General features: G+C 45.4%; 1 pseudogene; it reads left to right on the top strand.

Annotated features, from left to right (window-relative positions):
- The first annotated feature begins 27016 nt into the window (after nt 1-27016).
- LOC147728118 (endoplasmic reticulum-Golgi intermediate compartment protein 2 pseudogene) lies at nt 27017-65859 on the top strand (annotated as a pseudogene).
- Nucleotides 65860-72089: the final 6230 nt, after the last annotated feature.

The raw sequence follows: 72089 nt of genomic DNA, 5'->3' as shown, positions 1-72089 counted from the left end.
TCTCAATCACTCTCTATCTCACTACCTCAATCACTCTCTATCTCACTACCTCACTCTTTCTATCTCACTAACTCTCTTTCACTCTCTTTCACTACCTCTTTCTCTATCTCACTACATCACAACATCACTCTATGCTTATATCTCACTACCTCACAACATCCCTCTCCCTCACTACCTCACTCTTTACTACCTCACTCTCTCACTACCTCACTCTCTCTATTTCAATACCTCACTCGCTCTCTCTATCTCACTCTCTCTCTGCTAATGCAATAGGTATCACATATGCAAAATACAAAGCTAATGCCAATACAAATGACAATGCCATTTATTTAGGGATACAAAAAAGATAACAAAATAATGAGCAATTCCAATAGCTCTACCTCTAATATTGCCGAGACCATTGCATTGTAAATGCTTGTTATTGCATTGCACCAGGAACCAGTCTGATCAAACAATTTCCCTAAATACGGAAATGTGGGTGTAATATCTAGTGCCTTCAGGTTGATACAAATTGATTTTTTCTTTTTATTTGCCCCTGGGCCACAGTTCATTAAGAATGTTTTAGAGCAATTAATTGTAAAGCCCAAATTTGTCAAAAAATGTGAGAAGGACGTTACCACCCTTTGCATGGCAATGGACGTCCGGGCCATCAAGACCGTGTCATCTGCATATAGGAGTGCAGGGACAGATTGTGCCGCTACCATGGGCATATCCCTGCACTCCCTAAGCAGAGTATTTTCTAGGTCATTGATATTTAGTGTAAACAGGAATGGGGCAAGGACCCAGCCTTGCCGCACCTCTCAAAATATGAAACATCCTGGTACAGTCCCCATACTTTCCAAATCTGACCTTTGCCCTTGCCCCTGAGTATAATTGTCTAAGGAAGGAAACTATTTTGTCGTCCACCTCCAGCCTTTCCAAAATGTTCCACAGCTTTGCATGGATGATGCAGTCAAATGCTAATGTTAAATCAACAAAAGTTAAAAACAGCTTCCCTCCCTTGACTTTTGTGCATTTATCTAGAAGAATGTGGAGATTTAGACCCAGGTCAATAGTACTGAGGCCCTTTCGAAAGCCATATTGAAGATCGTTGATAATTGATTGCTCCTCTGCCCAAAGTTGTAGTCTATCTAAGATCACACGAACAATTATCTTCATTGTGGAATCTAAGAGTGATATAGGGCGATAACAGGTTGGACTCTGCTCTATCACCCTGTTTAGGTCGAGCAGAGTAGTCTGCTCGAGACCTATTGCTGCCCATATTTGGGAATGTAGACACGAGAGGGGCACGAGCGCAGATTTCACCTCGTGGGCGCGCACGGCGCCGGGCCCCTCTCGTGCCTCATATTCCCATGCGCAAACACACTCACACAGCCACACTTACGCATGCGCACATACACAGCCACACGCATACACAGGCACACACACACTGCATACACACACGCACCCCCCCTTAAACAGACCCATGCGCACACAGACAGACACACGCACAGACACACTCGAACACACACAGACAAACGCGCGTACACTCCACCCCCCCCCCCCGCCCCTGCACTTACCGGGCTCTTTCTGCGTGTCCCTCGGCAGCCAGAATTCAGCGTGCAGGGTCCAGGACGTTCTCCCGACAGTTCCTTCCTGTTTGTTTGCAGGCCCCGCCCACGTCCCAACGAAGGCTGTCTGACTTCCGCTAGTTTTTGTTCTGCTTTGCAATGGCGACAGCTTGTTTTATAAATTCAGGATATCTTTGCATGCCTAACTCAGAACATATAACTTCAATAGACATCCCCTGATGCATGATTAGGAAATTCTACAGTCCGCTCGGCTCTCCCTATGGTAATGTGGTCGCATCTACCCAAGAAGTAGCAGCAGGTCAAATTGCAGCACAAATGTGCACTAACTTAAGTGCCCTTACGCAACGTGTTGGGAGCAATGTTTCTATATGTGTCATCACCCAGAATCTTCAATTGTTCTGAAACCTGTAACATGATAACATTTTGTACGTGCAAATAAGCATTGTCTTGCACTCTTCTATTGATGCTGTATACAGTTCCATGGCTGTTTGTTGACTTGGTTACCGATATGTCTGTTTTTCTGGGGCTTTTAGTAACTTGCACTTTGCACTTTATATTGATATGATATGTGATATGCTGTACGATTTTTATTCTTCTTGTATCTTAACTGTTTTTAATGTATGTATTTATTGTATATGTATTGTATATGTATTTTAAATAATTTGCACTCTGCCATTGTCTTTATATGATATTAAGTTATCGCAATAAAGTATTTTGACTGACTGACTTGGTTACCACCATATATTTATGGAAAAGAAAGTACATCTCCACACTGGGAATAACCTCTCTTTATCACTAATCTTTCTGGGCAGAGGAAGTTTCAATAAACAGAAAATATTTTATTTTGTTCATTTTAATATTCTCACTACAAGCGGCCTCTGCTGTGGGACGCCATGTGAGAAGAATGGCTGCCAACATTCAAATTCGGCCCTGATATATCGATGTTGAGGATAAGGGCTCCCGTTCGGCCAGGAAATGAATGCTTTCACATTCATTTGTTTAACTGTCTCCTTTATAAATTAAACTGTCGTCACAAATGTTATCACATGATCGTGTGACATTTCCATGGAGCCGAATGCAGCTTTACCCATTGCACAGTCAGAGACGTGTTGCATTCCATAAACAAAAGTACGTGACACAGGAAAGTAACAGGGTTTTTTCCCCTCATGTTTGCGTGTCAAAGAGAATGGGTGATGCCTTTTAAAGCACTGGTGCGGGCGTTGTGTACTTTGGGCCTCATTTATGAAAAGTGACGCATCGCTGCGTGAAAACAGCGATGCGTCACTTTTCACTGCGCACTCCTTGCGACACCAATGATGCATCATATTTAATGTATGACCCATCATGTCGCAAGGACTTACAGATATGTCAGTATTTCTGACGTATCTGTAGGCGCAAAAGTGACGCATTGCTGGAGTGTGTCACAAAAGTGATGCAACTCCAGCAATGCGTCCTTTCACATGGGGAAAACCCCATGTGAAAGGGCTTGCGTCAGACTTACGCCTGCTGTGAGGCAGGCGCAAGATTTTGACGCAACAGCATCCTAAAAGTGACGCAGTGAAATCTCATAGATTTCACAGCGTCACTATTACCAGGCTTTTTGTGGGGGAACGCCCCCTCTGCATACATTATACCTGACTCAGGTATAATGTGGCGCAGGGGTTTAAAAAGTGACGCATCTATCTAGATGCGTCACTTTTTAAATATGGCGCAACAAGGCGCATTTTTTACGCCGCTGGTGCATCACAAAAAGTGACGCACCAGCGGCGCTAAACTGACGCAAGGCCTCATAAATAAGGGCCTTTGCATTTTGCTATGTGAGAGTTTGCGAATCGTTCGTGTTTGCATCTGAGTGTGTGCAGTGGGGGTGAAAATGGATGTGAGTGAGTCTCTACGTGACGTCCAATGTCTTCTTGTATGTTGTCAGTGTCTCTGTATGCGTGTGTGTATTCATGCATTTGTTCATGATGTTATATATGTGTGTCCGTGCGCCTCTCTGCTCTACAGCACGCGAACAGGCTGCTCGAGTCTCTTGAGGCGGCTCCCTTCTCCCTTAAGACTCCAGCCTGGGGTTGCCGTGCCTCTATGTAACCAAAGGCAGCATGCTGTGAACTGGGAGTCTCCTAGGCTGCCTCACAACCTCACACGGTGAATCCGCCTCCCACTCCCAAACTTCATGTTTTACAACTCAAACTCTCCACAACATCATCCGCGAGAAACCCCCCCCCCCCCAAAAAGGGCACCCTGAGAACCAGTCCTGCCCCACTGAATGCCGCGCGCACCCCAACATTTTGTTGCCACAATCTGCCGAAGTTAGCAGCCCTGGACCTTTGAAAGAAGAAAAGAAGTGGCTCTGCTTCAGGGTGATCTACGGAGCCTGCTGCCGTCTGAGAATGGAATATTTATAACTAAGGCAAGTCTTGGAACCACAGCAGAAAAAGATGCATTGAGTTGAACTGATTTTCCTGGCCCTAGAAAGGAAAAAGAACAATATTTTTAATAAGAGGAGAGAGCTGTGAAATCTCAGCTCCTTTTTTTCCCGTGGATATTATTTTTTATTCAGTGTTTTTCATTTTAAAAATCCTCTTGCCCCTTAAAAAATACTTGGATTTTTTTGCTGTCAGAGTTGGGTAGTGATGTTCATTTAATGCTGAAATAAGGTAGAAATAAAGTCTAGTACACAGGTTTTCAATTATGAACCAGGATAGCCTATCTGCAGTTGATGATTTCTCAATCTAACCAAATGTTATGTTCCTCGTAAAATGATTTAATCTCCTTTTAATCAAATTGCTTTCTCTACCAAATTCGGAAGTGTTTTAAACAGTGGCAAGCCGCCAAAAGTAAGAGCTGTATTTAAAGACACATTTGCAATGCAATAGGTCTTGCATTTACGCGAGTTGGCATTATAAATGACAATGCCTTTTCTTTGTTTTAGAAACGAAAACAAAATAAAGGCATCGTTATTTGCAATGTCAATAGCTCAAACTTGTTAAATATGGGAACAATGGTAGATTCATACCACATCATCAACAATCCCCTAGAGTAGCAAGCATTAAATAATTGCGTGAGTAGTGGTCCCCATAACACCACGTTGCTCTTAAACAAATTTACCGGGACGCCATCCGGGCCCAGAGCCTTTCCACCCATGCTGGCTTTAATTGCTAAGTTAACTTCTTCCAAAGTAAAGCCCATGTCCAATTTCTGGAAAGGGGATAAAAGCTCCTGATCAGGTTCTAGCTCTACCGTTGCCTGGTCAACTGGAAGTTGATTGCTATAGAGTTTACCATAATGTGATACCATTTCTTCCTCCATAATAGCAATCTCTATTGTTGCTTTAGGGTCATCATTAAAGAAAGGGGCATTAACCGCCTTCCAAAAAGCAGCAGTATCACGATTCATAGAAATCTCATGCAAGGCATGGCATTCTTCCTTTTTCCTTTCGTCCTTCCTTTTCTTAAGTACCTTCTTATACCTCCTCCTTACTTCTCTTATTAAGTTCTTATTAAGTTCTGATCCTTAACTGTGGCGTTTAACCCCTTAAGTGCTGCTGACGGCCAATGGTCGTCAGCAGCGCTACCTCCCTAGTGCTGCGCACGACCATTGAACGTCCATTCAGCACTAGTTCTAATGGACAGCGCAGCACTGGGGAGAAATGTTTACACGCAGCTAAGGTGTTAAGGTATGCTTCAGCCTACAGTAGGTTTTAGTACAGGCTGAATCAAACCACCCCTCAGTATTAGTCTTTTGACATTTACCCAGAGACCTTTTTTAATCTGCACGGCAATGGCTGTAAAGTTCTCTATGTTTACGGATTACGGGGAATTTTCATCCAGGCAGGCACTAAAACTAGCATTACATTTAATCAGTAAATTATGAAGGAAATCCTCGGGAATCACTTTTGTCCACTTCAAAGTGTATCCGTTTTGTCTGCTCAAAACAATATTGTTTAAGAACTGCCTAGATCTATTGTTCCTATTGAGATATTGATTAAATACTATGATATCAACACTTTACGGGAAGTGGTCACTTAAAGTGATGTCGTGTTTGCTAAAATTTCTAACACGTGATGAGTGTCTGTAGGATGTCAGAATGTAATCAATAGTTGAGAAAACGCCTCAACCATTAAAAGTTGGACCAAAAGGGACCTCCGGTTGACACAAGCTATTAGCATTCCCCATATCACAGGAGAACATGATTTTGTTAATAAGATCCCCACAAACAGTATGTATAAAATGCGGTAGACTAATGTCTTTACCCTGCGTTATCCCTCATGTCCCTGTATCCCCCCTGTGGCATAAGAAACAATTAAAATCCCCTCCCCAGATACCAAAAACATCTTTAGTAATCTGGCCAAGTAGGCTTTTTACATCTCTACATAAGTTTCCCAACATTTCCTCCATCGTCTCTGAAGGGGCATTGTTGTAAACATTTACAATGATCACACATAGTGCCTTGTCCACGTGTATCCTGACAATATGGTAATAACTGTTATTACAAACCATCTCGACTTTCCCAAATTTTAAATAATTGGAAATGTAGGTACGAAGGCCCCCTTTTGCTCTGCCATGTTTCGAGTGTGTGCAATGTTTTAAAACCACACAAGTGGATAGGTTCTTCAGCCCAAGTTTCTTGTAGGCTTAATATCTCATAGTTGTTTACAAAATCCACCCATACTTTGTTGGTCACCTTCGTTTTTAGTCCGGCTACGTTCCAAAACAAGATCTGGCATTTGGTGTCTTAAGTATGCCTGCCTACCTGTCCATCATGACTTAGGTCTTTAATGGGAATAATTTCATGTTGAGAAGTGTTATTAAGCACAGTGTCATCCCACTCCTCTACGCAATTGGCAACTATGTTTTTTGGTTTGTCTTGTACAGAATATACTGTGTTTTCACGGTTTGCCCTTTCTATTAATAATCCCTTCTGCTGTGCATCAGCGGATGGATTAATAATAACAGGCATTATTGGGATCCCTCAAGCTCAGTCAATCCACTTCTTTAAGCCCATAGAGTCTATCAAAACGATTATGGGTGGGAATACTAAATTGATTTCTGTAAGACATCAAGGAATCCACCCATTTTGGCTTAGAGGTAATCCAGTTTGGGGGTGGATAAAAATATCCCAGGGGGACAGCGCTAATCTGCGTGTTTTCTGTGAAGCTATTACCTACTCCATTTAGAATCAACTTCACTAGTTTTGGTGTTTTAAATGTCAATACAACACAGCCCCCTTCAAAATTCTTTATTCCTCTCCCCAACCAGCTCACCCTCCTTACGATTTTAAATTAATCAAATAGTTTACCAGTTAGTCCTTTTCTACAACCCAACCATTATAGGGACATTTTCCTTAAGTTCACCTATGTTTCTTCCCCCGCGTCAGTCAGTGCAGGTACATTACCTAAGACCTCTACATATGGCGTGGAAGCTGGGGATAAATCTAAGCACGTAACATGTTGTCTCCCAGAAGTCTGGTACGCAGTACTCTGATTTTTTGGTGAGGAAGTTATGGCTGTCTTCAACAGGGGTTGGTGGGCTGGTACATTGGTGGCTGGTGTGTTTTGGGCTACTGAAGGAGGTGTTGCTAAAGAAACTTTAGTTCTAGTAGTGGCAGAACCCATATGATTAATATGTGTGCTAGGGACTAACTGTTCCCTTCTAACAGTATGGTCAGCCAAACTTGTTCTTTCTGTTGTGTTAAGATGGGCAATATCTAGACATTTAGTTAGCGATGCCTCAATAGCACCAATTCTAGTCAATAGACTGCCAATGCTGTCTCTTATCAAGCTATCAAAGGCCTCCAATTTTACTTTTAATTTTTCTACCTCCGTCTTTGTTCACATATTTGTGCTAACTGTTGCCTTTTCCCAGTTTTCAGATTTATTAGCTGGTACAGACCTGGTCCTTTTCTGGGCCCTTTTTCGGGTTTTGGGAGTAGTCCTTTCTACTACAATGGGATCTACCACTCCCCCTGGTGAACCTGGGCCAATACCATGGCAATTGCTTGCGTTCCTAGCTCGCTTATTCGGTGAAGTACCTCAAGTTCATGCTCGCTATCTGTCAGATGGTCAGAGATGTTCACCACACAGCCATTTGTGCCTATTTTACCTCTATGGTCTACCTCTAACTCGGGGCCAACTTTTAGTAAAGTACTCTCGTCCGCCCCAGGCTTCAAGGCCTCTTCAACTGTGTTGATCTGCCTTTCTATGACGCCAACAGCGCCAGTTAGGTAATTTAATAGCGACTGACGTGAATGATCCACTGCATTAACTGTTTTTTTTTTCTTCTGGGCCGACATAGTTTTACGTGTCCCCATGTTCAATATATTGCACACGGATTGCCAGTATCAATCTGGTCAAAAACCTTAATGATAGCAGAACGGCAGTAAGCAAAGCAAATAATGAGTCCGTTAAGCACACACTTTGGGTATAAATAGCAGGGAACAAAAGTCCAATATCCAGAACCAAACAAAGGTATATTCAGTAGCTAAAATAATACTTTCATTAATAACATTACACCTTTCGCCACTTTTAGAGGTTAAATAACAGAGCTGAGAAGTACAGTACCTTCAAGGGGAAGGGGTTCAGAGCCGTGGCCCAGCCCGGCCTCTGTCGCCCACTGACGACCGCGGCCCAGGAACACCCCGCGCGTCCCCTGCTGCGAGAGCCCTGTTGTCCTTTTTTTTTAAATATTTTTTTATTAGATACCCGGTACGGTTCATTAAATACAATATACAATAAACATAAGACCACTGTGCAAGTATCAAAGCGATATATCAGAAGGCAAGATTACAGATATGACATCTGTGACAAATATCATAATCAACAGTTTACTACAAGAAAAAAACATAACAACAACTGGGCTATAGGCAGGAGTCTCTCCAGGTTTTTAGCAGGGCCCAGAGTTTTAACCCTACTTCTCTGGTTTTCCTACCTCTTCCCCCATAGAGGGCAGACTCTTTATTATGGATTCCTAAAAGGCGAGCGAGCCACATCTGGAAGGACGGGGCCTCACTATCCTTCCAACCTGCTGCCAGAATAATCCGAAGGATAGCCACAAAGATAAAAACAAAAGCTTCTTCGTCTTATTCAGTTTTAATTTGCTGTCATATCCTAGGATCATCAGTGTGGGGGATAGGCTGATCTCAATACCAAGCAACCCCTCCCAAAATTTCTGGATATTATTACGAATCTCTGAGAGCTTTACACAGTAAAAGAACATATGGGCTAAATCGGCTGCTTCCTCCGAACACTTGGGGCATTTACTATCAACTCTCTTACCCCACCCAAATAACTCAGCTGGTGTAAAATATAAGTTGAATATTGTCTTACCGATTGCCCAAGGTGGTGGCAGCTCCTTGTGTGTTGCTTCGGAGTGCGGCAGATTGCGAGGGGATCCTCCTCTGCCTGTATTGACCCCTGCTGGACTAGTCTATTAAAATCGCAGAAAATAATTTTAACTTGATTTTTATAATTGTTATGTACTTTTAAATTGGTATTGTACCAGCTGCCTATTGCTCTGTGTGTAATCTTTTACCAGCCACGTTCCACCGCGGCTCTCGTGCCGCTTGATGTGGAGGGTAGGGCGCCATATTGACTGAGGGCCGGATCCCGCCGCTAACAGAGTTAGCGCTCTAGCGTGGGGAGGGGCTTCGAACAGAAATAGTGATGGCAGCTCGGCCATGCAGCGGACGCGCGCAGCGGGCGCGCGCAGCGCGTGCAGCGGGCGCGCCGTCTGCGTGCCGAAGGAGCACCAAAGGAGGGCCCGACCGTGTCCTGGACGGGTCCGGGGCCAGATCCCCTGCCAGTTTGCATAGGACGCATCAGAACACGAGATTAAGGTACTCCCGTGACAACCTTCTGGCATTGAATGTTTTCAGATGTGGAGAGGGAAATCCTTGGGGGGTGGCTGCCAACACATCTCGGGTATGCTCCGTGTGTAATTTTCATTTTCATCCCTTATTCGATGGTGCAGAGCAAGTAAAAACTGACCCGATGTTGCGTAGGGCGGGGCTAATCAATGCTAGGTCGTTGGTAAAACATGCCGCCGACGTTTTTGAAATTCTAGCGGATGGTCATTTTGATCTGTTGGTCATTACTGAGACCTGGACGAATGACACTTGTGCTCCGGTGGTAGAGTTAGCAATCCCACGGGGCTTTAAAATCACGAGGGTTGACCGCCCCTGTGGCAGGGGCGGCGGAGTCGCTGTGATTCATAGGGATATTTGGGCCTTCTCCTGCGATCCCCAGGATGAGCTGGGAAATGCGGAGATGCTCCACTTTTCCCTTGTACTGACCCCACATTTTACCCTGGGAGGCACCTTGGTGTACCGTCCTCCGGGTAATGTGGGCAACTTTTTTGGGATATTGGAGGAGGCTATAGTGCCACGTGCACTAAGATTTTCTAGGTTTCTCCTTTTAGGGGATTTTAATATCCATGCTGATGCCCTACATTCCACTGAGGCTACCCGATTAGGCGAAGCCTTAACCATGGCTAACCTCAAACAGTGGGCAATGCTCCAACTCATGTGGGTGGCCACCTCTTAGAACTGGTCTGTTCCAATTTTGATCTTATAATGACCAATCAAGAGAGTGTGACATGGTCAGACCATGAGTTGATCAGCTTTTCCTGGTCTTTGGACAGAGCCACTGGGACTGAGGATTACCCCCCCACTTGCGCACCCTCAGAGGATCAACCTAGTTTCCTTGTCTGAATCCCTATCCCGAAATCGTCCGATTCTGTCCTCGGAGATTGATGAGGCAGTTAGTACTTTTAACATATGGATGGAGCAGGGTTCAGCGGCTTCCATTAATAACAACTGCATTCGTAGGCTACGGTCTACCCCCTCCAAACCATGGTTCTCCCACTCCTTACGAGAATTAAAACTTGGATGTAAGAAACTCGAACGGAAGTGGAGACAAGTTTATCTGCCTGAGGCTAAGAAGGACTTGCGCGCTGCCCAAAAGGACTATTATGCTGCGATCAGATTAGCTAAGAGCAGCTATTATTCAGAGAGAATAGAAAAAGCAAACAACAATAGTAAAGACATTTTTTCTATTGTTTAGAGCTTTGTATCCCCATGTGCCACGCTACCACGTTGCCCTCATCGGACCACTGGGGTGAAGAGCTCTCCTCCTTTTTTTCAGATAAAATTGCTAAGATTCAAGAGGACCTGCGCGCTGTCTGTGACAGATCCAAGTCCCCTTTAGCATTACCCTCTCCCTCAGGGCCTAAGCCAAATGAGCAGTTTGATATCTTCTCTCCCTCTGCTTAGTCCGACATCCTAGCAGTATTGGAGGCCCTGAAGTCAGGGTCCCCTTCTGACCCGTGTCCAGCGAGGGTCCTTGGTGGGGTGGCGGATATGGTATGTAAAGAGGTTACTCAGATTGTTAATCTCTCTTTCTCTTCTGCCACTGTTCCGTCATGTTGGAAGCAAGCAAAACTTCTGCTGCTACTAAAAAAGACCGGATTGGATCCGGCCGCTCCATCTAGCTATCGACCTATCTCATTGTTGCCAGCCTTGGCTAAAGTCTGTGAAAAGATTGCTTTCAGGCAATTAGACCATTTCATTGAGGCATCTCAAGCTTTACACCCGGCTCAATCAGGGTTCCGTGCTGCCTTTAGCACCGACACGGCGCTGCTTGAAATGTCCGAGGCGATTTTGGAGTGTTTGGATGGAGGTGGCAGAGCGGTTCTGATTTTACTAGACCTCTCTGCCGTCTTTGACACGGTGCCCCATACCCTACTCCTTACTAGATTGGCTGCCGTTGGCATCTCTGGGTTAGCTCTTGATTGGCTGACGTCATTCTTGGATGATAAGACGCAGCAGGTCTGGAAGACACCCCATGCCTACTTGCCTAAGAAACTCTCAACAGGTGTCCCTCAGGGGTCGACTCTGAGCCCCCTACTTTTTAATGTTTATCTGACGCCTCTGATTTATCTGGCCGAACAGTTGGGGGCAAAAATAATGGCTTACGCCGATGACACCCAACTTCTGTTCACCTGGCCAAAGGATAACTCGGACACGTCAACTGTTCGGCGTTGTCTTTCATCTGTTTTTAATTGGATAGCACTTCCTCAACTTAAGTGCAATGAAGAGAAGTCCGAGGTTCTTTTTATGGCTCTTTTCCGGACAATTTTAAAAATCACCTTTGGCCACCAGATATGCCCTGCCCCAAGTCCATGGGTGGCCCTACCAAGAACTTGGGGGTCTGGTTTGGAAGCGATCTCAAGTTTGAGGACCACATTAAAAAACTCACGTGTGTGTGCTTTGCGACTCTCAAAGTCCTACGTAGGTTTTTCACGAGAAGTGGTGTTCGCATGAGTAATGCGGGTACATCCCAAGGAGGCTCACCGGGGTGGTTCACAAACAATGATTCCACTGTGTTGAGATTGATTATTTTATTTCCATTAGGATAATGTTTTTTGTATTTTCATGATATTGCATTCATATCAATACAGTTTCATTTGTAATCCAGAGACAATCATTGGTTTTAGCACATAGCTCCGATGCATTTCGGGCTAAAAACGCCCTTTTTCAAGGAGCGCTGAAAGAAGAAGAAAGAAACGAATGTTGGAGACATGGTAAAGGGCTTCGCGAAAAAAATGAATGAACGGTGAGCATTCGCATGCACTGGGGGTGTGTGGGGGAACGTGTGGGGTGATAATAGTAATACGTCGGGAAGATGGTGAGCAGGCTTAGGTTGGTGAAGTAGTGAGATTCTAAAAAATAAGGTTCTAAAGACTAAGAAGTGGTTCAGATGGTCATGACAAGTGTGAAACGCGGATTAAATCGAGGCATGCTGCCGCGATGGCGTGCACAGTAGTATTACGGGTGTGAACGCCGAGGGCATTAGTATTGGTTTAAGGGCGGAGAGTGATTACTTACTTCATGCAGGGGACGGCGTGCGTCTCGCGGGTGGAAGTTCCGGTGCTCTGGGGTGAATGAACTGGGATGGGGTTTGTGTATAAATGGGAGTTAGCAGTAAACATAGAAGAAGGGTAGGGTGTGTGGCGGTGGCGGCCATCTTAGAATGGAGGAAGTGAGGGTAAAAGAATAGGAACAAATGCAAGAAATCACAAAGGTACTGTTATACATTCACAGATAACAACTATATTCAACTCGATCGTTGAGTCCGTAGGGTTTAAGAGTCTGGAGTCGATAAATCCATTCTAGTTCTCTTTTAAGGAGAAATTTACGAATGTCAATTCCCTCTTTTTTTGAAACAGTTTCTAGCACAATGAACTGTAATTGGGCAATGGTATGGAGAAGTTCGTTGAAATTTACAGCTACATTAGACTTTTCATTTTTAGTACGAATGTTTGACTTATGTTCATTCATACGTGTTTTGACTTTTCTTTCGGTTTTGCCTACGTATAGTTGACCGCATGGGCATTTTATGGCATAGATTAAGTTCATAGAATCACAGGTGCCATTGACTTGTAGTTTAATGGGGTAGCCTTTCATGGGATGTGGTATGCTATTTCCCCTGATGATGCAATTATAGTTGTTGCAATTTTTGCATGGTAATGTTCCTTTATATTCACTGTGAATGTTGGTGGTTTTGGAAAGGATTTCTTTCAAGTTGCTACTACGGGAATATGCAAAGAGTGGTGGGTCTTGAAAGCATTCCCTGAAGTCAGGTTCCATTTGGAGAATAGGCCAGTGTCGGAGGATGATTTTTTTGAAGGTGTTGCTGCTTGTAGAGTATTTCGATACTAATACCATGCGTGAGTTGGTGTTCATTGGTTTTTTGGAAAGGCTTTCCTGTCTGCTAATGGCTGTGACTCGTGTGAGTGCATCATTGAGGATGGTATGAGGATAGCCTCTTTCAGCAAATCGGTTTTGCATTTCTCTCAGTCTGACGTCACATGTATGTTCATCTGAAACAATTCGTTTTACTCGTAGCATTTGGGAGAAAGGTAGGTGTTTTTTAAGAGATCCTTGGTGGAAACTTGAGAAATGTAATGAATTGTTGCGGTCTGTGCTTTTACGGTGTAGGTCTGTAATAATTTTCTTGTTGGATATTTTTATGTTGACATCCAAAAATGAAATTTCAATGTCGCTCATTTGCCATGTTAGTTTGATTCGTTCATCTTTGATGTTGAGTTCATTGAGGGCTATGTTGAGGGACTCTTTGGTGTCTGTCCACATAAAGAACAGGTCATCGATGTACCGAACGTACAACTTGATTTTGTCATAGAAGTTGAAGTTGTCGTAGATGTATAGCTGTTCAAAGTTTTGCATATACATATTAGCGTACGTGGGAATTCGGTGGTATCTCTAATGTAACTTGTCATGACAAGTTACATTAGAGATACCACCGAATTCCTTCTGAAACTGCAACAAGTGGACACCAACACCCTTGAATCCATCATACTGTGCACTGCAGACGTCAGTGCTTTATACACCTCCATACCACACCAAGGGGGCATTGAAGCCATCGAGCAAGCCTTATTACACAGCGACATCGAACCATCCATGCAATCGTTCTTAATGGAACTTATGGTATATACCCTATACCACAGTTACTTTAAACATGACAACAAATGGTACCTACAGCTATCGGGAATGGCTATGGGAAACTGTGCGGCTCCCACGTACGCTAATATGTATATGCAAAACTTTGAACAGCTATACATCTACGACAACTCCAACTTCTATGACAAAATCAAGATGTACGTTCGGTACATCGATGACCTGTTCTTTATGTGGACAGACACCAACGAGTCCCTCAACATAGCCCACAATGAACTCAACATCAAAGATGAACGAATCAAACTAACATGGCAAATGAGCGACACTGAAATTTAATTTTTGAATGTCAACATAAAAATATGTAACAAGAAAATCATTACAGACCTACACCGTAAAAGCACAGACCACAACAATTCATTACATTACTCAAGTTTCCACCAAGGATCTCTTAAAAAACACCTACCTTTCTCCCAAATGTTACGAGTAAAACGAATTGTTTCAGATGAACATACATGTGACGTCAGACTGAGAGAAATGCAAAACCGATTTGCTGAAAGAGGCTATCCTCATACCATCCTCAATGATGCACTCACACGAGTCACAGCCATTAGCAGACAGGAAAGCCTTTCCAAAAAACCAATGAACACCAACTCACGCATGTTATTAGTATCGAAATACTCTACAAGCAGCAACACCTTCAAAAAAATCATCCTCCGACACTGGCCTATTCTCCAAATGGAACCTGACTTCAGGGAATGCTTTCAAGACCCACCACTTTTTGCATATACCCGCAGTAGCAACTTGAACGAAATCCTTTCCAAAACCACCAACATTCACAGTGAATATAAAGGAACATTACCATGCAAAAATTGCAACAACTGTAATTGCATCATCAGGGGAAATAGCATACCACATCCCATGAAAGGCTACCCCATTAAACTACAAGTCAATGGCACCTGTGATTCTATGAACTTAATCTATGCCATAAAATGCCCATGCGGTCAACTATACGTAGGCAAAACCGAAAGAAAAGTCAAAACACGTATGAATGAACATAAGTCAAACATTCGTACTAAAAATGAAAAGTCTAATGTAGCTGTACATTTCAACGAACTTCGCCATACCGTTGCCCAATTACAGTTCATTGTGCTAGAAACTGTTTCAAAAAAAGAGGGAATTGACATTCGTAAATTTCTCCTTAAAAGAGAACTAGAATGGATTTATCGACTCCAGACTCTTAAACCCTACGGACTCAACGATCGAGTTGAATATAGTTGTTATCTGTGAATGTATAACAGTACCTTTATGTAATTTCTTGCATTTGTCCCTATTCTTTTACCCTCACTTCCTCCATTCTAAGATGGCCGCCACCGCCACACACCCTACCCTTCTTCTATGTTTACTGCTAACTCCCATTTATACACAAACCCCATCCCAGTTCATTCACCCCAGAGCACCGGAACTTCCACCCGCGAGACGCACGCCGTCCCCTGCATGAAGTAAGTAATCACTCTCCGCCCTTAAACCAATACTAACGCCCTCGGCATTCACACCCGTAATACTACTGTGCACGCCATTGCGGCAGCATGCCTCGATTTAATCCGCGTTTCACGCTTGTCATGACCGTCTGAACCACTTCTTAGTTTTTAGAACCTTATTTTTTAGAATCTCACTACTTCACCAACCTAAGCCTGCTCACCATCTTCCCGACGTATTTACTATTATCACCCCACACGTTCCCCCACACACCCCCAGTGCATGCGAATGCTCACCGTTCATTCATTTTTTTCGCGAAGCCCTTCACCATGTCTCCAACATTCGTTTCTTTCTTCTTTTTTCAGCGCTCCTTGAAAAAGGGCGTTTTTAGCCCGAAATGCATCGGACCTATGTGCTAAAACCAATGATTGTCTCTGGATTACAAATGAAACTGTATTGATATGAATGCAATATCATGAAAATACAAAAAACATTATCCTAATGGAAATAAAATAATCAATCTCAACACAGTGGAATCATTGTTTGTGAACCACCCCGGTGTGCCTCCTTGGGATGTACCCGCATTACTCATGCGAACACCACTTCTCGTGATTTTGACTAGTGTTTGGACGGAAACGCATTCAAGAAGTGCACCCTACTGATTAACCTACTTGAACATTTTTCACCTACAGCTGTGCACCCTCCACCTCTTGCTACGTAGGTTTTTCCCATTGCTCCCGAAAGAGGCCAAGGAGACTGTATCGCGTGCTTTAATCCTCTCTAGGCTTGATTATGCGAATGCCCTGTTTAGTGGTTTACCTGTGTATTTGATCCAACGGCTTCAGGTTATTCAAAATGCGGCTGTGCGACTTTTGTTTAATCTGCCTAGAAGGTCCAGCGTTCGATCTCACCTACGCAGCCTCCATTGGCTTTCGGTGGCTCACCTGATTATGTTTATAATGCTGGTTCTCTCCTACCGAGCGATCCATCAGCTCGGACCTGGGTATTTGAAGAAGTGGTTTACCCTGTATGTTCCAAAGCGCTGCCTCCGTTGTGCTAATCAGTGCCAAATGACAGTACCTAGATTTAAGCTTTCCAGAGTTGGAGGCCAGTCCATTTCAGTCAGGGCTGCCAGGGCCTGGAACGTTCTTCCACCTCATCTTAAGGCTGCGCAATCCATCGCCAGCTTTAAGAATGGGCTGAAAACCCATCTGTTTAATATGAACCTGTAACCCCCTCGCTATCTTTGCCCTCACTTCTCCGCGCCAGAATACTTTTTAGTAATAGAGCGCGTTATAAAAGATTTCATAACATAACATAATAGTGAGCTCTCAGATTTGTAGAGCGGAACCACTTCCAGCTAAATCTAACGCTTTTACTGAATCAACCACCGGATCCCCCAGTTTGGCCCCCCACGCTGATTCAGTCTTATGGATATCGCTCTGCAGTGCTAAGATAAGTACTTTATAGATAGGATTGATTTTAACCCCCCCCCCCACCTGCAATATATTCCACCACAATGTTTTTGCCCCTGCGGTGATAGTTGGCCTTCTTCTTAAAAGTGTTTGTTGCCGGTGCAGAAATTTAAATCCTTGAGCAGCGGGAATTTGATATTTACCCTGAATTTCATTAAAGGTTAGCATTCTCTCTCCACTATACAAGTCTCAGACTCTTCTGATTCCTAGTCCCTCCCACAGACCCCAAAGACCAACCCTACTTGAAAACGGAAACAGACTAGAGTTCCAAAGTGCGGTATAATAATAAATTTTCTGAATTCCCAGAAGTTTCTGAATACACTTCCAAACCTGCCAGGCACTTTCTAATATCTTGTAACACTTTTTGTTATAATAGCGCTTATTAATTTTTCGTAAGAGTACGCCGGTAGTCTCCTTACCCAATAACAGTTTAAAGATGGACGGTGGATATTTAACCCCTAATGGTGGGTCAGATGTATTTTGGGCATTATCCAAAGCCATCTGGTTAAAGTGACAGGTCAGCATATAAAATCTTACATTAGGAGCCGCTAGCCCCCCCTTATCCACCGGTAACGAAAGATGTTTCATAGACCGTCTGATTTTGCCATATTGCCAGATTAAATCAGCAAAGGCTGCTTCTATAGGCCTTAGCATATCCTCACCAACCACCAAGGGGATAGTTCGAAATAGGTACAGTAACTTTGAGAGCCCTGTTGTCCTTATGAGTGCCTCCTGGCACTTCCGGGCGTGGGGCTCAGCGTGTCCCGCGAGGGACGATGGGGGATGTAGTCCCCAGCAGGCAAGGAACTATGGCGGCACTCAGGCACAGTGTGGCTCCAAAATCAGCCCCAAACAGCCTGTCTGAGGACAAAATGAGGATAATCTGGGTACCATCTGCATCAGAAAATATTGTGAGATAGAATGCTTCAACAATGTCTGCAGGAGGGCTGACATGGATATGAAAAAGCTTGGGGCTCATTGAAGAACCTTTAGGTACACTGAATGTTATAGCTCACATTGTGGATTAATACGATTTGTAGGTGACCTGAAAGAAACAATCATTTAAGAAAGAGAGAACCCCTTGGAGGGCAGTACTGTGGGTCCCACATTCCCAGAGTCTCATTAGGAGGACTGGGATGGAGACTGAGTCAAAAGAGACACTTTAATCAAGTAGAATGAGTGCTGCAGTCCAATCACTTCCGTGACCTTTTGGTAGCACACACTGTAAAGTGACAGGGCTGGAAACCTGACTGTGAAGGATGGAGGAGATTGAGAGATCCAAAATGTTCTGACTACTGACGACTTATGTGTGTCTCAAGAATATAAACCTGCAATGGCAGAAGAGAGATTGGATGATAGTTCTCCAACTTTGTTGCACCCAAAGTCGTTTTTTTAAGCAAAGCAATGACTTTTGACTTGAGGTAATAAGGTGGCAATAGGTAAAGGATTATGAAATAAATGAAGTGATGGCTTCCACTTATTGTGGAGGTGAAGGCAGATTGTACGCTCCACATTTCTCGTTTGTAATGCTTGTTGTTAGCAATAGTTTTAGAATATATTTGATAGTTATATTTTTCAGAGATAAGTTTGGAAAAATGAAATATAGGTATACCATGCTGATAGGAAAGTTATAAACTATACAGATAAACATGTAGAGTTAAGGGGGTGCATGGCTTGAGCCCAAGGAAGTTAGCGGTTTAATCCTACTGCTCCACGCCCAGCCCAGCAGTTTCTAGAGATTCGGAGCACAATCTTCCCATTGGACGCCCTATGCAAACATAAACACACTGGGGCCTGAGATGTGATGCATTTTGAGTCAATAATTTGGCAGATTAGATCGGATTTGACTGCCCAATGCTCCTGTGCAAGAAAAACAAAATGGCAGCTCCACACCTCGCGGATAGTCCCGCAGTTACACACTACAATGAAAGAACTGTAGGAGGCACAATGCACTGAACCCAACAAGTAACCTCTATAAAATAACTTGCTTGCCTGCATCACTACCTGGAGGAGCGCATGTGCCCATGGTACAGAAGCACTGGTCAACTCCACAACCGCTCTCACCCGCGGCCCCTGCCTATGGCCTATGGCAATTATCACCACAATAGTGCAGAGAGCCCTTCTATTGATGATGATGATGATGATGAAAAATATTTGTAGAGCGCACGATGGCCAAACGGCTTCCTGGCGCTGGGAGCTCTAAAGAACCGAACAGACAGGGCCAGGAGGATTAGCAGGGGTAGGCCAGGGCAAACAGAAAAGTTTTCAGCGCTTTACGGAAATGTGAAAAAATAGGGATCGAACGCATAGAAAGAGGAAGGGAATTCCAGAACCGGGGAGCAAGAACAGAAAAACGGGTTCCACCAGTGCGAGATTTGTGAAAGCGGGGAACGGTGAGGAGAGCAGAAGATGATGAACGGAGAGTGCGGGCGGGGATGTGACGGGAAATCAAAGAATTGATGAAAGCCGGTGCAGAGTGATCGAGGGCCCGATAGACAAGGCACCCTAGTTTAAACAGAGATCTCTGGGAAATGGGCAGCCAGTGAAGGGATTTGAGGACGGGAGTGATATGATGGGTTTTGGGTAAATGAAAGATAAGACGGGCAGCCTGATTCTGGATAGCTTGTAAGCGGCGGGTTTCATAGGCAGGGATGCCAGCGAACAAGCTATTGCCATAATCAAGGCAGGAAGTGATAAGGGCAGAAATAATGATTTTAAGGGAGTCAAGAGAAAAGAAACGAGAAATTTTCCGGATCATACGGAGGGAAAGAAAGCAGGAGGACACCACGGCACTGACCTGGCCATGCATGGACAGGTCCTGTCTGACCTTGATGCCCAGAGTTTTAACAGAGGGAACGGGGGTGGGAAGGGGGCCAAGAATGGGAGGCCAGTATGCAGGGGACCAGGGGCTGGATGAGCCGCCAATCAGGACAAGCTCAGTCTTATCTGGATTGAGCTTGAGGTGGTTGGCGCTCATCCACCCAGAAATAAAGACCATGGTGGAGTGAAAAAAGGATAGAGAGTGAGAAGGAGAGGAAAGATCAAAGACGAGCTGGAGGTCGTCAGCGTAGTTATACACAGAGACCCCCAGCTCAAGAAGGGAAGAGATAAGAGGGTGAATATAGAGGTTGAAAAGAAGGGGAGAGAGAGAGGAACCTTGGGGGACCCCACAGGGCACCGGGAGGGGAGAAGCAGAGAAGCCGGGAAGATGAACAGCTTGAGAACGACCTGTCAAGAGGGAAGTGATCCAGGAAAGGGCAGAACCTCGTATGCCCGCTGCGCTGACACGGTCCAAAAGAATGTTGTGGTCGACCGTGTCAAACGCAGCGGACAAGTCGAGGAGGATCAGAGCTTGGGGGGAATTGACGTCGGCCTTGGCCTTAAGCTCGTCGAGGACGGCCAGCACCACGGTTTCGGTCGAATGACCCGAACGGAAACCAGCTTGGTGAGAAGCCAGGAGCTGGTTCTGTTCAACATAAACTATTACGATCTCAGAACCTGCCCCTATATCCCACTTACCGCATGACAGCAGCCAGTGGACTGGTCACTAGGCGCGGATAAGGAGCCTTTGATATATGGATAAATCAGATTCAGGGAAAAGAAAATGGTGGCTACCATCAGCTCTGCACATTGTGGAGCATCCCTCAATCACACACAACAATGAAGAAAAGGTATGATTCACTATTTACTGGACTTAACGGGGAACCCCAACAAGCATTAAAAATGCAATAGGTCTCGCCTTTGATTAAGTTAAAGCCATTTTCTTTGCTAATGGTATTGTATAGCAAAGCAAATGTTTGAGATCTGTAAAGGGGGTATCCCTGTGCTATATTGGCAGGGATGATAGTGTTTAGAGCCCTTCCCCCTGCAGTATACAAAACCAATTGATTATGACTTATACGGTTTTGTAAATAAATGAAAGAAATAGTCATAAGAGTACTTCACAATGTTAATCCATTTTGGCAGCCGGCGACCTACGTACACTTTATACCTTTATATTACTATGAATTTTTGGGTCTCTCGTTCGAGTTTTTCTTCGCTCCACACCAATGTACGGACATCCACATGAGTGCTAAGCTCCGGATATTGACGACCCCACAAGTTGACCAACAATCTATCACCAATTGACATATTTGATGAAAACATTTAAAAGAATTATTTAAGGTTAACTGCCCACTAGAGCATTCTAAGCTGGGGATATATAGGAACAGCATAACTTATTTATGGGATATTTGTAATGTTTGTAATATCCTTATTTGTGCTACTGCAGTGAACATAAATGTTCTACCTCTGTACATGTCAAACTGCCTGCGATACTCATTCTCTTCTTCAAGCAATTGCTAGGGCAACACACATACACCATACCTTCCCTGTGGGAGATGTAGACGGCGAGCTGGGTGAGCATAGACACCCACCCTGTTATTTTCCCTTCATTGCACGGATGACCGACCTTGTCCTTCCAACAGTTCTTGGCATGCGAAAGGTGCAGAATCTGATACACTGGCATCACGCGGTGCCAACATTTCCCCTCCTGACGAGTGCGGCTAAGATCTCAAGTAACAAGGTGCACACAAGACAGAGTTCCATTGTTATAACAATGGCGTCTGATGACAATAAAAACCAATTGAAATCCTATGTAAAATCTGTAAATGAATGACTAATAGGCAATACTGCACATCACAGTGTGAAACCATTACAATGACAGGTGACCGAGTTTGATTTCAAGCCTTTACATTCCCATGATATCGGGTCATTCTTTAGTGTTTTTCTTCACTACAAACCCCGTTTAAGACAACACCTCTGCTGGACCCCGGCACGTACCCGGTGCCCACCCCCACCAGGGGTCAGTTTTCTGTTTGTGCCACACCCAAACAGATGTTATAATACGGTACAAGGTAATTTCTTAGACGATGTAATGCTGTGTGGGACAAGCAAAGAAGCAGATGCCGCATGCCGCTGAGTGGAGGAGCCTCAGCAGGCAGAGATGGGATGCCCTTAAAACTGCGAGTAATTCTAGTTCCGCACGAGCTCAGTCCGGAGCCCACCGAAATCAAGAGGGAATCCGGCTCCCTGTTTCCAGATCTGGAATTGACCTACACTATGTCTCAATCGCCCTTACCAGATCTCCATTTCCCTCTAATCTCAAGCAGTAAAATAACGTGTATTTGTACTGCACACGTACCCCTTAGGTATCTTGGCGCTGACTCACAGGTGTGCTTGTTGCCCACATGAAGGTACCATTTTATCGCTATATACCTTGGCGTGTTATCTGAGACTGACCGTTCCCATGCCATTGAATCAGATGGACGTATTTGACAAAGAACATTCCTAAACCTAGTCCATCCTAGCGCACACCTGCCGGTCTGAGAGCTGCAAGTAACGTGCCGCATAGACTCAAGGTACAGAAATTCTCTGCGACTCCGGGTGACCAAGATGTGACTGTCACGCACTCATCCGGTGACCGTGACCTAACCACAGGGTGAGTGCAGCTTGAACCTGTATGGAGGAGACCCAGACGCCTTCTGGAAGCCAGGATAGTCTGCCCAGCGGCAGGGGTACAGGATGTGGGGTGGCCTCATCCCCTCATGCAGCAAGGCAATGAAAACTGGAGGTATCGTAATGAGCACCGAAGCTATGGGAGACATGCCTCAGCGAAGTTAGCGTAACTAGTTATATGTGGCCTCTCTGAAAGCTGTATATCACCCACAGAGGTATACTAGGGATGATCCTCCAGTATACTGAATCAGTCTGGTGATGTTTAGGGAAACACAGCTTCCCACTTATGACATCACAGTTAAAGTGGTACCACCTCCTAGGTCTCTGTGCCAGTTACAACCTTGCATGGGTGGTGCCCCCGCCCCTATCCCAGCTGCTGAGGAAATAAAAACCATACAGCACTCCCGCAAGTGCTGGCTTAATCACTGCTTCAGCAGCGTTTAGGCCTAGGGTTCTCTCTAAAAGCCACACTTGCAGAATGGTCCCAACTGCAGCTGTCCCCTCGGCCTCTGTCATGTAGTGTCATCACTCGGGGTTGAAGCTTCAGGCTATGGGGGCGTTTTCTGACATGACAAGACTTCAACGCGCTTTTTCTGGGTGTTCGTGGATGCCAGGTCGACCAGGTAGAACACTACTTCCTGTTAACCCCCAGCCCCTTCCCCCAACGGATGCCCAGTGCGCGTCACTATCAGTAAGGAAGCTCAACACATAATTAGCATACATGCACACGTGCAACGCGGTGCAAGGATTGCAAGGGCACCGAAATACCAGAAGTAAACGTCTCAACCAATTAATGAGTCGTACAGTAGCAGGGTTGGTATTACTGCCAGGCGGGAGTAGATATATTCACATGGAGGGTGCCTTTACAGAGTTGCAGAGAATTACAACTTTGCTGCACTGATCGACTCCTTGTGGCACAGATTGATGGACAAACTGCAGCTGATATATATACATATATATATATATATATATATATATATGGGGGACAAGCCATGCCTCTGCATATACTGCCAAATGGCCGGACTCACGCCGCAATATACCAGGGGCGCAACTCTGAGCCCCACACTGCGCCGCCTTCATAGGAACAGGCACATGGTGATTCAGTGATCTGCCCAGAATCCCAGGATGTGGACGCGACCGTGAGCCGGTCCTCATCGAGAGGCAACACACAGGGAAATCTGCACACCAGCATAGCCGATGGTCCTGCGCTGCCCCACAACCGCGAAGGCATCGGCATCCCAACTGCCTGCCCAACATCGCTCCGGAGCCCCAGCCTCATGTGAGCAGCAACATGATAAAAAGGCTTGCCTCTCTCCCCAGGTTTGGTTTAATCATAAAACGTGTGCTTAATGGCATAGTGCACCCCAAGCCTTCAAGCTCTTCACACTGCCCATATAATCCTTGGCCTCTCTGCAGAGACTACCAACACGTTACATCAAAAAACTAATTCTTTTTCCCGATGGTACCATGCAACCGGTCCCAGAGGCAGAACCGTCCAACCCACAAAGGGGAAGGGGGTGCAGAGGGCTCATAGTAATGGCACCAGCGGGCCCTGGACTCCCCCTACACCGCTGCCACCTACACCATTACTCCAGCGCGGTGCCTCAAGGACAGCAAGACCAGGAGGGTACGGCCCCCACAGTCGCGACACCACCGTGCCACAGACCTCGATCCCACCTTGGATGTGCCACACCAGCGCAGGGAGTGAGCTCCTGAATGACACAGCATCAGGCACAGGCTTCACCAGACCGCCCACACAACACGGAAGCCCCCGTAAGAGGCACGAGCGCAAAGCGGCCTCGCTGCTCCCCCCACTCTTCCCACTCAGAGTCCCTGCTGCGGCCCTGGAGCCGGCACAGCCGGACAGAGGATAGCGAGCAGGGGGGGCGCAGAGAGACCCGGTCAGTCAACATCGCACTGTACTACGCAACGCCAGACAGGGACGAGACACTAGGTGGCTCTCAAAGTACCTATAAACCCCACAGAATGCCTTGAAGCTTCGTCAAGACCCCGAGGGGAGAGTAGAGTAACCACACATGCCACTTAATGGTTTTACCCACTCCTGAAAACGATCTCCCTTAGTTCAGTGATAGCCAAAGCCCCTATTCCTCCCTGACCGCAAACTCCAGACCCAGGGACGTGACACAGCCACATAGCAAACAGCGGTTGGGGGTCTTGCACTAATCCCCCCACCCTCATGGTGAAACCAGCCGAATTAGACTGGCAGGCTTGGCCGACAGGCATTAACAAAGCCGGCCCCACTAAACGGGATGACCGGCCCACGCTGCAAAAATGCCGCAGCCGCACCCCCTCACAACCAAGTCAAGACCTGGTACGGCCCGGGCCCCCAGGCTTGGAACCAGCAGGAGGTCGGGGCCATCGGATTCTTTGATATACATCAAAGAAAGAGGAGGGGTGTCGGGAGGGCTGAAAATGGACAGCACTCCCTGCAACCAGACCAACGCAAGCTGTATTCCCAGGCCAAGGGATGCAATTGATCTGGTAAAGGGGGGGGCGCACCCTGGCACCCCTGCGGATTTACTATTGGCCTGCGTGGGAACACTGCACCACCCATCTGCATCACTAGGCTGCAACAGGCCCCTGCCGGCGAAGACCCACGTCACGGCCTGGACAGAAGGCGGCCAGAGAAGGTGAGCCTCGCAGCGCTCACCACTCCCATATCCCTCACGCTGCAACTGGCCAGCGAGGGCGCTTGCAAGAAAAGCATCCACTGATGCGCGAAATCCAAAGGTCTCCTGCTTTGGAATGTTGGACAGGGGAGGCTGTGGGGGCTGGGCGGAGAGGGGACGGGATGGAGGGGAGAATGGAAGAGGCAAAGAAGGGGAGGGAGAGATCGTCCTGGAGCTTGTCTTTATGGGGCCATGTGTTTGAAACACATGGCCTCATAAAAGTAAGGATCCTTTTGCGACGGGAGGAAGTCAAGTGAGCCAGTCCAAGTGGGACAGCTCAAAGAGAGAAAACTTTTTGAAAGACAGTGCTCTTTCCCAATGGCCGGCCACCGTTTAGCCTAAACGGTGACGCCAGCCAATGGGAAGGAGGGGCGGGGCTTAAAGCCTGCTAATGAATTTTCCTCAATCTCACTAGATCTCGCCAGTGAGACTGCGCATGCGCAGCCATCGCAGGCTTCGACCTAAAACTCACTCAGTTGCCTGTATAATTGCCAAGAGGAGTGCTTGTCCACTCCCGATGCCAGAGATGCTGATTAACCCATAGCCGCATAACCGTTTTCACCCACGGCCGCTGCCTATGGCCTCCAGCAATGATCAAAACAGTAGCGCAGAGAGCGAGCCCCCCTATTGGGACCTCGGAACTGGTCACCTTTCACCACTTACCGCACAATTGCAGCCAGTAGACAGGTAACTAGGCGCAGGTGAGTCACTTCTGGTATACAAATAATACACAGCTACATGCTGCAGCCCATTTCCATGCAGCCAGTCTCAATTGGTTCCATGATGAAGCAAGCCTCATACGAGGAGGACACGAAAGGGAAACAAGATGATGAATGCGCCCATCCCCGCACCCACCAGTCTGATCTCTGTTCAAAATTACTGAAGCTGTGTGCATGTTTCCTTACCAACACTGTGAATTAATTCAATAAATAGCGTACTATACAATTCCAGCTCGAACTTTGCAACCACACCATGAACTGGCCTTGTGGGCCAATGCAGCTACGCTCAGCATATTCTCCTTCATTAATTATATCCACACAAGGAATCCTGAAACTAAGAAACTTGAGGAACGTAAATTCCCATATTACTATACACGTCTGAATAACGTCCCCTGAAGACTGACATAAGTCCCACAATGGCAGATCATAGAGCCAAATACTCCAGAGACAATAACGATTCTAAAGATAACAAGTCAACACTAAAATGAGCCAAGGCAGAGCATCCATTGCCAGACTTTTCGATCAAACCAAAAACAGACCCAGGGGCAAGACAGGATAGGATACTACAGCGACTAGAAGCCCTACACGTTCTGGCCCAAGAGACAAAGGCAATCACAGATACCATGCTTCACGACCTTCAAGCCTTAAGGAATGATTTTCAAAGTATGGTGGGCAGGCTTACAGAGGCAGAGACAAGGATTGGCACACTTGAGGATTCTGCGTCCTCTGAGCAGAAAAGAGAGGATGCAGCCACCAATAGGATCATATCCCTTATGAAAGACATTTCCTAGTTGGAGGATTGGAGACGCAGAGGTAATCTGCGCATATTTGGACTCCCAGAAAAGGTGGAAGATGACGCAAACTCCTGTGTCTAATTCTTGGAGTCTAATTATGTGTCTAATTCTTGGAGGCATGGATACCCCGCGCCCTGGGAATCAAATTTGACAGAGACAGACAGGGCTCATGGAGTCCCTATGGGCATGCCCCGCTCTAAACCTTCAAAATCCCACCCAATTGCCATGATATTTAGACTGCTACGATACCGAAACATAGGAGCCATACTTGCACTTATGTGGAAAGCTCAACACAACCTCTGGAACTGTGTCAGAATCAGTATGGCACAGGACTATTCAAAAGAGACAGTGCCCATCAGGAAAGGCTTCCTGGCGCTCCGTCAGTCTGTCAAAGACCACAATATCCTGTACAGCTTTGCTGGCCCATCGAAATTCCGTATCGAAGACCAAGGTAAGACACTTCCCTTTACAGACCCAGTGGAGCTACAAACATTCTTGGAATCTTCTGTGCCTGCCACAATGATCATCTACTGTCCCTCTGGATTGCTAATGACCTCTACGTTTCATGAGTTGTCGCAGGGTTTCCGTTCTCTCACAGAACTGTGCTCAGAGACCTAGAACCTGGGTGAGTCAGGGTGACCCACAACTCACCTATGTTTCAGAAATCCCCTTACCAGGCTAGCTACAGTATCTCATCGGCAGTGAATACTTCCCGATGTCTTAGACAATCCAGAACATGAACTTAGAATACCTCAGGTATCGTGGAACACATGAACACTCTTTCGTTATATTATCATTCCAAACCGAAACTGGGAGGCAATGAGAACACGTGCAAGTTTGAAATGTTTATTTTTTCAATGCAACATTCTCAAACGCAGTATCTTGTATAAGATCAACATACATATTATAAAAATCAGAGTCAGCAGCATAGTCACTAATCCATAGTAAGCAAATTGTGATAACATATTATGATGCAAAAATCTATAGAATTCTGTATCACCTATATTTCGCGCACCCTAATTTGCATATTATATTATATCTAAGAAGGTCTCATCTGGGCTTTAGCTGGGCGAACCCATACCTCAAATTCTCAGTAGGAGGAGATCACATCAACAGCTACCAGCTCTCAGCATGTCCAGCATCAAGTGTGTTTTCTCATTCCCTGTAACTGTATCTTGAACTCACGTAAAGCCCAAAGTTGGCACAAACATTATTTGTGTTATGACTAACGTAGTGCGAGGATCAGGCCTACAGTAACCTTGTGTTAGAGTGTGCAGTTCTCAGTGTGCAGACAGTTGTACCAAGTGTTCCAGGCACGACTGATACCAGTACAATAATATATTATTCTGAAATAAATCACATCTTTCGTCTAGGTTAAAAGCTGAAATAACAATTAGGTGTCGTGTGCAAACCGAAGCAGAAAGAAAATATGGCGTTTAAACATTTAATAAGCACATGCTAACTTAACACAATCTATGGAAACGTAATAACCATATGACACCCCCCCAATGATCCGAGGACGGTCAAAAGACAAATATATAAGCCAATACTCTATGAGAGGCAAGACTTGAAAGCAGAGTTCAATGATATTGAGCCAAGCTAAATGTATGTAATGTATGTAAAATTTAAAAAATACAAAAAACAAAAAATTGTATGAACGCCTATAGTGGCCACACAAAATATAAAAAGTCGAACTTGAGCCCTAACTATAATTAATAGGCCTAGAACATATGAAAAAATCGAATGTTCGTATTGAAACTGGCACCATTCAGAATTACTAAAAAGTCACGTGCCATAATGATGGAAGTATTCAGAGTCATTCCTCATTGAATGAATATGCAAAATATGTAGCAACAGCTTCCAACATGAAATCACTGTCATCATCCGAAAACAGTTCAGCCATCCAATTAAGCAATGGGAAAGAACATACGTGCTCTTCCAGCACCGAATCCTCTAGCAATATCAGAGGACAACTCAGTGGGTTCTCGAGAACGCTCTGTGCCAGAAAGTCATGCGCCGCTGCGAATATGTCCCACTGACCCATTAGTCCATGCATCGCTGCCACAGCCATAACCCTTTCGCCAGAACAGACCAACTCATGAGCCACTACGGGGGACATCAGCTGATCAAAGTCGACGTCAGGAGAAGTCGGTAAACAGAGACACAAATCAATGGCCCAGTCGAAATCACAGCTCAGGCAATGAAACACAGGCTGGACACAGGTGAAATAGGAAAATCTGAAAGATAATCCAAAAGCCGTGCTTAAAGTCGCAAGCGGCAGGGATCCATAATAATCAAGCATCCAGTTGCGAAACTGCATCAGTAGGTGCTGTGCGTTTCCTTGCGCAGGATGGGCATCCATGTTTTATGAAATAAAATATCACCAGAACGCCTGCAGCCAAAGCCAGCAAAACAGGAAATCCGCCAAACAGACTAGCGAATATAGACTGAAAGAACGCAGGGATAATACCAAATACTTTTTCAAATGTAGTCACGAGACCACTGCTAACCATTTTAAAAAAATGAGCGAGGCTGGATGTGGAGGAGGCATTAAAGATCTGATGAACCAGCTCGCAAAAATGAAACGGCAAATCAGTACTTAAAAGCGCTTGTACTTCTGTGCGTGTGTTTGCTATGTGAAGGACATAAGTTTCGCGGGCAGAGCTCAGGGCCACCTGTTTTTGAGACAAAAGGGCTCTTATACGGCCTAAACCATTGAATTCAGCTCTCAAGGTTGGTATTCTTGGCCAAATTAAAACTTCTGAATTCCCATGCGTGGGTGGATACAACACATTCTTGCAGCAAACGACCCTCTCAGACACGGTAACCACATATGCGATACCAGGCTCTAACCCACAACAAAACTCGTTATTTAAAAGTAAATAACTACCGTTGGACAACAACGTGAACGTGGGAACTATTGCAGGAACCGGTGTCCCTTTCAAAACACAGGCCAAATTAGGTTTGTCCTGATTACAAGAACCATGCAACTGGATGTGTCTGCAAATAAGTGAGCGGTCAGGCGACTGTGTACATTCTTCACCATTCAGATTCACTTCATTCCCCTCCTTAAGGCATCTGTAAGTGTATGGCAAAGACCATGTTTCATGGAGAAAAGCGCTGCCTAATGGTTCATATCGTCCAATGGCTATATATTTCATACAATTTGTAAATTTATACAATGCAAAAGGTAATGTTATAACACCATGAATAAGCCATGTTGCTGCAGTCGCTTCAGCTACCGAAAATGGCAGGGATTCAAATTTTTCAATATGTAACATAGAAAATGTAGCATCTCTCATTGACAACATGCGCTGTTTTTCAGTCAAATTAAACGGGGCAAATAATGATGATATGTTCAAAAAAGTCCATGGCACTCGACCAGACTTAAGAGTCTGTAGTGTCCACGCAAACTGCATCACAGAACGCAATTGATTTTGACCATGATATAACACGGACACCTCATCATGTACAATGTCGACAACAGAAGACACAATATTATTTAAAGTGTAAATTCGGGAAGAAAGCGTGTTAATGCTGTTATCAACCACTGCAAGCACTTTTTCCAAATTAGCTTGATCAATATCCCTTAGGCGTTTAGCAGCCTCAACCTGGTTAACTTTCCAAATTTCATTGCAAATTGCATACAGGAATCGTTTAGATCTACCTTTAGCAGGGCCTTTTATAAAATCGTTTAAATCCACATTATCATGTAATTTGAGACAAATGTAGTTTAACTGCAGCTAAAGTAGAATGCTGTAACCAATTTTGACACAGCTTCCCCACAGATTAAGTCGTGACAGAATATTTTCCTTAAAACCGTGGATCGGGCCTGAGTTTTGTGAATCCCTCAGCCAAACCCATAAAACGGCGTTGGCAAGAATCAGCACTCTTTTGCCATACCAGCCAACCCTTGGAATCCAAACTGGAAATGTTAAAGGACGAATTGTGTAAAAGAGTTTGCAACCCTTGAATGGAGGAATCAGTGAAATTACCCCAACCTGTATATTCATTTAAATCTGGGATGGATGGTGTATTCAATTTTTTAGAAGTAGCCAATCCAAAGCATGTTGTCTGGAAAATGGTCGAATTTAAAAACAACATGTGATTTGGGATGAGACATGCACGGTGCAAAGCCTCAGTGCCTTGTACCTGCCAATCTTTGGTACCCCAAACCGATTTAAGGTCAATTGTTCCCTTCCAGAACTCGTAGTCATCCACAGCCAACCTGTCTAAAAAGGACTTCGAATACAGTAATTTTGTATCGGTAAGTCTAACTTTGGAAATGGGCTTTTGTGTCATTTTAAAATAAAATGACTCGGGATTAGACTGATCAAAGTCTGTAAAATAGGTATATTTTTTCAGAAATGTATTGGAACTGCCACTGAATGGAGCAGGGCAATGTTCCCATTGCGTATAATTTACAGCAACCCTCCTGGAATTCGTCTTATGTAAAAAATGATTACCATAGTGTTGAAAACAAAACAAATCACCATAATTAATAGAATCTGTATACAGATCCTCAGCATCGAAGGCAGCATAATACTTCAAATCCGAGAATAATGCTTCTACGGCCTGAATATCCCAATCATCAGAACGTATATTTTGTTTAATCACATCTCCCATGTTTACTCTAAGCACATTTGGAACATTAATCACTTCAGTAGGCCCGTGTATCTGAAACCTAACCGCATCCCACACAATCCCATCAAGGACAGGCCAAGCTGTAATGTTAACTGTATTTAAGTTTCGTTTCAGTCTGTGCGCAGAATGTGAAGAGGAAACAGGGGCCAATGTTCCATTAAGGTACCGAATTCCTGTTCTTTCTTGTACGTAGTGACCATCAATCAGGCAGAAAAAATAAAACACAAAACCAATTGACATAAAAAGATAGAATGAAAATAGGATCAACCATATGTATGGCCAAGGCGGAATTAAAAAATGTTTTTTGAACAACGTGGCATATCTTGCAATGTTTGTGGGTTTCTTTGATGTTTCCGAAACAGAGTCAAAAGAGAATCTGGACTGGCCTGTCAAACGGGTCTGCAAATCAGGCATCGATAAATCAGCAGGATAAGTGTAATTTAGCTCATCAATGTTAGTATCAGGAATAGTATTTAATAAAGGACTGGATATGGCAGGCATCTCGAGGGACACCTCCTGTTCTGCACCAGATGTAATAGCCAGCACAGAGTGCCTCACCATGGAAGGACAGGATACAGCCGGTGTCATGCTATGAAGAATCGGCCACCCTGTGTGTCTTGACATTGTCAATAGAAATAAATCTGTTTTCCTTACGACCTGGAAGTGGTGGTAAAATGACTGTTCTTGGGCCCTTCACTCCAAGGACTCGAACTGGTGCTCGATATGAGGGACCAAACTCTTTCTTGTTATCGATCTTCTCTCGAACCAGTTCTCCAACTTGGGGTAGCCAGCCAACTACCGGGATCTGCAACGCATCATCCGATGTGGAGGGCAAATGTTCCTTTGCAAGACTGTCTCTGGTCTTTTGTAGATTCTGTAAAACATTGCAATGTTCATCTACGTCAAAGGCCCCGGCCTGGGCCTTGTAGTCCGGCCCATCAAGGTCAGGTACATACATCTTGATACCAAAGAGCATTTCGTATGGGGTCCGCCCACCCAGAGACCTTCTAGGGAGATTATTAAGCGCACGCTGCACGCCTATGAGGTGGGCTAGCCAGTTTCTACCAGTACCTATAACTCGGGCTGTCAAAGATTGCTTTAAGTCGCGGTTCATTCTTTCTACTACACTATTGCCCTCAGGCCTGTAGGGACTTGAAAACTTGACTTGGACTCCCAACGAAACCATAGCAGCCTTGTATGCCTTAGAGGCGAAAGCCGGACCCTGGTCCGAATGGAAAGTACCACAGGCAAAAATTCCCACAAAGACACGCAAATCCTTAATGACAGTCCGCGAATCAGCGCTTCGATGCGGCCATACCCATACAAAGCGTGTGCATGAATCAACTGCTACTATGATGTATTTAAACGCAGTATCAGAAGAAAAAGGACCGCAGTGATCCAAATAAACGCAACCAAGCGGTTTATTAGAGATGTACAACTGTGTCTGAGGCGGACGCGCAGCAGTAGAAGGCTTAATCTGCTGGCAAATGTTACATCGAAGAACATATTCACGCGTCTGTTTGTACAGACCCCGCCACCAGAATATCTGTTGTAGCTGAGTTACAGTGGCAGAGACGCCCGCATGTGCAGACGCCACACCTTCATGTGCCGCTGAAATCAAAGCAGCCCTGCGATCCGAGTTGGGAACTAAACGCTCGCCAACTTCAGGGATTTTCACATAAGGAACCTTATCGGGACTTAAGTGGTATGTGTATTTAGAAGGGAATCCCGCAGGATATTTACCTCCCTTCTCCGTTGCAGCTACAGCTGCCAAGATGTCATCATCGATTTTGCTTTTGGACCTCGTGACTGCTGCAACTAAGTATTTTGATACCGCTGACTTCGCTGCTTCATCAGCAAGCGAGTTGCCAACAGCGTGGACCCCCACGCGCTGATGACCGAGAGTATGAATCACAAACACGAGTGGCAGCTTCTCTTTAAGTTCCGCCACTCGGACCCAGATAGTTTTATGTTTTATTGTGCTACCTTTGGAGTCACGAAAATCATTCTGAATCCAAAAGAACAAGTTTTCATTGTAAGACTGGACACAGTAGAAAGAATCACTTACGATCAAAGTCGTCACACTAGGATCTGCGTACTCCAATGCAAGCATCAGAGCACGAAGCTCTGCCAATTGTGCGGTGCAGTCTCCAAGCGTCTGCGTGTGCACGACACTGGACTTGAACTCATCGTTCACCATGGCACCGACCACAATGGCGCAAGCGGAAACGTAGGCATGTTTAGAGCCATGCGCAACCTGCGCCGAACCATCAGTGCAAATGATGCATTGGAAATCCTCCAACGGCCGCATTGCTAATGGAGCAGGATGAACAAATTCATACTGTAAATACTCCTGTGACCGTAAGGTGGCGTCAAAAATAAAGTGACATCCTGTGACGTCAAGGATGCAGCCCATTGAATCCACCGAGGGTGCAAAGCTTTGGAATTAGGTACACTGGCTTTCGTAACCGCCTCTAAGGCAGGGCACGGGGTAACAACCAACATGCGCTTTCCCTGTGACAGGGCACGTTCCTTAAGAATTGCCATCTGCACAGCCGTTAAAACTTTCTCCACAGTGGAAAAACGCAATTCAGCCGAAGTGTACAAGTGTGACTTGTAAGCAATAGGTACTGTATCTCCTTCATTAAAAGTCAGGTACGTGAAACCCACCGCCCCAGGGATAATTCTTATCACCAGGTTGGTCTGGTTATCACGAGTCTGTAAGTATTCAGAAGCGAGCAAATCAGCCTGCAAAGACTGCAGAATGGCCGAATGCTCAGGCAGCCAGCATGATTTGGAAAAAGATGGTTGTATCAAAGCATATAACGGCTTGATACGCTGGGCATATTCCGGAATGTAAGTCCTCCCGAAATTCAGAAAACCCAGAAGAGATTGTAATTTTTTCAGTGTTGTCGGAGAGCACAACTGTGCGCATTTCTCCAGGAAATGGGGTGCTAAACCCTTCCCTTCATGGTTAAGCTCGTAACCTAGAAACAACACTGTGTACTCTGCAATGTGCGACTTTGCAAAGTTAAACTTGTAACCCATGTCAGCAAAGTTACAAATTATGCTATTTACTCGACACAGATGCTCCCAAAGATCGTCGTCTGTGAGATAAATGTCATCCACATACGAACAAGCAACTGGGTCGAAGCTCTCCAAAAGAGAGACTATGCGCGCGGAAAAAACTCCCGGACTGTTCTTGTAGCCCATTGGGAGTCGTTTAAACATTTTTTGCACTCCGGCGCATGTAAAACTGGTCCATTGGGAACTTAGACCATCTAATCTATGTGCATAAAAACCATTGGAAATGTCAAGCGTGGTTTTGAACCGTTTACGCTCAAGACTATTCACTAATGCAGAGCCGTGCGTATTCTGTACTGCACAGTTACGGCAATGCGAGTTCAAATGCCTATAATCCAAAACCAAACGATACGAGCCGTCCGGCTTGTTCACAGTAAAAAGGGGTTATTCATCGGTGACACACACGTTTCAATCACACCTTGATATTCCAATTGTTCAAGGATAGCTGCGACTGAAGCTTTCGCTTCACGCCGTATGGGATATTGTGGTTGAGGCTGTGGCTGTGACCGTAAAGGTATCTCGTGGCTTGGTGACAATTTATCCCAGCCACATTGGTTGCGGTACACAGCCGGCGCAAGCGCAAGAGCCCACTCTTCTGCAAAATGCAGCGCCTCCACCCTCGGCACAGTGTGCGCGAAGCTGGGTAGGATTACCTCCTCCCCTCGCGGAGCTGCGAGAACAAAAGGTGGGGGCCAGTCAGCCTCCGAAAGCAAAATATCATACGTAGACGAGAGATTTTCCCAAAATACCCCTTTTACAGTTCGCTGCATGTCACCTTCAATTAACAGGACAATTTCAAAAAGTCGGTCAGGGGGAGCAACATGCGTATCTGCTGTTTCAATCACAACATATATGTCAGTCGCTGTCACCTTCAACAGTGGACGGAGGGCCTCTCTCACTATGGTAATCTCTGCTGCGCTGTCTAGCAATGTCAGAGCCCACGTCAGATTCCGAAGCCGCGTTCTCACTATCTTCGGCATAACGATGCGCGGTCAAGGCAGCGACTTTCTTCGTGGCAAACTGAGGTCTCTTGGGCGTAGAGCCTTCCTGCTGATCTCCACTGGAACGCGGGCGGGGCTGACCACGTCCTTGCTGGCCACCCCGGCCCTTGCCGCCCCCTCCACCACCGGTTGACGGAGCCGATGAGTCCTGAAAGGAACGAGGAGAGCGTTGTTCAGAAGCCTGAAACCTCTCAGGCGATTTAATCATCGCGCGGTCGCGCAAATCATAAACACGATCCGACTGCGCAGGCAATGGAGACGCAGGAGCAGAAACCTGTATTTGTTGTTGTTGTTGCTTACCCTGATTCTGCTTTTTAGGCCAATTTTGTTTCTTGGTCTTTTGTTGACCACTAGTTTCCGATGTCTGACTTTGGGGCTGTTTCTTCTCCTTATCAGGAAAAGTTTTAACCCCCTTTGCATTGCGGCCCACCATTTTGTAAGCATTCACAATAATCTTTGCTAACTGTCGGGGTCGGTCGGGCTCGGGAACCAACGCTAACGCGTTAGCAACTTGAAAGTTCACTGCATCCCCCTTGACATTGGCAAGGATTACACCGCAAACCACTTCAAAGGAGCCACATAGGCGCATGCCCAATTCAACAGCCGCCTCCGGTCCGTGTTCGTCCTGAACACGTTTAAGGACCCCACCTAGATTGGTCACAGACGGGGAGCCGTAGCACCTCGAATAGACCGCTGCAAACGTTTTTCCCCAGGTCTCACAGTCAGCAAGGTCAGGAGCCAGATCTTTCGGTAAACTCAGTGTAAGAATCCGGTGCTTATCACCCGGACTCGTATTAGGAAACACAGCTTCCAGCTGGCCGAATTTCTCAGCAAGCCAGAACGGAAAATCGTCCTTTTCTAAGGGCTTTTTACCCATCACGGAATTAACCATGACCGGGTTGATTTTCAGACCAGCATGTTCTGCTCGAAGCTGTGCGCCTCTAGGGGCCGCGTCCTGAACATTACGGCCAATGTAATGAACAAGCGCTCTAATCACTCCCACCGCGACTTCATGAAGCTGCCGCAGTTCGCCCACGTTACAAGCGTTACGTCGAGGGTGAGGAGTAAATCCACCCAAAGCAGGCCAATTAGTGCCCGGAATGGACAAAGGACCTAACCTCGGAGCGGTCAAAGCGTGCGGTAGGGCGCCACCAAACTAAACTCCATGCTGCCAAGCGTCTATAGGTACCTCCAGTGCTCTGTACGGAGCGTATTCTGCCGGTACAACCGTAGCAGTGTATGTGTGAAACACACCAGTATTTGCGTTCACCTCCGGAAATGTCACCCACGAATAAAACAGTTCGTACGGGTAAGCATGTTCCGCGCTCACCACCAGAACCACAGCCAAGCCTTCCAAAGGAACATCATACATCCGCAAATGGTCACGCACCGCAATGCGACTATGCTGCGGGATGTCCACGGCTTGAGCCATGTTAGCACAGGAATTAGAAAAAACAAATTATACTTTGTAGCACAACTGGGTAGTAATTCAAGGAAACCATTTTAGATAGATTCAAGCTTGAAAATTACCTATTTCAAAAATAGGTAGGTTTCTCCGACACTGCCGTTTTCCGGAAACGGGAATGTAGGCGTTAAGGTTTGAATGATATACTACTCGAGTGTCATGTTATAAGGCCAACCAACGTATGGGCGCCATGTCGCAGGGTTTCCGTTCTCTCACAGAACTGTGCTCAGAGACCTAGAACCTGGGTGAGTCAGTGTGACCCACAACTCACCTATGTTTCAGAAATCCCCTTACCAGGCTAGCTACAGTATCTCATCGGCAGTGAATACTTCCCGATGTCTTAGACAATCCAGAACATGAACTTAGAATACCTCAGGTATCGTGGAACACATGAACACTCTTTCGTTATATTATCATTCCAAACCGAAACTGGGAGGCAATGAGAACACGTGCAAGTTTGAAATGTTTATTTTTTCAATGCAACATTCTCAAACGCAGTATCTTGTATAATATCAACATACATATTATAAAAATCAGAGTCAGCAGCATAGTCACTAATCCATAGTAAGCAAATTGTGATAACATATTATGATGCAAAAATCTATAGAATTCTGTATCACCTATATTTCGCGCACCCTAATTAGCATATTATATTATATCTAAGAAGGTCTCATCTGGGCTTTAGCTGGGCGAACCCATACCTCAAATTCTAAGTAGGAGGAGATCACATCAACAGCTACCAGCTCTCAGCATGTCCAGCATCAAGTGTGTTTTCTCATTCCCTGTAACTGTATCTTGAACTCACGTAAAGCCCAAAGTTGGCACAAACATTATTTGTGTTATGACTAACGTAGTGCGAGGATCAGGCCTACAGTAACCTTGTGTTAGAGTGTGCAGTTCTCAGTGTGCAGACAGTTGTACCAAGTGTTCCAGGCACGACTGATACCAGTACAATAATATATTATTCTGAAATAAATCACATCTTTCGTCTAGGTTAAAAGCTGAAATAACAATTAGGTGTCGTGTGCAAACCGAAGCAGAAAGAAAATATGGCGTTTAAACATTTAATAAGCACATGCTAACTTAACACAATCTATGGAAACGTAATAACCATATGACAGAGTCTCTGAGTTCCTTTCTGTTGGCCAAGACCCTACTAGGAACACTCACAGTTTCTAGCCAACACTGCCCTGTCTGTCAGAATGACTTCTTAGTCTAGTAGTGCTACTGTCAGATTACGCTGAGTTTCCCCATAAGGGAGCGTCAAGTCCCTACTGGTAACTTTATCCATCTCCAAACTGACATTATCATGCATAAACTATCTGTTTGGTACTTGGGAGCCAACCTGGACTGGTCCTGTTGGAACTGCAGTATTACACACAAACTTCTTTACCCCAAGCTAAATATATAAGATCTGCATGCACATCTCGTAGCATGAAACCCTATACTTCTTTCCAGGAGAAGTGCTCGATGACCTTAGAATAACGATTGGTGTTTCAGCTTGAATTTGTTGAAGTTTTCTGCTTAAATGCTGTTGCTCTAGGTCTATATAGGACATTTTCTGACACATCGCACATTGCCAATGAGATAACATTCAGAGATGGCATTTTGCCAAACAGTTCCCACCGCAGGTGCTTCCCACACTGTCCTCTACCATTTGACATGCTCTTTTGGCCCAAGAGTGGACGCCTCTGTCACAACCCATAGACTGAAACCCAGTACTTCCCTCCATACATTAATACCCTTAGCACCTCACATAGTTCAACAACAGACCCTCAGTAGCTCACATTGATTAACTCCACCACGCTACCAACCATAAGAGTTCTAGGGAGCAACCAGTGTGTACCACATCTACAATCTTTCTCTGGAAAACTTAGCTCCACCACAGTGATAGAGGTCAGACATTTCATCAACCTACAATCATGTCATCCCAACAGACCTCTGCCATGAATCGTGTGGCAAATTATATCACCCGTGCCCATTAGTACATCGCTGACTTTCTATAGTGTGACCCTCTTTCTCCGTTTGAACAAACCATCTAAACTGCAGGGCTTGGTAGACACCAAGTCGGTGGGGACAGAAAGGTGACCTGCCACTGCAGAGCAAATTACCTGTCACTGCCCAGCAACATGTGTGGCTGTGTCTGAGTCATTTTCTATCCATTCAAGCTAGAAGTATTTTTTTTACAAAAATCTGCATTTTAGAGAGAAGATGGATTATGTGTCAAATGCTAGTACAAAAGAAAACAATCAAATTCCCAAACAAATTTTTAGGGGGTATAACTCCGAGGATTTCTAGAGATAATTGGGTTCTAAGGAGCCACAAACCTACAAGTAACAATACAAATAATTTGTTTATTGTATTTGTATTTTTTATTTTAACACCAATTAGCATACAAAAATCCACAATAGGTTAAGACATTTAGACATGTGACTATACATATACCTAGATACTTCAAAGATCCAATTACTTGACATAGTATATACCAATATACTTGAATACAGGTCGAAGTACAACCAGCCAGCCATCATTCAAGTTGAAAACACATACAGGTCAGTCATTTTCCATACTCTCTCATTCACAACACACTAAACATAAAACGGAACATAAAGAGATTTTTTCTCAAGGACGGACGTGCTACGTTGTCTAGTGGTACAATAATTTTGATAAACCATTTGACATATGTGTCAAATAAGGCAAAACTATATTAATGCAGACAACGATGTGTCAAAGAATTTGCATAATTCCACTGGCCCTGGCAATAATACCTGTTAACATCCGGTGCTAGGGTCGGACTCGCCTATAGGCAGGGCCACTAGAATGGCGCGAGTGTACTCCTGTGGCAATTTTGGCATAATTTGAGATTTACCGTTTTTGCCACATATTCCATCATCTGCTGCATAATTTGCAGATTTTAAGACAAAATAATTATTTAGAGGTCAAACAGTTATAAAGTTAGTAAAAACACCGCAAAGCATGTTGCCGTGCAGTGGAAGGCTCTTTGGGAAGGTTGACTGTCATTTTTCTATAGCTTATTGCTATATTTGGGTGTTAAACTGGTACTAATGAGGTTCAACTAATGCTCAGATAGTGCTAACAAGTGTAGAAATTATAAAATAATGAAGTAGTACAATCACAAAATGTGCCGCATAGTGTCGCATAATTTACTCAACCCGACCACATAATTTGGCCTTCGCCTGCTGCATAAATCCATTGGCCCTGCCTATAAGGCTATCAGGCAGTGCCTGATAGAATGTTCTGACAGATCAGTGTGTGGGCTGGTTTTGTAGCAGTTTGTGGGCTGGTTTTATGGCCAGAAGGACCAGTTTTTACTGTTGATTTCCCTGTTATTAACACAAACATTGTCTGCAGTAAACAAAGTGAAGCAGTCTCCCATACCTTCCAAAATGCCATCAAAGCATGCTGTTACAAGTTCGAAATGTACCTGATTTGCAAATGTAGGTCATTTTTTTAACAATCTGACTTGCTAATGGGGCCACTTTTATTTTAGTGCATAGGCCCATTTTCTTCTCCCGGTACGACCCTGTCTGCCGCTTTGAAGCAGCAAGATTTTGCCACTACTTACTATTTAGAAACAGGACAACTTTTTTGATGAAAAAAAGGCATGTTCACATATAAACAACCTTTATTGTTTTGCAATACTTTTATGAGTCCTGCTGGGAGAGCACTCTTTTTAAGAAAGGTTTTCAATTCCCACTTTAAGGATTTGAAGTTGAACTTAGACTGACTACCTGATAACAGGTATTTCAAAGACACTCATAGGCAGAGCCTTTAAAAACACATTGCAAACTGGCAAAGTGTTGACAGTAGCGGCCCGTCCCCTGCCAAAGTGGTGAGGTGGACCGGGCCAGAGGAGGGAGATGAGGAGGAGGGGGGGCCTCAGGGGACAAAAATAATAAAAAAAAAATGTAAAGTACCTTAATGCCGCCGCCATCTCCCGCCGCGCATCGTGCTCTTCCTGATTCTGGGCACAGGATCCCAGAAAGCACTGCAGCCTATCCTGAAGCTTCATGAAAGCAGTATCAGGATTGGCCTGAGCACCAGCAACTTGCGCTCCCAGGCAGACTGGGAGCCTGTGCCTGCTCTCTCCAGCAAAACAGCTGTGGCTGGAGAGTGCTTCACTGAGCACATGAGGGCTTTGGCCGGCCTGAGAGAGCCAGCCAAACATCTCATGCGCAGTGAAGGGAGTGCCCACCACTCTCCACCAGCAGTGTCATCCCCTGGACCCGCACCCAAGACTCATCAGAGTCCTGGGAGCGGGTCCAGGGGATTAAAATAAAACGATAATAAAACAGGTTTGAAACCTGTTTTATTATTGTTTTATTTGCTGGTGGTGGCGGCGTTCATCCGCTCTAATGGTGCGGCCACCGTTGAGTGCTGAGGTGTCAGTCGATCAGTATGATAGGTCCTGTGGTGACACTTGAAGATTACTTACTATATAAGACTGCCCAACCCGCCCTCTTTACTGATGAATTATCTGTCCTGCACATATTTCTGCCGCCCCTTTATTGTGGTCCAGCCAGTGCATCCCCAGTAACCATGGCAAATGAAGATGGAGATGAACCCTGTTGCACCAGGGGCTGTCACTTGGAGGCAGTGAGTGGAAGAGAAGATGGGACATTCTGCCTGCTGGGACTCACTGCTTTTGGAAATTACTTATCCAAACTCCTCAAGCTCCAGCCACTAAACACATGCTCTGCTGTCTGGGTGCCTTGATTTTATTTCAAGAAATGGTGAAAAAAGCGGGGAAAAAACACAACCGACCAGTAAGGGTGAAACCTATTTTTTGAATTGATATCTTTACTGGTGCCAAGTGGCAGGCTGCCACTTTTTTACTTTTTGCAGGTCTTTGTACCCCGCTCTGCCTCCAACAGCCCGTATATCCAGAGGGCAAGAATTTGTTTTTGCTCTCTGCCCATCACAATAAGTCAAAGCATTAGAGTGACTGACTACAACTTCGACATATGTTTAATGGCCCTGACAAATCCACGCCGGGTATTCTGATAAAAAAGCATCCCGGGAGGACAATATTTTAAAGAATAAAGAGACAGTGCAACAAAGCTGAAAAAGATGGAACTGCACCTTAAAAAGAACCTGATAAAACACAGACAGCAATTCATCTCCCCTAGAGCCCAATATCCAAAACTTGATAACATCACAAAACAAAATTGTAAGTGCCATTTTAGGGTTCTAACCAAATAAAATAATTGATGAAAATCATTGAGGTGCAATATTAAAGATGATACCAGGTGGAAATATATTTTGTAGCTAATTCCTAGGCAAAGATCCACAAGCACAAAGCAGGAAGTAACCAGTAAGTACACTAAGACTTCCAAGACTCATTAAAAATGCTTTAGGGGCAAATCAATAGGAAAGAGATAACGTGAGAATCTTATACAAGTGCCTGCTTTTCACAGCAGTTCCTGGGAGATCTGCTACATCATCATTAGATGGTGAAGGGAGAAAAAGAGGGCACTCAAACTAATGTTCTTTAAACTAACAAGCCCTCAAGAAAGAAGGCCTAGCAATAGGTACTTTTGAAGTTGGCATAACCAAAGTGATTTTCACCCAATACTCTACTTTAAAGGATTTTTTCGGTAACTGAATTTGATTGACCTCACAGTGTTTTGCTGCTGTCTGGAGGCTTTTATCTATTCCCTGTCTCCCATCACTTCTGAAATAGAGGTATTTTGCTTGACTTGCTTGATTAGTGAACTAGAACAGCGATCACAGGATCTGAGGGCAGAAGACGGCCTGGAGTCATCTCTTACTTGACAGAAAGATACTACACTTTCACTGGAGCGCCTCAGCACCAGACCCACTAAAACAAACTTAACTACTCGATAACAAGAGGGCTTCTCGATTACCATTTATAGTGCATGGTTTAGGTGTTAAAGAAAACATTTTTCTTGCAGTTAAACATGTTTCTTACAGTGAAATAATACTGTATAAATTAAGAGAATAACGATTTTTAAATTAAGGATAATATTTGTGCCAATATCGAAACAACAGCGTATTGGAAAATCCACTTTTGTAAGGAATGATATTTTTAAATTATTGTTGTCATTGTTCGTTCAACAACCTAAAGGTAAACATAATGTTGCCTTACAACCATTAGATTGGTCTCTAACATTTTCCAATTTTTGCAAGTGTCTACTTCCTTCCCTAGTCCCTTACACCTCGTCCATCCACATGCCCCTACAGATCCATTTCGAAATTTTTAAATTAACACCTACTAATCAATGAAAACCAGGGAAAATTACTAAGAACCTTTGCATTGTGCTCAAACGAATCGTGCAGTCTATCATTTGTGTTGCGCTCTGATGCATTCAGATATTTTAATGAATGGTGTATCTAGCTAGACTTATGAATGAAATCCAGATTCTGTAAACAAGCAATTAAATGGGAGCAACTGTTTTTCATTTAATGTTTGCTAAACCATATCATGAAGATATGATAATCCAAAATGTGATGGAAATATGTTTGTACTTTCCATCAGCCACTCTTAATGTCACTCAATATATATCTATTTAATGCAGTCTTGTCATTTGTAAAATTGTGAGAGCTGGTAAAATGCCCATTCTATAGAAAAAAATGTACTCATGCCATCAGGTACTCCTCACCCTCTGTACCTCAAAAGCACCTCAACAACTTTCCAAACCTGACATCTCTGGAGGACCTTTGGCAAAGGATCTGGTTGAATTCCAGTGGCTGGTTTGTATCGCCAAGCTATAATAAGCAACTGAAAAGTGGATTAGAATATACCCATTGAATTTTTTACCTATTTAGCAGCCGCTTGTAGTTATTACAAAACTACTATGAGGCTTCTACTCTGCATAAAAATCGGTAAATTATCAACATTTCCTTTTTTGCTCGTAATCTTTTTATTGAACATTTTCAGTTAGGTACAACAAAGTGCAACATGACTGTTGGAGACCAGCATGATATGACATAGGACCGGTGGCGGTGCGTCCATTTGGGGCGTTGGGGCGTTGCCCCACTAGCCTGGACGACCGCCGACCGCACTGCAGTAGAATAAATAAGTATTTGTATTTTATTTAATTAAAATTAGAAAAAGAATCGTAGCCGAGCGCACTAAGGCCCCGGGAAAAGCCCAACAGGATCGGGACTGCATAAGGGAAGTGGGCCGGTGGTGTGGGGGGTGGGGCTGCATCAGAGAGTGACAGTCAGGCAGGCAGGCAGCGCACAGGCAGAGGGGTGACTGACTAGTCTCAGTCTGCGCATGTAAAATGCCAGAGTAGTCGAGATTTTGACTGGCCCGCGCATGCGCACATTTGGGACCTCCCCCCCCCCTACCAGTAGTGTGGACATAGGCATGGACCCGGGGCCCAGGGTCTCAAAATGGGCAGATAGCGGTCTGCTCTTAGCCAATCCTGGCGCAGTGGCGTTGCTAACGCCGCGCCAGGATTGGCTACTCCAGCAGGATGGTGCCGCACGTGGGTGTTTACAACAAGGGGTGGTGAGGGACAGAGTCTCTGAATTAAACAGAATACTCTCACCCAGTCAAGAGATCAGGGCTAGATCCAACACCGTTTTTTAGCTCACTGCACCATCCCAGTTTCAGAACCTGACTGTATGCAAATTAGTCTGTTCCTGTCCCAGTGCATGATGGGAACAGGGCAAACCAAACTACAAAAGCCAATTCTTACACTGGGAAGGAAACAAGCTACCGGGGACCGGTTTCTGGCATTTCAGCCTCTTCGGCCCGGCTTGCTTGAATCCTGATGGTGCAATGAGCAAGGGACTCACATCTGAGTATACCCTTCCACGCTTAGGGTGGACAAAAATATTTACAACAAGGGGTGGTGAGGGACAGAGTCTCTGAATTAAACAGAATACTCTCACCCAGTCAAGAGATCAGGGCTAGATCCAACACCGTTTTTTAGCTCACTGCACCATCCCAGTTTCAGAACCTGACTGTATGCAAATTAGTCTGTTCCTGTCCCAGTGCATGATGGGAACAGGGCAACCCAAACTACAAAAGCCAATTCTTACACTGGGAAGGAAACAAGCTACCGGGGACCGGTTTCTGGCATTTCAGCCTCTTCGGCCCGGCTTGCTTGAATCCTGATGGCTACTCCAGCAGGATGGTGCCGCACGTGGGTGTTGGCAGCTCTGAGCCAGTGTCATCGGTGATTGGCCACACTGCGCGTGCTGGAATCATGCCACAACAACAACAACTAGTAAGTGAAAGTGGAAGTGATCTTCATGATGAGTCATACTAGTGAGAGTCAGTGGGCGCGTGACTGTTGTTGTCGGACTCGTCGTGACCAGGCGTGTGTGTATGTCACTGGTGTCTGCCACTGGACTCGGACCGCCTGCCTGGACCTACCAAGTGTGACATCGAGACCGCGTCCCCCCCACCCACGTAAGTTATGACCACCAACCAATAACTTACTACATTGAGTTTATTTGATGAGTGATGATTTTATGTGTGTCTATTTTAATTTATAAGCACGACGGGACGAATAGGTGACTTGACAAATGATCAGAATCACCCGTAATGTGTGCGCGCGTTAGAAGTGAGGCCCGTGAATAGAGCTGAGCTGGAATTAGCCCGAGGCTTCTGCTCCGCGGTGTGTGTCTGCCTGCCATCTGCCCAGCACCTCCCCCACCTCCACCCTCGACCGCTGCATGCATCTTGTACCCCACATGGAACCCGTGCTAGTAAAGCGCTCTAACACATTCAGGACGAGTTTGCGCCATATAAAAAAACTGCAAAGGACAGCGCGCTAGAAGTGAGGCCCGTGAATAGAGCTGAGCTGCCTGGAATTAGCCCGAGGCTTCTGCTCCGAGATGTGTGCCTGCCTGCCTGCCATCGATCTGCCCACCTCCCCCAGCCTCTCCTGCTCGAAACCTCTCAGAGGAGCCCCACCTCCACCCTCGACTGCTGCAGGCATCATGTACCCCAGTCCTTACATGTTCTGATGTAAAGGCGCTCTAACACATTCGGGCCATATAAAAAAAACTGCAACGGACTCAGTTGGAGAACTTATCAAGCGCCCACAGTAAAGAATGATGCTACGACTGCAAATCAGGCGCTATCAAATACATCATGCCTGGGGTCTGATCAGGCCTTTTAGAACCCACAGTCTGGGGCCAACAGCCTTCTACACCCCTGTAATAGGGCCTATTAGCATAGAAGATCATCAGCAGCCAACGCCTGGCCTAGAAAAGCCTCCTGCCCCCAGAGTCTAACACAGAACCGACTCCCTCCCCCAGGGGCCAACGTCCATAAGACTGCACAGAACCCAGAGCCTATGTGAGTAAAAACCCAGGCAAATTATAAAAAACAAATTATAAAAAACAACTAACACATAAAGAGTGGGTAGACCACAAAAAGATTTACATACCACTACTAATTGTACATATCAAATTACAAATTTAATACACGTTTGAATCACATTCAATAAAAAATTGACACAAAGGAATCGCTTGCATGAACAACGGAAACGCCGAAACGCCGCCTTAGCCGGTCCGCCGAGGAATACAAAACTACAGCGAACCGCTACATGAACAACGGAAACGCCGAAACGCCGCCCTAGCCGGTCCGCCGAGTAATACAGAATCACAGCTGCCTCACAGCGTGATATTACCTCTGCGTCAGCACTGCAAACACCGAGCCATACAGCCACAGAGACGCTGTTTCAGCTAGGCTGTCTTTACGGGCAAATGAGGTTCAGTATATCTGTAAGAACATTGGGAGTATACCATTAACACAGATTGCTAGCAGGCGCCTATTTGGAAGAAACCACTTAGATTTTTGGCCATATGCACTCTGAACCCCACTTAACCAGTAACTTCACAACAGCATTAATTAAAGATCTGCCCACTATTACGATTCGGCATACCCCGATTCTAATACCAATCCTTATTGTGACATCTAACTGCAGTAATAAGTGATCTTTAGTTCATTTCTGTCTGCACTACGGCACGATGGTACAGTCCTGAGGAAGGCATTTTTACAGTGTCGAAACGCGTAGACAGGAGACAGGAAACCATCTAACTAATTTTTTTTTAAAATGATTATCCTTATGATTGAAGTTATGCATATGCTATAATGCTTTTTTATCGTTTTGTGTAAAATAATGTATCAATTTTTTATTGAATGTGATTCAAACGTGTATTAAATTTGTAATTTGATATGTACAATTAGTAGTGGTATGTAATTCTTTTTGTGGTCTACCCACTCTTTATGTGTTAGTTGTTTTTTATAATTTGCCTGGGTTTTTATTCACATATGCAATTTGCCCTGACCCAGGAAATTGAACTGAATCAGGGGGTCCTTGTTTTGTCTCACACAGAACCCAGAGCCTGCCATCAAAACCCAGAACCAGGGGTAGAACAGGCTCTGTATCCAGGGCATGGGATTGGAGAGACCTCCCTGCACCGACCACCCTGCTTAGAACAGACTACAGCACCCATACGGTGCCTGAGATAGACGAGACCCTCAGGGCGTGGGACGAAACAAACAGGCCTCCTGCTGCCCACACCCAGAGCCCGGTACTAAACAGACCCCGCACCCCTCGCCTGGATAGAAAAAACCAGCAGGAAGATCAGACTTGGACAGTACACACCCACAGCACTGCCTAGAACCTTGCATAGCAACCCTCCATGCAGAGCCCAACATAGGACAGCTTTTCATCCTCCACAAACCGCAACTGTTCAGACACCCCAACCAACCCCCATAGCCAAGCATACAACAACATAGAGATCCTGTGACAGGGCGCCGGGACTCAAACCCAATTCTCCTATTTCAAAATCGCCAGCTCTAGCGCAAACGCTAACTGCACTCGAGGTACTTTTACGTTGGCTTTTAACAGTGGGGGTTCTGAATGGCTTGTTTGGTAGGCAGTAAGAGAGTTTCCGGCCGTGAAGTACAGAACTCGCCTCATAAAGATTGGGATGAGGGGGGAGGATGAGGATGAAATGTGCGAAATCGTGAGGCAGAACGCGAGCGTGACACAGGGCCAGGGCTCTGGATAGGGTGCCCACTGTCAGGAATTCCTGTATTAAGGCCTCATCATGCAGGCCAGGGTGTGCTGAGCACTAACCCACAAAGATCCATATGACAGCTCTTTAATAATGTAATACCTGCACTGTCACAATTGCTTTATTAACCTTCCTGCTTTCTCAAATTTGCTTGGAAATGCACCATTTTTCCACTATTTTTTCAAAATTTTCTCGGGGGGAAATCCCCCCGGACCCTCCTTAGGGGGTTCGGGCTCGCTCGCTTCAATGCAGTATGATTATCAGTTTCCGCCTCACCACTTTCAAATGTCACCAGCCGCCACTGCATAGGACCAATAGGCACAAAGTCAATGTCCATAAGGCGGCACCAGTAAAAAATGCTTCAAGAAGATGGAAAGGTACACAATGAGTGAGCAGGTGCACTTATAAGGCGTCTATGGTGCAGCAGGTCACAAAACAAAAGAAGAAACAAAAGGACAAAAGAGAATAACATAGACATGAAATTATAACAACTTCTGGTCGATGCTATACGAGTGAGTTCGAGGGCTGGAATATCACCCCTCAATAGGGTAGATACAGGGGTTATTATTAGTGGGGGGATCCAAGCACCCAGTACAGGCCACGAAGGTGGGTAAAAGAGCGGGAAGATTCGCAGCTTCGGTGGATTGAAGCATGTATGTTCCACGCTGCTTAAGTAATGGATCAATGGGTGCCAGATACGCTGACATTTTTATGTGAGTGTTGTTCCATCGCCAGGACATGCCATAGACTAGTGAACCACTGAGCAATGGAAGGGGCTTCTGTATTTTTCCACGCTAGCACGACAAGCTGTCGTGCACAGTGGAGCATGTGGCTAATGAGTTTCCAGTCAGCGTGGGTCATCGCTGCTAGTATGATGGGCAGCACTCTAAGGATAACCATGAGATAAGAGGCAGGAAGTGGATATCCTACAGTGGCTTTATTGTGTCTTAGGATTTCCTTCCGGAAAGTAGTGATGAGGCTACATGACCACCATATATGACAGAAGTCCTACTGGCAAGCAGCAGCCCCAGCAGAGGGAAGATGTGGAGGAGTATATAGTGGAGAGGCGTATAATATAATTGTTAAATGAGCTTATATGTCAGCTTTCTAAGGTATAAGCTTGGAAAGATTTAGGGTATTTCTGACAAGAGTGCATCCTATTGCATAGGCGAGATACCCTCAGTAGTAGTACCCTGCCAGCACGAGTAGGTTCAAGGTTACGTAGAGTGCTGCAGTGTACGGTTTCTAATGGATATCAATCCCTGGAGCCAGCGTACACCTGTATCAGTTTTTTAAAGGCTAGTGCAGGGTCTATTGGGGGAAAAGGTCGCAGGTGCCTGAGGAATCAAGTCGAGGGATCTGATCCTTCAAGAGCAAGGGCCCTCACACACCCCAAAGGGTGTCATGCTTCATCATAGGGCAGCTCCTTGTTGGCCGGGGCTGCAATGCCCAATGGGCCCAGCACGGGGTCTCTTTGCCAGAGTACTTTTGAGCTTCTGGAGTTAAGTGTGAGGTGTTATGTGGAAGTTTTGTAAGTGAGTAGAGTGGTGGATTAAAAATAACTTGACGTGTTAAAGCAAAAATGTAATGTATGGAACCTTCGGTTATGCTATGTATAAGCCAGAGTGGATATAATGATCCAAGTTGGCTCTAAATACAGATGGAGGTTAACATGTTTCTTGCCATGAATATTTCAAAATTGATCGAGGCAATTAGTCAGGGCCGTGAAAAGTGAAAAACTAAACTACTCATGAGGAGGACAGTCAGAAGTACATGTGTTATCAAGAGCCGTACCATACCCCAAGTCATTAGAGTATATAGTATACCTTGATGCAATTGATAAGTGCACCAACCGCTATTAATGCAACCTACATCTGGCTCAGCTACTGCTCTTCTAGCCAGCAACCACAGCACAATACTTTTGTAGCGCGATTCCGCAAATACTCATGGAGCTTTGGCCTAGCATTATTAGCGGTTGGTTCACTTATAGTTAGGCATTGCAGCGTCAGCCCAACAAGGAGCTGCCCTACGATGAAGCACGGCATCCCTTGGGGTGTGTGAGGGCCCTTGTTCCTGAAGGATCATAAACCCCCACTCGATCCCTCAGGTACCTCCAACCTTTTTCCGCAATAGGAACTGCACACCTCTGTGTAGAAGAACTGAAGTCTCACTATTTCCGGTACACAGAAGTCAGTTTTGCATTGCTCAAGGTTCTTAAGTCGTGCAGTATCCAACATTCTCCCTCTTCCCCCCCAAGCTAGGGAAGGACTGAGACAGCAGTGCAGGGGAAAAGTCACGATCACCAGCAATTGGTGTGTTGAGGGAGGAGAAAGTAGTGAGTCCCCTTTTAGTCGCCAACTTATACCTTATGTCAAGCACCGGCTTAATCGGGTGGCCAGGTATGTGCTGTGAGGTCTGGCATTCTTAGGTAACCAAGCTAGATCCCACAATGGCCGGCATGCCACAGCATGGTCCATGTGAAACCAGTGGTTCTCACTCTCATGCACCATCCTTTCCAAGATGTACCGTAGGTGGGCGGCACAATAATATTCAAGAAGGTGGGGGCAAGCCAGTCCATCCATGTTCCATGGCTGCATCAGTAGGAAGGTAGAGATGCTTTGCCAGTTCCCATTCTAAATAAGGGAACGGATGTCCCTTTGCAGAAAAGGATATCCTTCTGGGGATCACAGTTGAAATGGTCTGGAAAAGATGCAAGGCTCGAGGGAGGAGGTTCATTTTCACTATATTAATGCAGCCCATCCAGGATATGTGGCGATATTTCCACTGCCTGAGATCTTCCAAGATGGATCTCTGAAGCTGCAGCCAATTGGATTGCTTCCAGGAGGACAGCTTAGGAGTCCGGTTGTGACCTAAATACCTAATCATACCAGAGTACCACTGAAATGGTGCTACGCGTTGTAGGGCAGGGAGGTCTTCAAGGTATGGTCAAATTAAGCACACAGGACTTAGACATACTAATTTTGAAGCCTCAAACCGCTTCAAAATTGGCAAGGCAGATGACAATCGCTGGTAGAGAGATCTAAGGCTGAGAGACAGAGAGCAAGAGATCGTCTGGAAATAGACTGATTTTGTGAGTCCGACTCCTAAAGGGGATGCCAACAACATCCTCTGTGCAGCGGATAGTCATGGCTAAAGGCTCTACTACAAGGCCAAACAAGAAGGGAAATAACGTGCAGCCTTGACGTGTGCCCCTGAGAATGTTAATTGGGACATATTGCACCCATTGACCATGATAGTAGCTGCTGAGGCAACATAGAAAGCTATAATCTTAGCTGTCATTCCCGGTCCAAACCTATCTTGCCCAAGACCGCCCTGAGGAAGGACCAGGTCACACTACCAAAGGCCTTCTCCACATCAAACAAAAGAAGGCAGACCGATATGTTGTGGCAGTGAGAATTCTCAATTAAGTGAGCGATCTGGCACACATTGTCCGCCCGGTGACTGCAAATCAAGCCTACTTGATCGGGGTCAACAAGACTGGGCAAGTAGCGCTCCATCCTAGTTGCCAGAATTTTGCTGAAGCTCTTCACATCTGTGCTAAGGAGCGCTATGGGGCGATGGGAAGAGCATTGGCTAGGGTCCTTCCCTGGTTTGGGCATAATGGAGATCTTTGCTGCCGCCAATGTGGGCATAAGGCCCGTTTTCTCTGTAACAGAGTTAAACAGCTGAAGCAGATGGCCAGGCAAAAACAGCCAGCAGAATCTGACTGGTAGGCCATCACGACCCAGAGTTTTACCAAGGGGTAAGGCCTGACTCTGGCTGGGGAGCTCCGCAACAGTTATCGGGGCATTAAGAAGCTCCACATGTCGGAGGTGAATGGGTTCCTAATCGCTGGTTTTTCTACCTCGACAAACAGTGAGAGAGCAGGACGAGACGAGGAGAGCAAGCAGGACTGCCCGGCAGACCTCCCGATAGCCAAACCAGGCAGCCAACCCGACCACCAGCCCGCTGGAGTGCCCGCTGAGGAGTGCCTTGGTTCGGTTTTTGGGATCCTGCCCGTGTTTGTGGTCTGACGGGCCGCGAGTCCGCGAGTTTGTGAGCACGCAAAGCTGTGGTGGCCAGGCTATTGAAACACGGCTGAGTCGGGCTGAGCTTTGGTGTGGAGCCCTGAGACGCCTAGGACGCGGTGGAGAACCACGGACCGCGACCCGCAGCTTCACAGCGCGGGTTCATCTGCGGAGCAGCGTAGTGCGGCGGAGGGAGCCGGGCGCCTCGTAGTGCAGCTGGGAATTGCTTGAGCTCGAGCCGCTGCCGCACACAGAGGGCGGTCCATTGGCTCTCTCGGTGACGGAGTGACGGAGTGGCAGTAGAGCAGTATCGGTGGAGTGCTCGTTTTTGGCAGGGGCTGGAATCCTTGCACCACCCACTTTTTTCCAAGCTGCAGGACCCATTTGCATCATCTTTAAACAATCTTTGACTTGAGCCGGCTCAGAGTTTGGTAAGGTTGGAGGGAAGAGCGAGAGGCTGGAGGCCCAGAGACAAGGGGTGAGTTGGGGGAAATTTACTTAAGTACCTATGTTGATTCCTCTGTTGGTTTGAATCGTGCCTTCAAAAAACGTCACTGCTATTACAACCTCCCCATCTCTGTTACCTTCATTTAAACTATTTCGTGACAACTGTCTCATTAGTAAATCGCCACCTGTCGCTTGTTCTTTTATGCTCTCCTATATTGGACAGGATCTGCACATACCACAATTACTGTCTCCAAATTCAGACTTTGCACCCTTTTCAAGTTTAAAGACTAGGCGCTTGCTTGACATCCATTGCCCAGAATAAACATGCGGACAAGGAAAGCTGGACTTATTCAATCTCAGCCCAATCATCGCCCTCATAAGGCCGCAAGACGACAAAAAGCCAAGATGCTATATCTAGTGGGTAAAGACAACACAAGGCATGAAACAACCTCACAGGACAGGACCCCACAGGATGGGAAACAATTGGGAGAAGAGCAGATAAATTCCCCCCCACCCCCAGTTTCTAGGTCAGTTCCTAGGACGGAAACCAAAAACACAAACACAATTATAAAGGGGGCCACATGTACAACAGGAAACCTGAGTATTCATGTTGAAACGGACAACAGTAACCAAAATAGGAACTCAAATAGTAACAGTATCAGTGCTTGCAGCAGCAACAGTGCCAACGGCAACAATGATATTAGGAATTATTTTCAAAAATGCCCAAAACAAGGTAATTCCATTGTCTATGGAAAATCAATTGACATACTTTCCGATACAACGAGGCCGGACACCTATGGATCTAATGCTAATAAACCACTATGCACTGTTAAATATGAACCTTTGAATTAAAAAATTTCATCGGCTGTCCCTCTCTCGCCAAAAGTTTTAATTGTGAAGGGCAACAAATACAAGCTGAAGAATACTTAATCGACCATAACCTGTCCAGAGCTAATTATCCAGGAATCAATACATTGGTGCCTATAAATCCGTCTAACGATCTCCCAGAGGCGCAACTTACTTCTGCTGTAGAGGGCAGTGAAATAAATAAGGAATCTCACACCTTAGTAGAACATATCGTGAATATCAAGGATAATTGGGTTTTCTTGAAATCCCAGCTGGGGTCTTTGACTGCTCCGTTTGTGCCCATTAAACGGGGGGACGACGATGTGGCCCTCCTACCAAAAGCAAATCCTGATTTAGATCTGGATCAAAGTTTAACAAACGCAAACGAACCTCTGCCGTTCGTCTTCCACAAAACAAACTTGTAAGCCACTTTGGCACCACAAAGGATAGAAAACCATCTTGCACTGATCAATGAGGCCCTGATTTCAATGGGAAACGCAGCAATAATGCATGCGGATAAACTAGACATCCAAATAAACATACAACATACTGCAATCCGTAGCAAGCCTGATTGCCGGAGTGGATCTAAAATTGGAACATTTAAACTCCTTGATACGTAGAGCACAGGTGGATACAAAGGTAATGATAAAACCTAACGATTGTGGGTGCTCTCCGATACTGCAGTCTTTGGGAAAACTCCCAGAAATAATGAGCACATTAGTCACGGACCTTAAGTATGAGGCAAACAGAAGGATGAGTAACACAATATGCTTCTCTCCTCAAAATCCAATACAGAGAGTAAATGCAAATCTCATACACAAAGGGAAAAATATGACAATAGCCACGCACTCACCTTCAAGGCTAAGGGGAGATCCAGCCAACAAAATAATTATAAGTGACACTCAGTCTATTCTGGACTTACATCAATGCTCACAGGTCAACCAGGATAGCATAGTGAAAACTCAGGAAACCTCTAGCAACGATAATAAGGATTTCAAAGGCCCATTAAGCCTTGATATATTGGCTCTAAATTCAAATTCACAGTCAATACCACAATTGTGTCAAATAATCAATAAAGGTCCTGGCACACTGGACAAACCATCTCCCTTGGCGTTACAATCTTTATCAAGGAAAAACAAGAAAAAACTGAAAAAGTTAAATAAAACAAAAAATGATAAATATTGCACAAAAGGGAAAATTGAGCATTGGTTTCAACCAGCAAACCAGCCCAACAAGGACAGTAGTAGTGAGAATCAGAAGGGTAGTGATCAAACAACTACAGATTAAAATGGAGATATACAAATAAATGGAATTGCCACTATTGCAGCATCTCTTAACAGCCTCTCATGCGTCTCAAGCTAAAACTCTAATAAAGCTTCGATTGAAAGATCTTCCGCACCCAGTGGCTTCTTGAGCAACGCACAGGGCCCACAGATCATCGAGCCCAGCCAAGACATTACGCATAAACTTGACCCTGCAAAGGCAATTGCCCATAAGGACTCCCAAACTGAATCGACATTTAATGCTCAAAAGGAGAAAAACACTATTCAAGCAAGTTTTAAAGACTGCCAACTTCTCCCGGACCGCACTATTACCTCTAGGATCAACTCACACATCCATATTGCAAATACAAATTGGACCGGTGGGGGGGGGGGGGGGGGGGGGGGGAACGATTGGTCCTATGTGATAACTCTGCACGGAACCTAGGTGAGCCGCCAGAAACACCTATGGCCCCTTCCAATGTACTTAATCCCTTCCAGTCGTCTGCCCCTAACCTTGAAAACTCTAAAGTATTGCTATATCCTGAATACATTTCGCAAGCGAGCTGGGACATCCTCAACAGAGGGAACCTTTTGAAACTCTGTGAAAGCATTCCAGGCCTGGAGAACATAAAATCAACATTGAGAGGGTCGCTTTCTTGGGTCCAGGGCCCAGTGAACAAAACGAAACGACTGAGATAACCTTCTCTAACCTGATTATGGCGAACGCATTGAAAGGATATAAAACACAACTAGACAACTGGGGCATAAAAATCAAGCTTCCCCTTCCCACAAAATATCCAGAGATCCTGAAAAACAAAGGGCCAAACTACCAACAGGGGGATGAAGATTTGAAGGGACAGAAAAGTAAGAACATCAATTACCTAACTTCATCCGCCACCGGGTCCATTTTACACGGCTTCATAGGTGGCACACAAGTAATGCAGCTGAGTAGCAATCTAATCCAAATTTCCAAACAAACAGAAGGAGGCAACTGCTCCTGTTCAATTATGGGACGGAGTAGCAAAGCCTGGTCTTGGCTCCCCCAGGCCTTAAATTCTTTTTCCTAATATCAACACTGGCCTTTTTCTGAGTAACCAACTAAGATTACCACGGACCACACCCAGCATAACAGCTCTACTATGAGTAATATGAAGATCGGCCACATGTCAGGCAACCATCCAGCATCAACAAATTTCATTATGGGCCACATTCACCATAATAGCTCCACTGTGAATAACCAATCCATCAATTTATTGTCTTAAAATGTCGATGGGTTACATATAGTTTTGCAAAGCCCAGGAGCAGTTGCACTCCTGGCCGGAGCGGATATAATCTGTGTACAGAAAACATGGGCTACCGCTTCCACACCAATTAGGAACTACGCCAAATATTTTCAACCTGCAAAATGGCCAACATTTTTGGGAGACCGTCAGGGGGCATTTCAACTTATGTCAAGCATGCACTGAAAGTAAACTTCTTAACAATGCAGAACACCTCAGACATGTTCTTGGCTGGAATTTTGAAAGGCCTTATTACGATTGATGGCCCGACCTCAATACTCCTTATTAACGTCTATTATAACCGCCATGGGCCGGACCCAAATGACAAACTGAGCCGCCTATTAAATGAGATTGAATCTTTGTTAGTACGGTATGCAGGTATGGATTCAATTATTTTGAGAGATTTTAATATGCAAGACATAGGGCAAACAATTGATGAAAACCACTATAATGGAAGCACCAGAAGATTCAATGCCCTAATGCGGGTCTACAAGCTGGCAACAACACACTGTTTACATATAAAAACAACCCCACAGCATTGATACCCTCAACCTATAATAATCAGACAACAATCGACTATATTCTTCTAAGTGAACGTTTAAAAAATTCCATGTCCAATTATAATGTTCATCCCCGGACTGAAAGTGACCATGCTGTCCTTACATTAGAGCTGTCCATTAGTGTGAAAACACGGCATACTCTTTATTGCATTGGAGCTACAAAGGTAGATGAGTCACATAAACTCCTTAGAAGAATTAAATGGGGACCGCTTCCGACCCATGTTTGTCTTATGGAAATCAACCTGGAAAGGCTGGCAGACCGGCCGCAACAACCAAGGCAGAATTGGAGAATGGAGCTCACTCGCAAACGACTTAGCTCACCAACTTCGAGCGAGCGACAATCGAAGATCTTATGATAACTCCACTTACAAATTGGGATTCCAACCAGCAATTAAGAAATGCTCAAGGGAACTCAACTCTAAACGTAGAGTCTATCGAGCAACCAGATCGCTGACGGCAAAAAATTAACTATAAGAGACGGCAAAGGTTCATGCAACAGTGGTCTGGCAAGTGAAATGCGAAGTAACAGAGCAAAAATAGTTGAAGATCTTCTAGCTGCTCGCCCCCAGTAAGACCCAAGAGTTTTGGCAATATATAAATAAGGTAACCCACGGAACCTCCAATAGAGAAAACCCACTTGATGCAAGTACTTGGTCAGCTCATGTAAAAACTCTCTATACCAGCAACTCAAAGAAAAAATCAACCGAAAGAGCACCTCTTGAAGAATATCCAGATGAAGAATCGAATGAACCCATTGCCCTTCTAGAGAACGTCACACTTGCTGAAAGAAAGGTACTAAGAGCAATTTTGAAAAAAATACGCCATAAAGGGGCCGGGACCAAATGGTCTGCCTGGCTCCCTTTTTAGGGAGGACACCAACTTTTGGGCTGAGAACTTGGGTCAGCTATATGCGGAGTGCAGGCTCCTGGCGGACGTCCCAGACTCTTGGAGGGGATGCCTATTATATCCAATTTATAAAAAAAAGGGCCAAGCTCAGATCCTAAGAACTACAGTATGATCGCCTTACTGGATGTGGAGGGCAAGGCTTATGCAAGCACTCTTCTCACGGAATTAGCAGATTGGGTCAGCAAGGAGAATTTGCTTCCTTTTTATCAGACAGGGTTCAGTTCGAGAGGCTCTACCTTAGATAACATCATAGCCCTGTCATATTTAGTACAACAATCAAAGGCTCGGGACGATCAACCGCTTTTTGCCTGCTTTATCGATTATACAGCAGCCTTTGATGGGGTAGACCGAAACATTCTATGGAAGAAACTGGCCTGCTGGAATATCTGCCCAAAACTATTACAAGCCATTAGATCACTGTATACTAAAACGTGGGTAAGAGTCAAACTCTCGTGTGAATCAGCCACAGAAAAAAACAGCACGGACCACGGGCTAAAGCAGGGCTGCGTCCTTGCCCTGCTCCTTTTCAATTTATATACAGCAGATCCGGGCAATGCATTGAATGGAGCAACTCTGGCGACTCCAAGGATCGGTTGAATCAGAATCCAATTGATTCAGTATGCAGACGACCTTGTCCTCTTGGACCATACCAAAATTGGCCTTCAAAAAGGCTTAACAGCACTAGCAGAGTACAATGCCAAAAACAAGCTGGTTGCAAATCCAACGAAATCTAAGATAGTGATCTTTGGCCGTTACCCGAAAAAGAAGTTAATAAAATGGATACTGGGTTCATTAATATTATCCAGCACACAATCGTATAATTATCTCGGTGTATGGCTTAGTGAAACAGTTCGGCCACAGGTCCATCAACTTAAGCTCCAGCAGAAAGGCAAAATGGTTACTTATGCCATCTGCAAATTCAATGCCACTTTGGAAAGTCCAACTGCTACGGCCATCCAACGTGTTCTGAGGGCTAAATTACTACCTTCTCTCAACTATGCCATACAGGCGTTCACAGGCAAACTGGCGCAAGACCTTGATAAAATTAACTGTGCAGCTTATAAAAAGCTATTTTGCCTTCCGTCAGGCACAAGGAACACTCTAATTCGCTTGGAATTCAACCTTAACCGGCAATCTTTGGAAGAGCTGGCAAGTTTGGCAAAATATTTTTACTTAACCACTTTAGTACCAGAGAACTCAGTGAAGTCCGTTATAAATGAAATATTTAAAAACCAGGTAACCCGTGGTCAGCAGGCCTGGCTTCAACCAAAGACCTTTTGAATCTAGCCACAGAGAACTGGGACCCTAACATAATTAAATATACAATTATTAAAACTGCAATAAAAAAGGAAGTAAGATCTTGTTCTCGAAAACTGGACATTGAAGCTTTGACAGCCAGAGGCTTCCATGAGACCTAAAGCTCTCCTTACATCTTACATGCCCACAAACCACATATTGTACAGCTGTTGGGTAGGCACGCCCTACAAAGGATTCTTGCAGATAGATTGCATGTGCTTCCCCTAAAACACATGTACCCTTCACTCAAAATAAGACCAGCGATTAAGGAGTGTTGCCTCTGCCATTATAAGCGAGAAACACTGACTCATATCTTATTATGTTGTCCCGCCCTGCTATCAGTCCGCAGAATTCATCTAAGGCCCATTCTACTCCAACTGGGATTGCGGACGACAAAGGAGGCAGTCCTTCAGCTATACCTGTTGGATACGGTGAAGCATATGGCCAACTTCGCCAAATTCATCTACCATGCTCGACAAGCTCCAATGGACAAGTCAACTACAGTACAACATAATTGACTGCACTTTTAAATGTAAAAAATACAAATGGTGGTTCTATGCTTATCTCACATATAAATATTATTGTATTTAATTTTAAAATATCTTTTATATTGATTGCTCTCTTTTTGTATTGGTTTTTATTAATCAAACAAATAAAAAGTATTCATTCATTCATTAATCGCTGGTACACAGGTAGTCCTCTATCAGGGCTGGAGATACTTTGTCGCTCGCGTAGAGAGACTGGTACTAGCTATGGAACACCCACTGCTTTGTCACGCTCAGAGATCACCCAGTCCCCGTCTTACAGCCAGAGTTTAGCGGCACGGCCATGATGTAGCCGTCTAACTATCATCAAGTCCACCTTATTCCCGCCCCATCATAATAGTTCTGCTAGATAGCTAAGATGGAGTGTTCAGTTGGATTACTGTAATAAGCCCTCATTTGACCACGCAACATATCGTGTAGCAGTGAGCCAAACCAGCTCTACATGGTCAGAAACTGAGATGTCCAAGATAACTGCTTTTCCGAGATTGAGCAAGAGGGGGTGAATTAAAAAGATGTGATCAATGTGCGAGTATGATGTATGGGCATGAGAGTGAAATGAGGAGTCTTTACTAGCGGGGTGTTTATAGCGCCCAGCGCGTACTAGTTCCAACTCTGTGATGACACTCTTAAGTTGAGTGTACATAGCCCCAGTGCCTTGATACATGACTGTGCTGCATCCTAGGTCTGGGTTCCATACTAGATTGAGATCGCCACCGACAATGTTGCCCTCCACCCCTTCTAGTTATTAGTGTTGTCGTCTCAGATAAGGGTCTTGTGTTTGGTTGGGGGCATAGATATTGTGAGTGTGAGAGGTATCGTACCCCTTTGATTGTGCAGTGCCAGAAAGCGCCCCTCTCTATCCCTCACCACTTTGGAGGCAGAGGTGTGAAAGTCTGCCTTGAAGGGAGCCCCCATTCTCAATGTTTTTGTAGAGGTGTGTGCCAAGTATCGCAACAGATGCTTTGGGTGCGTCATCCTGTTAGTGCCACCCCTTAAAAGAGGAGTCTCCTGAAGGAGAAAGATGTATGGGTCATGTTGCAGTATGTAGCCCCATACCCGTCTATTTGTTGAATGAGTTGAGGGCCTGTACATTGAGAGAAAGCAATTTCGTTCCAATTGGTAGAGTCGCCTGTGAGCAGCGTACAGGGTAGCAACAGCACACCAGAGGTACAGAGGAGGGGAGAGGCCAAGGGGACTGTTAGAGGCTCAGGATCAGGCCACCTCGTCCCCCCCTATTCTAGTGTGTGAATAAGTGAGTCTCCCCCATTGTGCAGGGCCTAACCTAAAGGTCCACATATGGGTCAGGTGGGCCATCTATCTGCTGGGTCGCAGGTCTTTTCTAGTGGGCATGTAAGACAGAACGGCGTCTTAGTTCTGTCTGTTGGTTGCAAGTCCCAACAGTTGCTTTGTCTCTGTCAGGAAGAGAAGGGCTCTCTGTTTACCAACCACGTAAACAGTAGGGCACAGGGGGGGTCTTCACTGATGTTAAATGTCCATCTCTCGTAGCTTGTCAGTGATAAGTCTGAAATCGCGTTGTTGGCTCAATGTAACAGGGGAGAGATATTGGAAAAGCTGAGTGGTGTGATCACCGAAACACTAGGTCAGCCTTACCTCTAAAGGCACACTGGATGGCCCCTTTCTCTTTGAAAAGTGAACATGCGTCATTATGTCAGGGAGGGAGGCAGGGTGTCCAGGAGCAGTTGGCACAAGGTGGGTCCTAGCCAGAACCAGAGTGGGTACCGCTTTGTCCCTATGGATCCTTTGCAGGAGCTCTGCGGTGAATGCCATGATGTCCGTTCCTTCTGCCCCTTCGGGGACACCTCTCATGCGAATGTTGTTCAACCGGCTCATGTTTACTAGGTACTCTTGTTTAATTTGCAGTTCTATTTGTTGGTCTTCAAGTGCTGCCACCGGACGCAATAGCATTTCATAATCCAAAAGCCGAGCAACCACCATTCACTCCAGGTTGTCCACCCTTACCCCTAATCTCAGAGACATCTAGCTGAATATTTTTGATGCAGGGTTTGAAGTCTGTCTTAAGAGAGCCAATTTCAGAATGAATCGCCAGCAGAAACATCTCCATGTAGTCCTGTGAGATTGGTAGCGTGGACGAATCCCCAGCCAAGAGTGTAGATGGGGGAGTAAAGACCTCAGAGTCCACTGGGGAGGCCTTGCTCCAGATGGAAGACATTGGATTGCCTTTGGTAGTTTTGGGGTGCAGCATAGTGTTGGAGAACCGAGGCGGCAAGCTTTAAGAGTCAAAGTTAGGTCTAGATGTCTCTTTTGCATTAACCTAGGACAAAGTCTACTCGACAAAGTCAGTTGTGGACCTGCCCTGCTGTAGGGTTGTAGGCTTGATAGCAGTCTGGCACAAGGCAGATGGAGGAGAGTACAGCTGGAAACCACTGTCCCTTCACAGGCCAGGTAGAAGCAGAGTGCCCCAGGCCACCATATCCTCTCAAGGGCGTAGCATTACTTTGGCCAAGGGGAAGTCAAGCAAGGAGTACAAAGGTGACCACAATCCCTACACAGTCTTGCTTGTTAAACCCACAACTGGCCTTGCCATTCCTGATGCTAGTGCAATCCCAACGCAGCCAATCTCTCAGCCCGTGCTAGTCCTCTACAGTGATAGCTGGTAGGGAACAGGGGGTGGTTAGAAAAAAAATAACAAAAAGACTACTTGCCTGTTAGTCGCCGGTTGACCGCTGGCGCCTCTCCTCTTTCCCACTCAGGAAACAGGAAGCACCAAGGCTCCCCTAGCCAATTACGGCGCTGATGTCACTAACATGATAGCAGTGCTGTGATTTATCTGACTACCTTGGTTCGGCTCTCAGACATGGTGTGGGAGGCTCTGCATGTTCTCCACCCAGGCTGTGCAATGCAGCCAGTGGAGAACATGCTAAGTGCGCATGACTGTTTGGACAGCCCTAGACAGCCAGCCAAACCGGCATGCGCACTTATGATGCAGGAAACCCTCCTCCCACTGGCGTCATGGGAGCCCAGCCCAGACTTGCACTGCCCTAACCTGGCTGCAAGCTCAGTATTAAAAATACAATGATAATGTTCAGTTATTATTTTATTTTTCCTTTGCACTGCTCCTCCACCTTTGTGGAGGAGCCCCTGCTGCTCCTCTCTCTGGCCCTGGATGTCCATGGGGCAGTGGGCTTAAAACAATGGGTGTTAGAAGATGACCACTGTGAGCAAGCCGGGAGGCCAGTCCCGCATCTGAGTCTATACTTTTGCACAGATAGGGCAAGTTCCAGGTGTAAGCTTTAGTAGAGGGGTCACTTAGATCTCTGCCGTTTGGTGTGACAACTGGCCCCAGGCTATTCCCGCTTCATTGTCCTTTAGCAGTTTAACTGGGTGGTATTGTCCCACAGTGGCTCGGGGCTGTGCTCAAGGCAGGGTGACCGCCAGAAGGTGAGCGAAGCAGGGGAGAGGCTAAACACCCTCTCCCTCGATATATCTACACTCCCACAGGGTCTTAGGCCAGTCGAGCTGTGTAATGGTGCCCTAGGGACCTAAAGCAAGACCAGGCAGGCTCACCTGGTCAATGCAGCCTAAACGCCAGAGGTATTCAAACTTTTCCAGGTTAAGCCCCCCCAGTTGAATTCCCCAAGATGTTGGGCCCCCCCACCACCCAACCGAAACCTCGGGAATCCGGCACACCACATGATCGCCTGCAACGCGCACACCACGGGCCATATCCGACAAACAATGCTCAACACAACAAGAATGCCTAGCAAACTGCAGGCCTGTGAGTGGGTGTGGCGAAACGACAGAGGCGTACCACACAGCTCAAAACACAATCCTCCAAGGCAAAGGAAGTCATCACAACCCTCCCCATCCATCATGTACACCTTGTCATCCACCAACTCCCCCACCATTCATTCCTTCCCTCCATCTGTGCCCCATCCACATCCAAACCCCTTGCAAACCCATCCACCATCCATCCACCATCCATCCATCATCTCACCCATCCATCCATCCATCATCTCACCCATCCATCCCTCCATCCACCTCCTCACCCATCCATCCATCATCCATCCATCCCTTCACCCAATCCATCCCCTCACCAATCCATCCACTCGTTCACCCATCCATCCACCCACTCATCCATCCAACCACTCACCCTTCACCCAAGCTATCCTCCCACTCATCCCTTTCACTCCTCCATCCACTCTTCCACCCATCCATTCACTCCTCCACCCATCCATCCATCCACTCACTCATCCATCCAACCACCCACCCTCTCAACCATCCCCCCACCCACTCACCCATCCACCCAGTCACTCATCCGTCCACCCACTCAACCCCCCACTCATCCATCCACCCACCCATCCATCCCTCCCGCTCTCCAGCCTCCCCCCACTCATGCATGCACTCTCTGACCCATCCATCTCCATGCTCCTCTCCTCACCCATCTATGCACACACCTGCCCATCCACTCTGCCAATCATTCATCCTTGTCCTCACTCATCTATCCATCCATCCTACCCCTCTCTCTCCATTCCCGGCTCACCCAGCCACCCATCCCTCCATCCACCCTTCACCCACTCATCCATCCACTCATGCACTCATGAATCCATCCATTGACCTCTCACCCACCCCTTCACTCCTCAACCATCCCCCGTCCATCCACCCTCCTCAATCACCCATCCATCCCCACATCCACCCCTTCACTCATCCATCCATCCATTCATTCATTCACCCCTTCACCCATCAATACATCCATCCATCACCTCTCTCATCCATCCACCCACCGACTCGTCTACCATCCACCCCCCCTCGATCCATCCACCATTTCACTGATCCATCCATCCATCCCTCCACCCATCCATCTACCCTTCCAACCATACACACATCCATCCACTCCCATCCATCCCTCCACTCATGCATCCATCCTCTCTACCACCATCCATCCACCCCTTCACCCATCCATCCATCCCCTCACTCATCCATCCACCCCCCCACACATCCACCATGTCACCCACACATCCACCATTCCACCCATCACTCCACCCATACATCCACCACTCCACCCATACATCTATTCACCCACATGGCAACATAACGGACGTCTGGTGGCCGGCTCCACCCGACATCCCTCACACATTTGATGATTCAAATTCGAATCTGCAGACCAACATCCCTCAACACAGACACTTCGGTGCCCCACACAAAGATCCTCATGAGTTGATGACCGCAGACCAGAGCCCACCGTCCCGATTTATGGCCCAAACCCGGGTTGCAACCTCTCCCTCCCTTCCCAAAATAACTGAAGGACTCCCGCCGGCAGGCGCGGAAAGCCACTCGGCTTTAATGACACCAGACGTTGTCGTTTCCTGCACCCTACTTCGCCCGCCCCCTCGAGCACTGGGCTCGCACTGTAACAGCAGGGTAACTTAGGCCGCCCGCTGAGCTTTTCCACAGTCCAGCTTTGGACCACTAAGAGGGCGGAGGATATGTTCTGTGTAGACGGCCTCCTAGGAAGCCATATCAAAACCTTCTTCATGGACCACATTATCCCACAGGAACAAATCAGAATTTTGTCTTATGAATGAATGTGAGGGAGAAGCTGGAGAAACCTGCTGAAGGTGAGGCGATTGAATCTGAGGAAAACCTTAAATCTGGTTAAAGAGCTTGATGCTTTTCCCAAGGTTCCTGAAAGCTATGTGGAGACGTCTGCCAGCAGGGGAACAGTTTCTATCCTAGCCTTTACTGTCATGCTTGTGTTGACAGTCATGGAGTTCTTTGTGTATCGGAACACGTGGATGAAGTATGATGAAGTAGACAAAGATTTCTCAAGCAAATTAAGAATTAACATAGACATTACAGTTGCTATGAAGTGTCAGTATGTTGGAGCAGATGTTTTGGATTTAGCAGAAACCATGGTTCTGTCCAGTAGCGGGCTGATTTACGAACCGGTAATATTTGATCTTTCGCCCCAGCAGAGACAGTGGCTGAGAATACTGCAAGTAATTCAGAATCGCCTGCAGGAGGAGCACTCTCTTCAAGATGTAGTTTTCAAAAGTGCTGTCAAAGGTGCTTTAACAGCTCTGCCGCCAAGGGAAGACTCTTTGTTGCAACCTCCAGACGCATGCAGAATACACGGGCATCTGTATGTCAACAAAGTAGCAGGGAACTTTCACATCACAGTTGGCAAGGCAATTCCACATCCACGAGGCCATGCACACCTGGCAGCACTCGTCAGTCACGAGACATACAACTTTTCTCATCGAATTGACCATATGTCATTTGGAGAGCCGATTCCTGGCATTATTAAACCCTTGATGGAACGGATAAAATCGCCTCAGATCATAACCAGATGTTCCAGAAGGTTATCACAATTGTGCCAACAAAACTCAGAACATACAGAATCTCATCTGACACTCATCAGTTTGCAGTGACAGAAAGAGAACGTGTGATTGATCATGCATCAGGCAGCCATGGCGTATCAGGCATTGTCATGAAATATGACATTAGTTCACTAATGGTGACTGTGACAGAGTCTCATATGCCATTTTGGCAGTTCTTAGTGAGACTGTGTGGTATTATTGGTGGAATTTTCTCAACAACGGGCATGCTGCATGGAATGGCAGAATTTATTGTAGACATCGTCTGCTGTCGTTTCAAGCTAGGAGCTTACAAGCAACCGACTGTTCCTCTGCACCATGGAGACACAAATAACCACATACTTCTACTTGAAGAAAACAGTACGCATTGACAAATACACATGGAACCATGTTCCAATTGTTGTGATGAAAGCCACATTTTATTTCAATAAAATACAAAAAACATTGTGCGGTATATTTCGGAAAATGAAAAAGTACAGGCTTTCCATTAGAAGATAAAGCACAGCAAATCAACCCATAGCAAAAATAATCCTGTTGTGAAACAGACCTTTTAATGAAATTAATGCAAATGGTCACACTTTGAAAAAACTTGCATTTCACCTTAAGTTTTTCGATCAGTAGCAGAGGCAGCGTTAGGTTTGGGAAATGGTATTAGTCTCCATCCCTCAACCAGAATGTGCCTTTTACATTGTTCTTTCTTATTATGTGTCTTCGTAAGAAATCAATTGAAGACATCACACGTCTATTTGTACCAAGGCTCAAGGAGGCACTGCCAATTCAAAAGCGAGAATTAAAAGGAGCTGAATAGACCAAGATCACACAAGGCCGACTAGTATGGAACTTGAAGCTTTCACCCTGTTGGGCTATATCCTCAGTGACTTTGTCCTATATTTGCTGTATACAGTTGTTCCAAAGCGATTGTTGTTATAAACTGGAAACGCACTTTTGAGTTACTGAGTATACGAGGATGCACACTGCACTAGAGAACATTGCAGTGGTCGTATGAACATGTACATTTGTATTAAACGTATTGCTATGTGAATTGTGTGGGATATACCATCGGGAAGTGAAATATTTAAAATGGTTTGAAAAGGCTTTTTAACTGGCTGTACTAGCACATCGAAACAAATGATTTTTGTACCATCTTTGGAGTAAATATGACATTGAATTAAAGAATGTTGAGACTTCCGACCCCACCCACTCACTCCCACCCCCCCTTGAAAGGCAGGGGCCCTGGGCCAGAGCCCGCCCTGCCCTCAAACCCTCTCTAGGGAAACCTTCTCTCCCTTCTGGGAAGAGCTAACTCTCCCACAAGGGGGCAAATTCAAGGAGTCGACAGCTTCAGCTGCAGTGGGAGGCAAGGGGTCTCCTCTGCTAAAGCTGAAAGCGTGTCTGTTTGCTTTCGATTTTAGCATAGGAGACTCCTTGTCTGCACTGCAGCCGAAGCTGTTGACTCCATGAATTGGCCCCCTCCTGGGAGAATCACCCAGACAAAGGAACGGGCACAAAGGGAAGATCGGAGTGGAGCGCGCCCCCCCTGGGATGGTGCCGCGCCACACAGTTTGAAGAACCCTGCTCTACGCTGTCCTGGTCCGGGCCACCATTGCAGGGCCCAGCTTCTTCTGAGGGGCAAGATCAAGGTTGCGGCAGCTGGTCTGCGCAGCGCTCATCCGGTGATTAGGCAAGGAAGCTCCCCCTCTCTCCTCAATCGTTCAGCACTGTCTGCCTGCAGGGCCCCGGTCCAGCCACTCTGTCTCCAGCCTGCACAGCCGCCACTCTCTGCGATCACCCAGCTCTCTCTTCAGGCAGGGTCCACTGCAAAGCAGGCCCCGTTTCCACCAGCCCTGCAAGATGGTCAATCAATCAATCAGGAGTTTGTTAAAGTGCAACTACTCACCCGTAAGGGTCTCAAGGCGCTAGGGGTGGGGGGGGGGGGGGTGCAGGTTCCATTCCATCAAGGAGGGGGGGTCTGTCGAAGAGCCAGGTTTTGAGGTTTCTGGCGAAGATGGGGAGCGATGTTGTCTGTCTGAGGTGGAGCGGAAGGGCGTTCCATGCTTTGGCCGCGAGGAAGGAGAAGGAGCGGCCTCCCGATCTGGTCTTTCTGGTGCAGGGGACCTCGGCGTAGGAGAGCTGGGCTGATCGTAGGGTCCTTTGGGGTGCGTGGAATTTAAGCCGGTCTATCCTCTTTGCAGCCGGCAACGCAGTGTGCAGGCAACAACTCAAGTTGACAGTTGCGACCCTGCTAGGCCTCGGCCGCAAGTGTGCGGGCTATCGCCAGGACTGCAAAAAAGGGGGAAAATAGCCTAACCCCAGGTCCAGGGAGGATCGTCCACACTCTGGTCCAGGTAGGGCTGCAATTACCAATGCTGTGGATGACTGTAGGATTCTGAAAGGGTCTGGAGGACAGACGGAACATGTCTTACTCCAATTCCCTCATGATCAACGTTCTCATTTATCCTGAAGAAATATTTTGAAACAATAAAAAACAAAAGCAATATTTTATTCCACCTACAGCAAGTCACTTTTACATTACAGGAACTTACTGTGTATATGTAAACAAACTCTGATATATGTAACACTGCTCTCACATAGGGTTGCACATTGTGTGAAAATGTAAATAACTGGATTATTGCATATTTCCAGAGTTGCAGTTTACAGTCACAATTGCTGGATTACTTCAATTTTCAGCTCTCTGTCCAAAGTTGGTTTTACAGTCATCATTTGGAAATATGTTACTATTACTACTGGTATCCTACTTTGATGTTCAGATAAATGAGCCTTCGATGCTTCCCACTAAAAGACAAATGACCAAGTTTGCCTTAAAAAAAACATTTTTGGGGCAAGATCTTCCAAGTTAACTCTGCATCGCATATACCAAATCAGAAGATTTTGATGCACAAAGGGTGTAAGAAATTTACTAGCTGGCCTGAAGAAAGAAAATGGATTCAATTAAGGGCATGGAGATAATCCTTATGATTTTAACTTCCCTTATCCTTCCTAGAGGGCAAATCACACCACCACATCTAAACTATATTTCCCAGAAGAACTACAGCAATGAACATGGCAGTTTCAATCAATCCAATTCTATTCCTGTCCTCAAGTAACTACGAATCAGTTATTGTACAATTGTTCTTTTTTAACAACAAAGCTTCAGAATAAAAATTTCAAATGTCTACCCATTACTTATTTATGCTTTTGATCATCAAAGTAAAGATCCCCTGGGGGCCTCCATTTCAGACTTCTCAAATTCACACAAATTTCTCCTTCCAGACCAGGACTCCTCCTCTCATTGCCACAATTAAAGGAGGGAAGAAATAATTGGTCTTACACTCCTTTCCTAGAGAAAAGCTTCCACAGCCTCTGGGCCTTGGGCGTTTAGTTTCAAGGCAAACCAGTCCATTGCGCTTGGCCTGTAACAGCCTGGCAGAGTTTTAAAACACCCGGCCTCCAGTCACTGACACCCCAATAGACTGAGATTTCCAGTCTGCAATCACATTCTTCATCTGGAAGATGTTCTGCATTCATCAAAATGTCCTAGGGAAACTAAAAGTGGCAACAGTGTATTGTCAAATACATAAGGGCCCTGCACTACATGCTCACAGGTGATTGACTTGTCACTGGTAACATGCATTCAATCAGCAACAGCAGATAGACCCACCCCTCACGAAAAGGGCCCCACCGGAAGACAGGTATGTGAAGATGTAATTTCATCACTTGACCACCTTACTCTTGTAGAGTTCTCTCGATCAGGGATCACAGCCCCAATGGTTGTGTGCCTCTATGACAAGTTCCAGCATGGAACCAAATAAGTCAATGCCATGCCATGTATCCATGTGTTTCAGCCACCAGGGAATCTCCTCGACCTCCTCCAAAAGTGGTCCATTGTATCAATCTCTTGTAAATGTAATGTGCCGTATCTGTAACCTCTGAATGGTCCCGTAAAGAAAAGGGCCCAAGAAAAGTACTTGGTTCGTTGGTAACAAACCCACAATCCTCACCAGTTGCTGAACTGAAACCCTGCCTGCATTCAAGAGCTCTTGCCTTCTCCTCTATGTAGGTGTCATATCAGACTTGTCCTTCGTCACTGAGGCCTAGGCTCTGAATGAAATTCACGGTAGTCACATCTTCACAATATCTCCTGCCCCTAAGCCATGAAAATCATGTTGTCAAGTTAAAAGATTAAACCGATTCTCCTGAACATGTACACCACTCCATTCCACACAAATTGGAAGAAACCTGCAGTGTAATCCGAAAATACTGAAGTGAGCATCTTCATGGCACAGTCTCATCTATTTGCTTTGCAGGAGTTCTTTTAGAAAATTGAAAACCTCTATCATAAAGTGACCGTGAATTAACCAATTAACTTCTTAAATGTTTTTATGTATCTGAAGCCTTTATATTTCTTCGTCGTCAAGAACAAGTTGCTCAAAACAACCGTGATGGGTGATGCCAACAGGGACAGATCACTCCCTATGCTTCAGTCTTTCACATCTCATGGTCTATCAAAGCCTGTTACTGGAGCAAAAAAAAAATGATTGGGTCCATACTCTGCTCCCTGGACTGGCGTATCTCAAAGGCGCTATCTGAAACAGTAAAAATGGGCTGAAGAACCAAGGTGCTCCTATCTCAAACAAACTGTGTGTCAACAAGGCCAACTGTCTGTCCTTCTGCGCTTGTGAATGGCAAACAAAACTCACCTGCATTTCCATCAGAGTATCCTCTAAAATTATTGCTAGCTCTGTAGTTGGCTTTGGGGAACAATTCCCAAAACACCTTTCATACTACCACTGCTCTTCTTTACATGGGCCTTGGAATTGTTAGAAGCCTTGCTTAAACAGGCAGCACTTAACACACCCTACCTCAACATCTCTTTCAAAACGCTGAGATAAATGTGGTACTCACAGCTGAACTTTATCAAGGTCTGTAAAGGTCTTAAACTTTTAACACTTAGTAACAAACAGGTATTCAAACCAGTATGCCTGTGGAATAGGGCCGATTCATAAGTGCTTAGCTCACTCAAATTAAGTCTACCCTTAGAATGGGTGCCATGGTGGCAAAAGCACTGTTCACATTACTCAACAAATTAATTTCCCATTGAGTCATCCTGGAAAGTATCAGGCACAATTTGTTTTCTCAATTCCTTCATCGCGTCAGCCATGTCGAAAATCTTCTAAAGGGTTTAGGAAATAACAATAGCTGGTCCCGGCAAGCCACTCGCCTCACACCTGACCCATTTGCAGTACTTTTCTAATAGGAGGTCTGACAATTAATGAGAATGCCTAATAACTAAATTGTTCAATGTAAGATCCTCAATATAACCAAAATTGTTCAATTGGCAATCATCTGTGTGCTTTAGTTCTCTAATCTTCTAAATTTGGTAACAATTCCATATAGTCTAGTCAAATTAGTTCAAAAAATGCGCTAGCCTAGAACTAATTGCAATACAATTTCTGTGAGTGGATTCTTATTGAAAATTTTCTGTAGAAAACAATGGTGAAAAATCTACCACTATCATAACACGTTAATCCAATATGGTGGATTTTTCAAAATGGTTGCCCAATATTTGAGATATAGGGTATAACTGTTTATATGCCCATGTGTGGTATAATTTTATATGTTTTTAGGGACGGGAAAGTCAAAAATAACATAAAAAATTGTTTCTGATTACCATAATATCAAATAATCGCGGAATATGTCAGATAGACAAAGTTTGTATAATTTTTTCGTTGACTTATATGAAAGTGTGAAGGAACGTAAATATTACAATTACCTTTCGAAATAAAAAGTTTGCTATTGTTTGGGTTTTGTTTTGTAACTTTGTTGTTATTGTTTGTTTTTTGTTAATCAAAAATGTTTCATTTATGTGTTTCATTTGTGATGTGGTGTTTCAAGAAGATAACGATGTATCTGTACTCACTGAAAGAGGAGTGACTGGAATTCAAGAAAACATGCAAGGAGAGAAAAACATCACATTTTCATGATTGTGTTGGGCGGAAAGTTCACAAGAGATGTGGAGCGTGTTTTGTTAACTTGAAAACTCCGTTCCAGGAGAAAGAATCAGATCCCACAACTTCTCGTGTTCTACGGTTGTGTGAAACCCCGTCTTAATGACCGTTGAAAATTTTCCAGTTGGAGTCACAGTGGCGATAATGCCCATCCCATGAAAAGTACCATGGCAATCTATTGTAATAATATTGTGATCATTATTATCAGCTGCATATTGAACGAATTTTGGAGGACTTTCAGAAAGTTCCACAAGGACAGGTCTAGTATTTCCTCTTTCTGCTGCAGGTGAACTTCAAAACGAAGAACTTCTGAATAGGAGCTGCAAAATCCCATATGATTTACTGCTTCAACTGCAAATCTCGAGCTTGTATGGTCATGTAATCGAACTGCCAGCCCTAACTGCAACGGTGCAACTAAGACTCGTGGGCGCACACCTTGCATAATTGCCTGTCCTATAGAAGCTACTTTTCTCTCTCTGTTGGTTTTATCAGTAACAAAAACTGATAAGAGCCTTAACGAATCAGGAATATAGCTCACATTATAGTCAACACTACTCATGTTTTCAATGGGTGGATATATTTCTGGTTCTACAGGGATATAATTTCTTATTATTTCAGCAGCTGCCATAAGGTAA

This window comes from Lissotriton vulgaris, chromosome 3_1 (assembly GCF_964263255.1).
Source record: "Lissotriton vulgaris chromosome 3_1, aLisVul1.2, whole genome shotgun sequence".
Classification (NCBI taxonomy): domain Eukaryota; kingdom Metazoa; phylum Chordata; class Amphibia; order Caudata; family Salamandridae; genus Lissotriton; species Lissotriton vulgaris.
This window is presented reverse-complemented; position numbering and strand designations above follow the sequence as displayed.